This window comes from Vitis vinifera, chromosome 7, assembly GCF_030704535.1.
Source record: "Vitis vinifera cultivar Pinot Noir 40024 chromosome 7, ASM3070453v1".
NCBI classification, from domain to species: Eukaryota; Viridiplantae; Streptophyta; class Magnoliopsida; order Vitales; family Vitaceae; genus Vitis; species Vitis vinifera.
In genome coordinates, this window is record NC_081811.1 from 22268841 (window position 1) to 22328788 (window position 59948).

A 59948-nucleotide genomic window follows, 5' to 3' on the forward strand; every position below is an offset into this window, starting at 1 on the left:
AGTTCATTATTCTTCTAAAGAATACGAACAAATTTGACCAAGAATGTCTTCTCTATTAATTTTCTTTTTCTTTTTTTGTAATTTTTTTTAAGCAAATCCCTCCCGTAACCAAATTTTCATTTAATGAATGATTTAAATATGAAAATATTATATTTTATTTAATGAATTATCTTAGAATATAAATTTGAATCCTTTAAATATGAAAATATTATATTTTATTTAATGAATTATCTTAGAATATAAATTTGAATCCCTCGTGTGGCGTGGTTTTGAGCGATATCCATAGATTTTGAATGTGAAAAATGTAGGGAAGTATCTTGACACATGGATTGAAGATTGGAGAGAGGCGAAACCCATTTTGGAGGGCCAAAAACCCTGGCACGAAAATGAAGTATATTCTCTGATGAACGTCCAATTAATTACTCACATTGTCGTTATCTCTCATTGACTTGTTATTCCATCGGTCAAATGGGGAAGGGAAGGCAGCTTCTTGGATGGATCTCATACAGTCATGCTACCATCGTTCCAAATATTGGTTATTATTGTAATTTCATTTAGAAATCCATGTAGGGGTAAAATTGTAACACAACCCTCGTATGGATGACAGCCAAGAAAAGGAACAAAAAGATGGAAAAAGTAAACGGGCGCCATGGGAAATGCCCACGGCCAGTCGCCACTAATCACAGGGTTCGCAGCCAACAAACTAAAGAAGATGAACCCCGGCCGTTACCATATTTACAATAATACCACTACGCTCATTTCCTAAACTACCCATCTATTCCGGTATGGAACTCAATAAGCGCGCAGAGTTTCTTCTTCCGCCACCGTTCCTCCCTCTCCTCAACCCGCCTTCAACACCACCGCCGGGAGCCACTCTCCCGGACGACTTCGAGTCCTTCTCGCCGGCAAACATCACCGGCGATAGAGACTTTCGGCGACACCGGCATTTGTCACCGCCACTCTTCATGAGGGCGGAACTCGCCTTGACAGCCAATGCGGCCATCTCCTCCGCCTGAAGCGGTTGCTTCAACCTGCTCAATGGCAGCGCGAAATAGAGCTGTCCAGGTTGAAGCTCCTCATCGTCGTGGATAGCAGAAACGACGTCGTCAAAGTCCATTTCATCGGAGTTACAGATGAAGCAGGAGGGGTTCTTCTGCAAAACGTAGGAAACCTTGACTGGGTAAGAAAATTCTTCTAATCTCCCGTCCTGGAGGATAAGCTTAGCGGTGGCCACAGAGGTGGCATCGCAGGAACTGCAAATACCCATGTGGTTCGGAGTAAAATTGGATTACCGGGCTAAAGGGTTGGAGTCTTGGAGAAGAAAGAGGATGGGAAGGCATATATAGGGAGGGTGGAGGAAGTGGGGCTGGTATAATGAAGGAGGAAGCCACGTCAGAATTGTCATTTAATAAGAGGCATTTTATGGAACAGTGGGCAGGCGTTGCCAACCTGTAACATGTTGATGACAGCTTGTATATTATATTAGTCCAGTTTCCGTCATTAGCAACCCAGGTCTTACAATGAAATTACGGAGACAGGGACTGGGCATTTTTATGTCATCTTTTTCACTGTGGAATGATGTCACCCCGCACGGTAGAAGGTAAAAGCAGGTCCTTGATCAGAGCCCAGTGGCCCTTTGGCCTTAATCCTCTGTTTCACGTGAACCCTCTCTCTTCCTCTGTTCTTAATGGTGTGCTACCTATCAACTACTTTCTTGAACACTGTATCCTCCTTTTTGGATTTGGCATTCATGCCATGTACAGCTGAAAGCCTGAAAATATAGTGAATGGAATTATGCAAGGCAGTAGTCAAATATGGTTGCTTGAAATGATGGCTCGACCATGCTACTGCTTTAATTGAAGAGTTATATTCACTAACACTAATTCCGTATTATTTACAGATTTGAAGTAGGAACTGTGAATATGTATTCAACTATGTGGGATGATGCTCGGCTTACGAACCATACTCTATGCAAGGCCTTTTGTCACTAGATTACCAGAAAGCAGGTATGCAACCAAAAAAAGGTGTTGAAAAAGCATCTTGCATTTTCCCCATTTATGTAATGTTCCACTTTTTATCCAGGATCATTGCATCAGTACTAAAACAGTAAAACCACATTAAATGTGTTCTATGCGTCTCACCAGCAAAAAATGACGAGTTTCATCCTTGCTGCTCAGCCACTCACTACTTGGAACTGGTAAATGGGTGGGAAAATAGGAAGCGGGTATAGTTGTGTAGTTAGGAGAACATGAAAGGGTATTTGTGAGGGTGGGGGGAATGAAGGGGAAGAAGACGTGGCCATGGAGCAGAGGTGCAGGGCAAGAAAAAAGACACGTGGAAGAGGTGGCCTTGGGAAAGGTTAAAGCAACCGCCCGACATTGGCTTGCGTAGGCTGATCTGGGTCTGTTGGGTTGAACCCCGAAATGGCAGACCCCTTGTATCTCGGCGCTTATTTTTTTTTTCTTTATCCACAATATCAAATATATAGTATCTATCCTCATTATTAGTATATTCAATAACCTTTTATATTAGTTTTTTAAAGCGAATTTTCCCGATGCAAGGTGCTTCAATCCCACTATTATGAGCTCCGAAGCAAGTACATTGTACAATTTGGATTTATTTCACACTAATTCAGCTTCAAATTGGTAGGATGCATGCATTAGCAGCCACCAGCATTGAATGTACGGATTAAAGATGGATAAACAACTTTTTTGGCCTCTTTTTAAAAGCCTTCCATTTTCCCGTCATGTCATATTTTTTTTTAGAAAGAACAAGTTCTCAGCAAAACATTGTGAGCTTATTTTATTAGAGATGCATATCCGAGACAGGATTAGAAAGATTTGCATTTAAATTATTGAAATGTATGATTGGTGGGAGGGGCTGAGTGATAATTGAAGCAGCCCCACCCACCACCTATCTGGGAAGCTTCATCCTCATTGGGTTGGCGCACCACACCTTCCTCTACCAAAACCCAATTTTAATACGATTTTAACACATTCATCCAATCATGGCGCTCACCAGATCTACCTTAGAATGCCTTTCTTTTTAATTCTATATTTGCCCTTTGTTGACGATGTGCCCTTTTTCAAAAGTCCCCTGCGTGGTTGTTTGCCTTTTTGACCCTTCCTTGCAATCCAATTTAACAACATAGCCGAGGTTTCAATATTTACACCGACGCCCTGTTCCTTTTAAAGTACACTAGAAAGTGGGTTTTTATATGCACCCAGATACTTAATGGAAAAAAGGGAAAAATCAAATATCTCAAGATTCAACTCAACACACATTGGGACTTTATTGATCACAGGAAAATTTTTTATATAAGCACTGAATTATGTACTTATTGGAATAAGAGGCAGGAGGATTTAAATTACATTTTGTTCATGAATTTTGTAACACAAAAAGAAAAGAAAAAGAACAAAAAAGGGCAGAGCACTAAATTTCCTCTGCTTCGAAAAACACACTTGAAATGTTGCATAAATAGCCTGCAGATCTCAGGTGGTCAGTTAATTGATCAAGCATTGCATAGATGCTGCTCGATATTTTATGTCTTTTGTCGTCAACCATGAATTCATAAATACAACCATCGATCTCGATCGAGCTAATTGCTCTACCCTTTTTGATCCCACGGTCTATCATCAGTTTCCTAATCTTCTTCACATCCTCCCATCTTTGAGCTTCCCAATATATGTTTGAGATAAGCACATAAAGCCCTCCACTGTGCGGCTCCAACTCCAATAGCTGTTTTAGAATTTGCTTTCCAATCTCTACATTTCCATGAATCCTACAGGCACCTAGCAAAGCACCCCAAACCACAACATCCGGCTTCATTGGCATTCTTCCTATCAGCTCAATAGCCTCCCCCAAGAGGCCCCCTCGCCCAAGTAGATCCACCATGCAAGCATAATGCTCTATTTCACGCGTTACTCTGTAAATCACACCCATTCTGTCAAAGTAATATAGGCCCATGTCTACGAGGCCGCTATGACTGCAAGCAGAAAGCAACCCTGTCAATGTGATCTCATCAGGCAACGTCCCATCAGCTTGCATCTCCTCAAAGAGCTTGATTGCTTCCAATCCACACCCATGCAGTGCAAGCGCCCCAATGATGACATTCCATGACACCAAATTCTTCCCTGGCATTTCCAAAAAGATGTCCAGGGCGGTTACAACAGGACCACATTTTGCATACATGTCTATAAGGGAATTATACAGTGTAACACCATATGCGCCTTTGTTACTGAGTATGTAATTGTGGATTTTCTTTCCCATGACCAAATCACCAAGTTGACTACAAGCTGCAAGAATGCTAACCAGGGTAGCCTCATCAGGCACCACTCTTGAATTACGCATCTTGTTGAAGAGATCCAAGGCTTCCCTGTATTGACCTTCCCGAAGGTAGCAAGAAATCATAGAATTCCAAGAAACAACATTTTTCCCAGGCATTTGGTCAAAAATTTGACGAGCAACTTCAATGGACCCATGTTGAGCGTAGGCACTAATCATTGAAGTCCATGACACCACGTTTTTCTCCTGGGTTCGGTCAAAAATTGCTTGAGCTGAATGCAAATTCCCACACTTAGCATACATATCCATGAGAGCATTTCTCACTATTATATCAATCTTAACCCCAGTAATCTCTATACAAAAGTGCACATATCTTCCCAAATCTAAATCACGACTTTGAGAACACACAGAAAGCAGATTAACAAAAGTAAACCCATCAGGTTCCATTCCCCATTCTCTCATCTTCCGAAACAGAAAAAAGGCTTCCTTCCAATTACCCATTCTAGCATACCCACCAATCATCGAATTCCAAGAAACGAGAGTTTTATCAGTAATATCATCAAACAGTTTCCGCGCACAATGAATCAACCCACAAACAACATAAACAGCAATGAGAGCATTTTGCACAAAAACTAGGGATCCAATTCCCAATTTGATGGCGAGCCCATGAACAAGAACAGCTTCCCAGTATGCTGATTTGCAACCACAAGCCTTAAGAACGAAAGGCAAAGTGAATTCATTGGGGGAAAGGCCAGAACAAATCATCCGACGGAAAAGTAAAACAGCGTCTATTGGGTCATCACTATTTGAATACCCCCTAATCAAACTATTGTACATGAATTTGTTGGGTTGGGGTATTTGGTCGAACATGCGCTGCGCATATTGGAGATCGCCGGCATCATCAACAGCACAGAAAGAAATCAATTTACCAAGCGTAAGGGTCTCATTGGTCAATCCGTGGAGGATGATTTGGGCATGCAGCAGCTTGAGTCCTCTCATGGATGAGCATTTTTCTGCAAGGAAATGGAGGGTTTGATGAGAGGGTGACTTGAGTTGGTGTGTGGAACAAAAAGCTTTGCGTAAGGAATGGACAGAAGAGAGAGTGTGCTTAAGGCGGGAACCAACAGTCAAATATTTGAGAAGAGAGAACATGTTTGATCATTTGGGTTTGAAAGGAATTAGGAATGCCAAAGCCAAAGCCAACTGATTTTTCAATTTTATGTTAACGCGGGAAAGTAAGTGAGCTCGTCTAAACGGCGTCGTTTGTATGTCAAGCCTTTATGTTGAGTTGGGCCACATAAAAAGTCACCAAAAGGGATTGGACCCATATTAATACAAAAAACTAAAAAAAATTATCTATATATCTCTGTTTCATCATTCAAATCCCAAAACTTAACATTTAATCCATTCATTCTTATTTGAAGTTAGGTCAAATCAAGTAGTAATTGGCCTTTCCTAGTTTATCAAATACACATTGCTACAATTGCATCATTCAAGATTTTAAATTTACAGGTTGAAGGCTATCTTAATTTGTACCATACCGTGACTTTATCAATGGCTAATTTGATTTCTATAACAAACGGCAATGGCCAGACAAAGGAGAAAATTACAAGGAGGGGAGGCGCCAAAGGTTGAAGAGCGAAGAGGCTAATGAAAGAAACCAAGACAAGAAGGCCATAGCGGCTGACAGCTGATATCTACCGCATAACCTTGCTGGGCAGTGGGATCCATTAACATTGAGCAGGAGATCCGTGACCCCAGCTGTTGAGCAGGCTGCGGCTAAAGAGAGAAATGAGAGAACCTGTGATGGAATATATAACCAGAAACTTTCAGAATTCATAGGATGTCACTCGTAAGGTTGTTGATGAATCCAAAGATTGCACATACCCAATCCCCTATGATGACGACCAACATTATTCCTGGTTGATGCAGAGGACATTTAACAAAGACAGAGTATGCATCCACCAGTGACAGTGTCAAACTCCATGGAATTACCAAGCCCATAACTGTTACCAAGAAGCTGCAAAATCAACATGAACAATGACATTGCAGGAAAGAAATGATCCAGAAGATTTTCCTGTTCCATAATAAAATCGAAAAAAGGTACAAAGTAATTCACATTTAGTCAACACAATTATGCAACTCTTTGGAAACTTGAAGCAAATTGGAAGGCCAAGTTCTCTCTCTTGCATGCTCAAAACCCCCAGGTCCAAACCAGAGGAACTGGCACTATATTTCCGATACTGGATGTCACAGGGCTTGCATGTTACGAACAAACCAACAACCAAACTAGGGGGGAAGTTTCAAAAAGGTTGAATAAACTGATGGAAAATAACTTCAATTGATAAATAGAATGAAAAATCTTAACATGATAGTTTTATAGAGAAGAAACAACCTTTAGGTTAAAAATTTTCTACTCAATTTTTTATTACATTATAGATGCTGCAGCCAGTGGATGATGCAGAAAATCAGTAATCAGAAATCAAACATGTAAAGTTGCGTAGTTTCTTAAGTATAGACCTAAAAAGAACCCAACAGACATGTGCTCTTATAAATTGAAGAAGATTAAGAAAACCAGCCACCAAAGAACCACATATCACTTTTACAAAGTTCATCCACAATGACTTACATCCATGGACTATCTAGCAATGGAAATTTCACCACTGAGGAGAAATTACAATGACAATGAAAAAAAAAATTTACAAAATATATTCATATTTTTGCCCTCACCACCCTTTTGTCACTCCAGAATGACAGCATGATGACACCAATCAAAACAACTTAGGCCTTTACAGTTTATAACAAGTGGGAACCAGCCCAAGACATTGAAATAGACCAGAGACTAAAACCTTATTCTAATTCCTCATGCTATTCCTCTAGCATTCTCTTTCTTTAATGCATGGCATTTTAGCCAAAATGATTCTCCAAAAGGAAACATATCTACCTTATAACTAAAACATTGACAACTTCACCCCGCAACCTTGATAGCAAAACATGCTAGGCTTATCATACCATACCTTGCCTTCAAGTCAAAAGAAATGGAAGACCCTGCAACCTTTCCTAATTGAACAGCACTGATGAGTGTGCCCACATAATTTTCTTTCATGCGCTTTCTGACTAGCACAATACTTGCTGACACACACTTGTTGTAGCCAAGCCATTCCAACCACTTCGTTATGGCCCAATAGCTTGTACAATTCCCAGTTAAATTCCATTGGCATTACAAATACACCAGCTGAAATCATCAGCAGGCAAAACCAGCTGTCTAACTTGGAAACATCAAAATCCAATTTGAAAAGTCAAGCCATGATATTTTTCAATATGTTTTACATCATCAAGAAGGTTACCAATGTTGAGCATAAAACCAGCTCCAAGAACCTTATTCTTTAAGTTAGTTCTCATCAGCATTAACCACCTCACATGCCTGAGGCCACCTATGGCCTATCTAAGCAGTGCACATGTAATGATTTGCATCACTACCATCCAATTTATACAGGATCAAGTTTGCTTTGCCAACATATAGTCCATCTTCAATGAAGCCGATATTGATACTCTAATTCCAGTTGCTTTGCATCACTATTTTTCTCCAAATTAGAGTCTTTAGATGACCCTAACCATACTGAAAAAAGCTGCATCTGATAGGCAAAAATAAATATGACCAACTTTTCTTCCTCACCATCAATCAATGCAACAAGCACTGTCCATAAAACATCCTAATGCCTTGGTATTACTTGTTGCAACTAGTTCTACAGCATAAATTTGATTCCCAGATACAAGAAATTCCCTAATTTCTTAATTATGGCATCCTGTCAAAAGCTTAAGAATGTAGAGCAAGAATAAATCAAGGAACATAGGAACATAAAACAAAAACAAAAATTATAATAATAACAATAATAATAATACTAATTGCAAACCAGAAGAGAAGCAATTGACATGCCTCCTATGCTAAGTGGCACTCTTACACTCAATCCATCAGTTTGCTGAAACATGAGCAATCCTTCTCCAGTACTCGATACACAGAGGGATAAGGCATTCCCATGGCTCTCCACTCATTCAACTTATTATTAGTTTCTCATAAATCTTCTAATTGTGGATGCTTGGGGATCCATATGCACACAAAGCTAAGCATATTTGACGAAAATGCGAGAAGGGTATTTTTACAATTCGGGTTCCATCTCCCAGTTCATACTTGTGAAGTTCTCCAACACGAGAAAGAAGATATGGATTTCTCAAAATGCTTGTCACAAAATAAATTTTGTATAGCAAACCCATCTACCAACCATAGAATCTCCAATACTACAGTAGAAAATCAGAGGAAACAGAGGAAAGGGCACGGATATTGAAGGTTAAATCCAATTTAAAGATAATTTGGAGAAATTGGGATTACCAGAAGGCCGTATAACTGTAGAATTCAACATCCAAACACATGAAGAGAAGGGCGGCAGAGGAAAAGATGGTCTGCCCCATCCGCAGAGACAAGCTGGCGCTGGTGCCCAAAGCCCCAGGAAGTTCATCCATGGCGCATGTAATTCACGGTGCCGCAAACCAAAATGCTCATCATACCCATTCAACTCTCCATCCCAAAATTCCCATTGCCCAGACAAACAAGATTATGGGAAATTGGCCGACAAACAATTCAAACTAAGCTCGAAACAATCTTTTCCTTTTCTTCCAACAAAATGAAATTCCGAGAAAAGGAAAGGAAAAAGGAGAGCATAATCGTGACGGCGCCACGCGGGTTCCTGCCCCCTATGGACACGAAGACACGCAACGTGGAATTGTGCCGGTCGTCAGGTTACGTGTGTGACTTCCACGCGTGTAAAAATGGAGAATGGAATTTTCACCTTTAAGACCCAGGAGTTTGGTCGTAGTTCTGGGTAAAGTTAAAGACGGTTTTCCGAGAGAGAAGATGCCGGTATTATATTTCTTGACATAGTGCCCCATGAAAGTCGACTTTGACATAGTAACAGTGCCCAGTGCTCACTCTACTTGGAGTTTGGATTGTGAAAAGATTGCTGCAAATCCTCTGCCATCGCACCTTCTGGAGGGGGCTTCCCGTGTGACCACGTGGCAGGTCACATTTGCTCTATGTGGCATCCTTCTATCTCTATCCGGGCAAACGTAATCCCATTTTGGCATTTTTTATTTCCGGAGTTTTAGCTCCGATTAGTAAAGGACCATATAAACTTTCTAGTTATGAATCGGGTATAGAACCAATGGACAATGTTTGGTTACAATTTCGAATCTGTTATTATATGTTCACTCTAGTTTTTGTCTTTTTTTTTATCAGATCTTAATATCCAATCCGGATTAAAAGTATCAGTAGTCGGTCGGTGTTCCTTTAAAAAAACTACACAATGCATTTCTAATGGGTTTTCTGATCCACTCCCACGAGCAATCATTCTTCTCATACTAGAAGCACGCTTGATGGGACGTTACTCTATCTCTACATGCGACCTGATACATGCTACACCATATTGTCTGCAGACTGAGGTGACAAGTGAACCATTAGGTCACCCTCACTAGCAATCCCTCTCAGCCGCCTAAAGGGTGATGATTGCTCTGTCACCAACTGTGCTGTCATCATGACTACAAAAGCCAAGAAGTCATCTCAGCACAAATGTCACACCGTTTCAAACACTATAAAAGTCCTTCTCCAATTCAAAATCAAGGTACATGTGTACGTAACATAAACTCCTTCTTAAGCTCCTACAAGGGGGAAACTCAAAGATTGACTTTAATCATCTTACTTAAGCTTCGGATGGTGTGTCTGGACAACCTGTCTGGACATTTTTTGCAAGGAAGAAGGGAGAAGCATTGCTCCCAATTGACCAGGCTTCAACACCTGTCCGGACATTTTTTATAGGGAAGAAGGGAGAAGCACTGCTCCCTATTGACCAGGCTTCAACACCTTCGAAATGGGAATTACTGTGCTGGTTGTTGGGTTTTCGTTGCAAACGTGGGGTGTATGGTCTGTGCGGTCTTCTACTCGTATATATATCTTTATCTTGGAGGAGGTGCCCTCCTAGTGGGCCGCGGCTGCCCTGCCCTGCCCTTGTGGTTGTGGGTATGCCATATGTGGTTTGCCAGTGCCTCCATATTTGTATGTCACCAAACCAAAGGCTTGAAATACTAAGAACAAGGAATAATCCACGTCCCAGCAACAGAGTGACAACCCAAAATAGAAAATATGTCAACTATGTGTGTGTATTCTTGTATTGCAAGGGAAAGGAAAAAAAAAAAAAAAAGTGAGTTAGCAGAGAAGTCCCATTTTTAGGAGTCAGTAAGGCGTAGGAACAACTCTCCATTTAATTCTACAAGACACACCAACAATGATTATCCTTGTTTTTACACCCAAGCAATATGCCTATTCATTGGAAACTTGCGTCTTACAAACACCATAGAGTATAAAATAGTGTGGATAATCCAAGTAGTTGTGACTTATTGGAGGACTGCATCTGAATAAGAGTAACGCGTGGTTTTATTAGCAGTGGGAAGGAATGGGCCAGTGCCCTTGATAAGGGAGAATCAAATTCTCCATGATAGCATTCCTTTTCTGTTAGCATAATATCCGTTTGTATAACTGTAGGGATATGCTCAATATTTGTATTTGATTCTTTCCTATTATGTAGGAGTTTACAACTGTAATTATCGTGTATATAATGAAGAGTTATCTCCTCATCCGGTAAGGAGGATTTCAGTCATTTACCGTGTTTATCAAACACCTTTATGGTATCAGGGCAAGGTTTCTTTCGATTCTGACCATGGTTGTTTCGTCTTCTTCACCTCCTACTCTTCCGCTCAATATAATGGTGCATATGCTCACCATTAAACTGACCTCCTCCAATTATCTATTGTGGAGAAATCAATTTGTTCCTCTGCTAGCTAGTCAAGAGCTTTTTGGTTATTTGGACGGTAGCATCACGACTCCTTCTCCCATGATTACTGCCTCTGATGGCATCCCAAAATCCAATCCTGCATATACCTCTTAGCTGCATACCGATCAGACACTGCTCAGTTTACTCTATTCTTCTCTCACAGAGGAATCTATGAGTGAGGTATTGGGTTTCCGTCACTCCCACGAGGCTTGGCATGCGCTTGAAGTCTCATTTTCGCACCGATCAAAGACTCGCGAACTGCAACTCAATGATGAACTCCAGCTGATGCACCGTGGCTCTCAGTCCATTGCTGAGTTTTCTCGCACCTTCAAAGGCCTTTGCAATCAACTAGCTGCTATTGGATGTCCCATTGATGACACGGATAAAGTCCACTGGTACCTACGTGCATTGGGACCCGACTACAAGATCTTTTCTACCATCATGATGTCACAACTTCCTCTACCATCCTTTGTTGAAATTGTTCCGAAAGCTTTGAGCCATGAAATCTTTGAACGGTCAGTCTCCCATTCATCTTCCAACTCTGCTTATTTTGTGCAGCAAACTTCCAAAGTGGCTGGTCACAAGCAAGTGAAGCATCGGTCTTCAACTTCTCCTACATCGTTTTCCAACTCAAAGTCATCATCCAACTCCTCCGTCCACTGTCAATTGTGCGACAAAGAGGGCCACTTGGCTAAACGTTGCTGGAATTTCCTGAAACTCAAGAAGAAGCAATCGGCTAACCTTGCTGAGGCTTTTTTTGCCTGCTCGATTTAGGATTTTAATGACTCTGAATGGTTCCTTGACTCTGGTGCAACGTCTCACATGACTAGTGACACCGAAGGTGTGAATCAACCGGCTGTCTATTCTGGTAATGAATGTGTCATGGTTGGAAATGGTCAATCCTTAGCAATCTCTCACACTGGTTCCATTTCATCTCTTGTTCCGTCTAGTCCTCTTCTTTTATCTAATGTCTTAGTTGTTCCTGAAATTAAGAAAAATCTTATTTCTATTAGTCAACTTACTAAAGACAATAATTGTTGTGTTACCTTTTCTTCCTCTGGTTTTACCATACAGGATCGGGTCACAAGAGTGGTACTGGGAGTCGGAAGATGTGAAAATGGTCTCTACGTGTTGGATCGTCGTCATCATGCCTTAGTGTCCACTACTTCTTCACCGCGAGCATCTGTTCGTTTATGGCATACTCGCCTTGGTCATCCACATTATCGTACTGTTGCTTCTCTTTCTAAATTAGGATCTATTTCTTGTAGTAATAAATTGGTGAACAATGATTCTGAAATTTGTGTTGGTTGTAGACTCGGCAAAAGCCACCGTTTACCTTTTTCTCTAAATAATGAACGTTGTGCTATGCCTTTTGATCGTTTACACTGTGACCTATGGGGTCCATCACCAGTTTCTTCTTTTAATGGATATAGATACTATGCGGTTTTCATTGATGATTGTACTAGATTTAGTTGGATATTTCCTTTAAAACACAAATCTGATTTATTTGATAATTTCATCAATTTACAACGTTTTATTGAGACACAGTTTTCCGCCAAAATCAAATCATTTCAGTGTGATGGTGGAACTAAGTTTACTAATAATAAGTTTTGCTCTCATTTGCATTCGTGTGGCATTGATCTTCGTCTGGCATGTCCTTACACTCCTAGTCAAAATGGAATTGCCGAACGTAAGCATCGTCATGTCACAGAAACAAGTCTTACTCTTATGTTTCATGCTCGTGTGCCGCTTTCCTTATGGGTTGAGGCTTTCTCTACTGCCGTCTTTCTCATTAACCGACTCCCGTCACCATCTCTTGCTGGCAAAACACCTTATGAGCTCCTGTTTGGTAAGCAACCCGATTATTCTATGCTTCGTACTTTTGGGTGTCTTTGCTTCCCTTATTTGAGAGATTACTCACCTAATAAATTGTCTCCAAAATCTACTCCTTTTGTCTTTTTAGGTTACAGTACCCTTCATAAAGGATTTCGGTGCTTAGATCGTAAGACACATCGTGTCTATGTTTCTCGACATGTGCAGTTTTATGAACATACCTTTCCCTATAATGGTGATTCTGTGCAAAATCTGCCATCTAACATTGACTATATTCATTTTTCTGAGTCTCAGGAATGTGTTTCTAGTTCTTCTAACGTTAGTACTTCGGATTCTTTGTCTTCACCATCTTTCTCGAATTCACTGTGTCTGCCTTGCAATGATATTCCACACTTGTCTTCGACTTCTTCTCCTGGTCCGCAAGTTCCTCTTGATGAGGACTCTCTCTTGGATTCTATTGCTACAGATTCGACCACTCCTTCACCAGTTTCGTCCTCTCCTCGTGTGACCACTTCCAGCCATCCGATGATTACTAGAGGGAAAGCTGGTATATTCAAACCACGGTTGTATAATGCTATGCATATCTCATCTTCTTCTCAGTTGTTTCAGGCTCTTCTTGCTCTCAAAGAGCCACGCAGCTTCAAGTCTGCTGCAAAACACCCTGAATGGCTCTCGGCTATGGATGATGAAATTCACACACTGAAGAAAAATGATACGTGGGTTCTTGTACCTCGTCCTTAGCATCATAATGTGGTTGGTTGTCGCTGGATTTTCAAAACAAAGCTTCACTCTGATGGGTCTATTGAGCGTCATAAGGCACGTCTTGTGGCTCAAGGATTTTCTCAAGTTCATGGTCTTGATTTTGGTGACACCTTTAGCCCTGTGGTGCATCCTGCTATAGTCAGAATCATTCTATCATTGGCTGTTACTTCTGGATGGCGTTTACATCAGCTAGATGTTAAAAATGCCTTTCTTCATGGCTTTCTCAACGAAGAGGTGTACATGGAACAACCGCCTGGCTACACTGATCCACATTTTCCTCAGCATGTTTGTCGTCTAAAACGTGCACTTTATGGCTTGAAACAAGCTCCTCGAGCTTGGTTTCATCGATTTAGCTCATTTTTGCTCAAACTTGGTTTTCACTCTAGTCAGGCTGATTCTTCGTTGTTTGTCTATCACTCCTCGCTTGGTACTGTTTACTTACTTCTTTATGTTGATGACATGATCATCACTAGAAGTACTCCTTCTCTGGTTCACACCTTTATTACTCGGCTTTCCAATGAATTCTCCATGAAGGATTTGGGTGATCTTCATTATTTTCTCGGAGTTGAAGTCCAAGCTAATGAGAAGGGTCTATTTCTCAATCAAACGAAGTATGCTCTTGATCTCTTGCAACGTGCTTCAATGATTGATGCCAAGCCTATTTCTACACCTTTTGTTGTTGGACAACATCTATCCGCCGAAGGGACTCTATTCTCCAACCCTACTCTGTTTCGTTCTCTTGCCGGTGCTCTTCAATACCTCACGATCACCAGGCCTGATTTGTCCTTTAGTGTCAACTCCATTTGCCAGTTCATGCATGCTCCCACCGAGGATCATTTTCGTGCTCTCAAGCGTATCTTGCGCTATGTTAAAGGCATTGCTCATCATGGTCTCCAACTTCACAAACAGTCCACTCGTGATCTTCTTGGCTACTCTGATGCGGACTGGGCTGGATGTCCTGATACACGTCGTTCTACTACCGGCTATGCTATCTTTTTTGGAGCTAATTTAATCTCTTGGTCTTCCAAGAAACAAAGCACTGTCTCTCATTCAAGTGCAGAAGCCGAATATCGCTCCTTAGCTATTGCTACTGCTGATATTGCATGGATTATTTAGTTGCTTCGGGACCTTCATGTTACACTCTCAATGCCACCTAAAATTCTTTGTGACAATCAAAGTGCAATTTTTATGGCAGTCAATCCGGTTACTCGTCCTCGATCCAAACATATTGCAATCGACTACCATTTTGTTCGTGAACTTGTTGATAAAGGCACTTTGAAAATTGATTTTGTTCCTTCCCATCTACAGCTTGCTAATTCACTGACCAAAGGAGTTACCAAGCCACAGTTCTATCTCTTTCAAAGCAAGCTCAGCGTTCTCCCTTCTACCACGCTCACCTTGCAGGGGGGTGATAAGGGAGAATCAAATTCTCCATGATAGCATTCCTTTTCTGTTAGCATAATATCCGTTTGTATAGCTGTAGGGATATGCTCAATATTTGTATTTGATTCTTTCCTATTATGTAGGAATTTACAACTGTAATTATCGTGTATATAATGAAGAGTTATCTCCTCATCCGGTAAGGAGGATTTCAATCATTTACCGTGTTTATCAAACACCTTTAGCCCTGATGCCCTGATTCTTGGCAACTGTATCGTAGCATATTGGATAATTTGGATGCAGATGGTCTATCCTAACCACCATAGACCTTTATGAAATCTCCAAACATTACATTAGAAGCCATGATAATAAATAATATACAAACAAGATAATAGTTTCAGCTTGTCCGGGGTCACAGGGAAGTCTTAGCAACACCTTTGAGCTTAAAACAAAATCTGAACCGAGAGATACATCCATAAAGAAAAGGCTCTACGACTCAAGCTGACCGTACCAGAACCCCTGGATCTTCACTTCCTTTGGTGTCTTAGCCCCCAAGTCAGTGTCAGATGGCTGAATGCTCTCAAATACTCCAATCACTTCCCCAGTCTCAGGCTTGCTTTTGGTGACACTTAAAGTGATTTTCCCTGTTGACGATGACGCGTCCTTTATATTCTCCTTTTTGAGTTCTTCCTCATCTCCTCTCCCGCCTGCTGGCAATGCAACTGCGTTGTCATAGCCAGTTGAACCACCCCTTCCCTTTGGGTCCAAGAAGGACGAACCCCGGTAGGATGGTACCAGAAACTCTCCTCCAAATTTGTCTGGTTTGCCGGATGCAACGAGCTGTTTGATGGTGAAGAGGAAGGGCACACGCTCACCACCGGGCAGCTGAACAGTGACAGCAGCATAGTCAATTCCATCTTTCTCCTCAAACTTAACGGTGCCATCACTAGATACTTCAAATGGTCCCTCAATCTCATCAAGGGTGTATGTTAACCGAGTCATGAGCTTGGTGTTTTGGAATTCAGGTGGAGCATTCTTGCTCACCCCCTCAGCCTTGACGGTGAATGATGTAGGCTCTAAGCAGAACTTCTTCAGTTGGTATTTTCCAGACTTGAAGGCAAATGAATCGACCCCTCCGTCAATGGTTGGGCATTGGTTAGCAGTTCCAGTTCCCTTTACTTCCATGTATGTCTTACTCTGGATCTCATCGTATGTCAGCCGCTTTGGAGCTCCTTCTGCACTTGCTCCCTAAAAACCAAAATATTTTTCTTGAAGATCAGATGTTAAAAGCATAAATTAGAATAACAGCACTAGTGTCTTATAGGATCAATATCTGCATGCTAAATATATCAGTACAGCATAAAATGCTCAAAAAGTTGCAGTGCTTCACGATGTCATTGTTTTGGATGACAATTTTGGATTTGAAAACCATAATTTTGCTTGGCATTGCCTTGCTCTTGGCAATGCACAGCGGCCTTGAAAAACCCCTTAGTGGGTTCTGAATTATTTAAGTAGTTGAGTTGCATAAATGAAACCATTTTAGTATTTTCCTCATACAAAATTTGATTCAAGGCTTTGGTAGTACTGGCTGCGAGTTATTTCAGTGATTATGAAATGGAAAACCAATGAAAAATTGTCAATCTCCTGCATACAATATGAGCCCAGACTAACAGTAATAACAGAGGGAAGCATCGCAAAGCCAACCTCTGGCTTGTGAGAGACAAAGGAACCAACTCAGCTAGCTGCATATGATAAATTTATGAAGGTCGCCAAGCCATAAGGCCTAATTTGGAAAACCATGTCATACAGAAAATCAAACACAACACACCCAACATTGTCAATGAGTGCTTGGTCAGAGGGCTGAGTCACTACCCCTTGTATTGTTGCTAACAACTTCATATTATACCAAAGCAACCTTTATCTTTGATTAGGGAATAAAAAAAGGTAACTTTTAAGCAATTTGAGAACAATCCAGATCAAATAGTGTAGCATATTTATATCCTGGGAAATTTTGAAGAGGCATCTCAATATCAGAGAATTTAGCAAAAGTAAAGGGGCATGTAGGCTCAGAAGTTTCACTAGAAACGTGAAGAGCAATTTGAAAGTGGCAGCCAGTTTATTTGGTAGAGCTTGTGGAATGTCATACCCTACCCCCAAATTCAAGTTTAGTTCAAATACCTTCTCCACCTCCTTCCCTGCTTATCAGGCTATATATGACATGGTCGCAACTCGCAAGTATATAATTGAAAAAAAAATGGCAAACTATCGAAGATACGCGTTGCATCAAGCTGCACCTGATGATCCATACTTTTTTATGTGGATTATCGAAAGCCAAAAGCAAATAAACGAGTTAGTGGTGCTCACCGAGACGAGGAGAGCAGAAGTGGCAAGAGCAAAGCCGGCGATCTTAGTGGCATCCACGCACTTGTGAGCCAAGTCCTTGAGATCAGCCTGCAAAGAGCAAGTGAACCTGGCTCCAGCGGGTTCCAAGCCAAAGGCCTTGCATACACTCTGGGAAGATCTCAATTGCAGGCTGGTACGAGTTGGCACGCCCACCTTGGTGGGCTGCATCAGCGTGGCCGCTGCTTGCAATGAGGCTGCCATTTTTTTCTCTTCTTTGCTATCACTGGCTAGTGAGTGTGGAGGAGTCTCTGCCTACCACCTTACAAACTATAGAAAAGGAAGCGTTTGGTGTGTGGCGGAGAGAGAATAGAGGCCCAATGATTTGGTGGCTTCGGCTTGAGTTAGATAAGAGGATCGGATAAGGTCTTCCCTTATTGGTCCATTCTGGCTAATGTCCATTGCCTTCATTGTTTGCCACGTTGCCAGATTCTTATCTGGGATAAACGTACTCTCCTCTCTTCTTTTTAATTCGTTTCTTTGTATGTTGTTTGTATTTTTATTTTTATTTCTTAATTAAAATGTTAACACATCAGAGACTTGACCAAGAATAAAAACTATGATTTTCAATTACAATGCATTCTAATCTTCCCATTAGGAGATATAAATTGAGCTCCATTCACAATTCTAAATATTTGGGCCAGAACCCTCCCATCGGGGCACCCAACCCTCCAATTTGAGCCACTAGATTTAAAAAAAAAAAATGTTTTAATTATTAATTTCATAATTAATATGGCCTAAGTTATCTTACCAAATATATTCAAATTAGCTCAAAGGATTTCGGGTCTTGGGTTGCACCATAAAAGAATCTCACTATCAACTCGGGTGTCACCCATCCAGCTCATAGGCTTTATACTTCACATATACTTGCCAGGAAGTGGATTGCGAACCGGGTCATAAATATCTACCCATTATTCTGAGGCAGCCCGTTAGTGAGGGATCGAGGGTTGCCAATGTGCTGGTCTGAGTTAAGACTCTTTTGCACTACCGCTTAGCATGATTCACCTCCGTTCATGTGGGGGAAGTTTCAAGATCCAACTAATTAAGTCACAGGTCATAATAAAAGTGTATTCATTCATTAATTAAGATTCATACTAATCCATAAAGACATGTCTAATTATGTCATTTCAAAAACAAGCATCTGAGGGGGGGTTGAGGTCGCTACTCGTCATCTTGATAAGGAACTATTGTCCAGGGATTAGCACACCCGGGCATCGAAGGGAGCTTGTTTGGATAAAACTATGTTGACCACGTAATGTAAAGAGAGCAACTCTTAGAACACAACAAAACTAAATCTAGGTGACACCAGACAGGCCCGTTAAATATGTAAGTTTGTAACATAGCCACTATTGAGATTGGAGAGATGTGACCAATCCTCCCTACCTGGCAAAGGACAGGTGACCTAATCCAGGCCGAGTTACGTAGGGTGTCTGACCCATTGTGGGTTGTCATCTATCCAATAGGGCCAATCAAGAAGAAGTGTCTAGTTAGCCCATAAAGATCGCTGTATAAGCCGCACAACGATAAAGGCAGAGAGGTACATACTCTTCTTCTACTTAGCCATTAGATAGCTCATTTCCATGGTCCCTCGGATTATCCCTTTTGTTTCAAGACTAATGAACTGAACATCTCAATTTTCATGAAAAATAACATTGAACACTAAATGGTAGACCTTTGAGCAGGGCCACATTCACTGCACTGGTTTCAATTTGGGATCGATCCAACTTCACTTTGAATTAAGGAACCAATCCGACTTCTAATTCGGTGTGTTCAATGCAAACCCAACACAACTTCAGGTTTTTCAAGTTTGAATACCGCTTTGAGTTGTTCCAATTGAATGAAGCAAGCAAGTTTGAATTCAACAAAATTGTTTTAACCATTAAAAAAAAAAAAAAAACCAAAAAAAGGTAGACACTTAACCAAATCATCCAACAAAAAAAAAAGTTCCACCTAAATATAAAGACATCTCTATTGGTTGTTTGCCTGTTTTCTATTGTGCTCATAGCCGCCACATCCATCACAACATTGCCCTTTCCACCTGAAAAAAATCTCTCCTTCCTTAATCTTCTTGCTCATCATTTGAGTTTACATCTCTACACAATGCTTGAATATGCCAACAATTAATACCAAAACCACCATAGTTTTCCATATTGTTAACCATCATCTGACGTTGCCATATGCATAAAGCTTGTCAGCTGCTTTTGAGCTGACTGTCTTAACCCCTTTTCATATCTAACAATGTAGAGTCCATTTTTTTGGTCTACAATAGGTGGGTGATGTTTTAGATTTCTTTTATCATAGAACAAAAATGGTAAAAAGAAGTAGAAGAGAACATAAAGGAAATTCAATTATTGGTTGTTTATAACCCCTGTTGGCAAAAATCATGGTTCTCTTCCTTCTCCAGCCAAAATTGATTGTTTTTCTATTGTAAGCATATTGCTGAACATTGAGAAGAAAATAATGAAGCGAGAACAGGGGTGTGAGAGACAGAGCAGCTCAACAGTGCTTGAAACGGAATCATAGGTTGTCCTCAATCCACAACATTGTGAATTTCTTATCATCGCTGCATTATCATCCTCTCATCGACTAAGAACAACACTAACCAAACATGACTCAGTTGAAGTTTCGGAAACCCTAGAAAAAATTTGAGGGGAAAAGAGGGCATTCAGAATGAGTAGGAGGTTATTATTCAATCAAGAATCGTCAGAAAATAATTGTTACGTTCATCATCATGCCCGACTTATTACTACCATCATCATAGTTTGTAAAAGAAACAAATTCCTTTGTCAAGAAAAAAAAAAGTAGGAATAAAAAATAAAAATAAAAAAAGAAAGGGGAGAAGAAGAGGGGTGTGGTTTCTCTCAGACAAATGCCTCGTTTTGTCGTCAGGATTTATGGAAAGCATGAATGATCGGACTCGTCATCATTTTACTATCATCACCGAGAAACTCACCAAACCCCGATTCAAAACAAAAACAAAAACAAGAAAAGAATGATTGCTTCTCCTAATCCCAGAAGTGGCAAGTACCTGAGACCAATCATCATCAAAAGAGAGTTAGTGAGCTTTGGTAGTGGGGCTCAGCCACCCGCTGCTTATCATCTCTCCAACTCCATTCGCCTTCTATTTGTAGTGACACTGCCACCGCACTCCTAGGGTTAGGGTTAGGGTTTCTTCAAATTTACCAAAAATGGCACTGTTTCAAATTGGATCCCAAATCCTATAAACTTGGGCTAAGTTTGGGCTCAGGTTCGGACATCCCCACCCAGCCCAAATCCCCCAAGCCCATCCCGTATCCACGTTTAAAATGCTGAGATATTTTATTATGAATTTTCAAAATCATATTCATTTTTTTTGTTGATTAATAGATATTGAAAAACCGCTGGAAACCTTCACCTCATAATGTACAACCCTTTTCTCAACTCTTGATTCCAATGTTTTATTAGAGTTCCAAGGTCACAATTCACAATTGTAGCAGGTGTGAGCTCAATGGTAGCAAAATCAGATTTAACTTGGTGGCACTTCCCACTTCCCATTTCAATTTTAAAAAGTTGCTCCTCAGTGACCCAAAAGCATAAGATCGTCTTCTCTCAGTTACAGAGCCTGGTGCCCCTAAATTTTGTTAAAGCTTAAGGAAGCAATTTTATTTCTCACAGGAGACCTAACATGTGAACCCTTGAATCCACTATAGAGGTGTTGCGTTCTGATATCCAATATGGTAGAGGGAAAGGGAAAGAAAAAAAAAACGCTAATCTTCTTGTTCCCCCGAGTTTGAGAACCAGCATATCCAACCTTTTGGCAAGCCCGTCACAACTCAAAAGTTATATACTTGACATTTGTACAGAAGTCTTATATCAATTCATAAACAAGACATAGGAAGCAGTTCCAAACCAGGGTGGCCTCAACAACAGGTTTAACAGGGACAAATGCCTAAAGGAAGTGGACTACCAGAGCCCAGACAGGGTAGACTAACAAAAGGATAATTCCAAGAGTGTTGGATATTCCATGGCTCCTTGTGAAGGAATTCCTGAAGCCACCTGATGCCCGGATGTGCTCTTGGAGCAGGTAACAGCCAATGAGAAGACAAATTACAGTGCCGATCAAACTGCCCCTCAGCGTGTGCGCAAAGAAGTTGGGAGCCACAACCAGAAGAAGAATTAAGGACCCGGGCATCTCCAGCCAGTCTGCATCACCAGTAAGAAAGTTCACATAATCAGTGCTCACTAGTTATTACCACATCAAGCTCAGAAATATAAGTATGCATCTATCCATCAGCATGCCTGTTTTTCAGTTATACCGAAGGTGATGTGAGGGAGGAGTAGGGGTTGTTTCTTGTTGTGAATCAGGTTTTGTTCAATCCATCTGAACTGTTTGGTTAAAAATGAAATTCCATACACAGCATTATTGCTGCAAATAACTAAAAATGGCATCAATCAGTACTCGACCCATGCATAGAGAATATACCTGGGAAATGTCTAGGGAAGAAAAGCCTTAGTACAATTGCAATGAAAGCAATCCATTTTCCAACCTCTCCTCTGGACCATAATAAAATTAGTTCTATTAATAAGATATCAGAAAAATAAAAGAGAATAAAAGTGTGCGATCAGTAAAAGATGAAACCTCAATAAGTTGAACAATACAGGAGGAAGACTAAAGAAAATGTAAGGAACCAAAAGCGAAGTCAGCATGTTGGTTCTCCAGTTTGTCCGATCCAGTATCAACAAATAACTGCAGTAAACATGTAAAATATTTGTTAGTTTATAAACTTCACCTGCAAGTTGGCGTGAACATAATATGCTTCAGGATGCACAGGGATCAAACCATAGCTAAAGAAGTGGGGAAAAGTAAAGAAACAACTGAAGCAAAATATAATTAAGGTAAAGTTTTAGCTGAAAGCATAAGCAACTCCAGCTCCAATCAGGAAAACCAAGCAATTTGGGACTATCTTATGAAAATTTAAATATCATTATGCTACATTCTTGCCCTAATAATATTGAGAAAAATATAACTGACTGGTTTTTTTTAAAAGCAACATAAACATCCAAGCTCAATGAATATTAATTGCATTTATTGAAAATTTTAAAAAGAAAAATAAGATTCAATCCCCCAATAGTCCATGCCAAAACATGATGGTACTTAATTACATGTAGCAGTTACAGATTAGCTGCATCTAAAAATTCTCAACACATAGTACTAACAGTAACCCGATTGAAAGTATATGATACACAAAATTCCTAGTTTTGTAACAAGTCACTGATACACTTTATTAAAAATTAACCAGCACAAGAACCTTGAGGTCAGACCAATATATTAACTTGTATGCTGAAACATAACAATTCACTCGCTCAATCCTCTGGTTTAAAACTATGACTTGAGAGGTGCACAAGTTTCTACAGCAGTGCGGGTTAATGCAATCCAAAAGAGAGATGATTTATTTTTTCTACTTGATGCAGATTCGCATTCAATATATGAACCCAATTTTGAAAGAAATGCTTGTCTTCATGGTTTATAAGATAGAAGAATGGTATCCTCTGTCATCAGTCTTTCAGCAACGAACAGCCTGATATTATAGCCCGTGTATCAATAACTATCAACACCATTAGTTTGTGTCACTCCTACTAATACACTTATTTTGAAACTGAGAGAAAAAGGACGCAGATTTGGCAACATCGAATGTTAGGCTGTAATGAAATTCAGATACCCTAAAGAAAATTAATAAACAACTGTCTGGTGTCCAAATAGTGCATTAAGATAAAAAGATTAGAAATTAACAGAGCACAGTTACACCAGCCTGTCACTTTTACAATCACTATAACTCATGCTTCTCAAACTAAATGCAAGAAACTAAGGCAGAATTTATCACCTTCCACAGTGGTTTTTGCAATGGGCCTTCCATATAAAGAAAAATCATGTCTCTGTCCAGGAAGATGCACCCTAGAAAAAGGATTTTTTTTTTCCTGCACCTGAGACATAATCTTGATATGGTTGAGCAAAACCCAAAATTATCCCAGCTCAACAATGGGCAAGCTCCAGCCAAACTAACAGGCAAACCTTGGCAGCTTGAGTTGCTTTCATTGTGTAGATTCCATATGTACAATATTGGTTAATAATTCGAATTAAGATAAGAAATCCCAACCTTAAATTTAGGCTACATTATGCCTTGGCATACTTTTCATTATATGCTAGATTTTTAATAATACTATTATTTTCCTTGGCTTGTTTTTGGTCCTAAAAGTTGTCTCAAGTCTTCCTCGACTGCATGCTCTAAGGCATGCTATGTGACTGAGGCATTACAGAAGCAAAGTACAAGCATGATGAAGGTTAGAAAAATTAAAGAAAAAGGAATCCTAGGTCTGGAGTGGAAGGTAGAGCATTGTGCAACGTGCTCGACCTAACTACTTCAGGTTGCGATCGTGATATTATTAAATTGCAGCCATGTGAGTTTGAAAAAACACTACCCAAAAACTCCGGCTAAATTCAAACAATCCCAATTCTAACTGAGAATGCCCTACACAAGCAGTCAATGGTTGGACCACCTAACCACTTCACAATACATGTAATTGAATCGATGGCAAACCCCCATGGACAATGCCCCGGATGAAAGTCAAAACCAAATGATCCAACGGAAAAAAACCAGGTCAAGTTTTCACAGACCCAATAAAAAATATTGGTACCAGGGAGTATTATATACAACAAAGGAGGATAAACAAAACCCTTTTTTCCTCCATCCTTTTTGACAAATACGCTGATCCTCTCTCCTTTTTGACAAATTCGCTGAGAACAAGATTTACCAAAGACTTAATGAAGAAATAGATAAAAAGATAAGAAGATGAAACACACAAGTCGACATCATTCACGGTCTTATTCAGGACAACCGTTTACAACAAATCAACATCAGCAATGAACCAAATTCCAGATTAATATTAATAATAATAATAATAACAATAGAATTTGAGAATGAGAAAAAATACGGACATGGCAGAAAAAGAAGCAACCCATTTGAGAAAAGAAGTCCCAAAGCCCAGGCTTCCGAGCTTGGAGGCGTGATTGATGAGATTCTTGGCGGCGATTTTCAGGTCATTGAGGTCGGAATTAATCAATTGGGTTGGTTCGGGATCAGTTTTCATAGCCAGATACTCCATCCTCCCCATTTTCGTTTCAGATCTCTCCGTCTAGATTTTCAAGTAAAGTTGTGTACAGAAAGAAAACTAGTGACAGCAGACACCCGGTTTCTCTCCATCTCTGTATATCCTGCGTGGAACGGTGTCGTTTCGGCAGTAGAGAATCATGGGGCCTACTTTTCAGCTGAGTCAGAGAGTGAATTCTGGATCATCCGACCGTTTCAGTTTATTGACCACGAAGCGCCACGTGGGCAACTAAGATGACAGGTGGAGACGTTAGTCGAAGGTGTCATGCATACAAACTATACCAAAAAAATTGCCACTAGATTGGGTTTTTAATTGAGAGAGAAATCCGGTTGAAACATTCTTCAAGATTCAAACTTCAAATTAAATACATGGGCGGAGTTGTTGGGAGGAGCTTGCTCAATTTTAAAATTTTAAAGATAATTTAAACAAATTTAAATTAAATAGATTTTAAATTCTTAAAAATATTATTATAATTATTATTATAAACTATTTAAAAAATAAATTATTAAATAATATTTTTAAGTCATTTTTAAAGATATATTATTATTTTATATTTTAAAAAATAAAACAAAAAATTTATGAAGACAAGTATTTAAGTAATAAAAAATAATAAATAAAGGTTCCCAACTTTACCGGGTTTCTATATTTTATATTATTTTTAATTGATGAGGAAATAAATAAAACCTTTCATGGTGGAAAATATTTTTTAGGACTCTCCTAAAAAGAATATCTTTTAAGAATTATTTTTAAAATATTTCCTAATCTCACATCAAATAAGGGTTTCAAATTTATTAAAGATAGAAAATTATTTTCTAAATAATTAATATATTTTTACCTAAAGCTAATTGAAATTATTATAGAAGAGAGTACCATTTAGTAACTATTCTTTAAAACAGCTTAAAATGGAAAATAATTTTAACATAAAAATAAATTCGGTCAAGTTTTTACCGAAAATAATTTCTCAAATAATATATTCTGAAATTATATTACTTTTTAAAACAATTTTAAAGTACTTTTAAGTGTCTTTCTATTGATGACAATTTTCCATTTTGGAAAACAGCCAGTGAAGCCAAAAATGAGAATTTGATTCTTTGATGAGTTTTGAAAATAAGGAAATAAAGAAAATCACCCAAAATACCATGTAAAATTCATGAAATAAAAAGAAATATGAACATAATTTGTAGCCCACGTAAATGTTTTTTAGTTTTTAAAAGTAATTTTCATTTTTGTAGTTGAATAGGATATAAAAACATTTTTGAAAAGCAAAACCTAAAAAAGGTTCTATAAGTGAAAAGAAACGTAATGACAAAGTTAAGCTTCGTGGAAAAGAGTTATAGCAGTTTTGCCAAAACGTTACGTTGTTGAGCCATAATGCCATGGTGCTGCATTTTTTGTGTGGTCAGTTAGCACTCAAGACAGCAAAGTGGTTAGCGCATAGACATACGTTAGATGACTCATGCATTCATCCAAAACTTCTTCTTTTAAGTCTCGAGTCTCACGTGATCGGAGCAAATTATGCATTAGTTTCTGCCTCTATCAAAGTAAGGAGGAAAAATTAGACTGACGTTGATTTTGGGCTCATGTACAGGTATTGACAAATTTGGGGACATGAGGCCACTACGGTTTGACTACGACTCCACGAATCAGCCCAAAAATGAGACAAATAACACAAAAGCAAGTAGGAGTTGATAGCTTGGATTTCCAACTCTGGGGCAAACATAGCTTCCATCTTTAAAGTAGATGAAAAAGGAATAAAAAGTAGAGGCATCAATAATGCCTGTGGCCTTGTAATGTGGTTACGACAAAGTATATCAACATCTGCCAGCCACGGTGCGACCTCATTTTAATGAGTTGGAACTTGATAAATGATAAAAGAAGGGAAGGGACTGGTGTTTACAGTTTCCACTAACCATGCACCTGCATCGCTCGCCTTAAAAGGAGAGTGACCGCATTGGCTCTGCGCCGAAATCATTGGTGAAAGTAGAGTCACCTGTACAAAAATCTTTTATTCCAGCCTTTTCAGAGGTTACTCTCTAGTGTATGATCAAATAAATAAAAATCTAAACGATGGGCGTGACCATGATACAATACAAGTTACTGATTTTACACCTGAGAGGATTGGAATGAAGGTCTATTGCTGGTGCTAATGCTGATGCTGATGTTGATGCCTTGCTTTCCTCGTCTCCACGACACTTGGCTCATGCGAATCGCATACCTGAGTCTTGAACTTGCATCCGAACCTCTTGGTCAGCGAGCCCCGCCAACCTCCGCCCCCACCTGATGGCCCCAACTGATCAATCTTTTCAATCGCCTTTTTCATCGTGGAGCATTCACGCTCTAGCTCATGCACCCGCGACCTCATGCTATCCATGTCCAGCCGCAGCACTTGATTCTCCCTCACCGCTGCTCTCCACGTGCTGACATCTTGCGCCGCTCCCACCGCGCTTTCGCCTTCTTGCTCCAGCTGTAAATTAGAGGGCCTGCCGGAGTCCGGCGGAGCGGCTTCTGCTGCGAGAATAGAGCCGGTAATTGCGTGGCGAAGCTGAAGCTGCTCGAAGAAGAGAACCTGAACCACTGCACGCAATGGAAGGCGCTCGTTCTGAGCCGCGTGTGTGCACGCCTCTAATGTCAGCTTCTGGCAGTCCATCACTCCGCATATCTTCTCCCGCTCTTCCTCTGCCACCCATGGATGCGCCTGAAACACAGAACCAACACAAGTGATTAGATAAAGCTAGGCACAGATTATTCACGATAGGGAATGTAGGGATCACTCAATACCTTGAGATAAACATCAACCGCCCTGTATAAGCCGTCGTCAAACAGCCTAGCATTTTCTGGAAGAGCAATGGCAAGTTCATAAAACTTATCCGGCTTCAGATTTGCATCTGAAGCAATCTCCGAGAGGTAACCATCGATCAATTTTCCCACGAGCATCATCGCTGGCGGTCTGATGCTACCATCCCCAATCTCACCTTCAATTCCAGCCTCCAGTCCGTCCAGAAAGTACCCCAAAATCCGTTCAACGCAATCCACGTCATACAATGTCTCGTTCAGATATGAATAACTCGGTATCAGCAAATCGTCAAGCGTAGCCTGCTCCAATTGCGAACCAATTTTCCTCTCCAGAGCGGCCCGAGAAGCTTCTGAAGCGTTCAATATGTTTGCAGTTCTTAACAGCCCGAACAGGAACCTAGTCGCTATTGAAGATCTTGAGCTATTCTCGGATGGAAGATTCGTGATTATTGCCTCCAGTAATTCTCTCTGTTCAGTCTCCGAAACTACCGACGAGGATGGAGGCTTCCGATTGGAGCGCGAAATACCTGGAATGTATTTCTTCGCATAGTACATGAGACAACTCTCGATAACGTCTGGACTAAGATCTCGAGCTCTCATAGCCAAAATTAAACGCTTGAACAGAGGTAAACTAAGAAGGGCAAGTTCCTCAAGCCACGAGTCGGAAGTAGTGGTTCTACTGGTGCCCTTTCGACGCACACTGGTCTCGATCCCGTTCCACAATAACGGGTTCGAAGAGCCTCTACCGTCATTCACCGGCCACCCGAACAGAGATGGATCAGCGGATAAGGCCCTTTCTGCTATAGCTTCGATGCATCTCTGAGGAATGTCCAGTGTTTCAGCCAGAGGCATCAACCCTTCGCAGGACTTCAGGGTTTTTATAGACTCTTTGACGCTTATGAGAACAGATTGGGAAAGATACCTCTCGGTTCTAGAAATGAGATTGTCTTCTGAGTACTCCTCAGTCATTTCCAGAAACTCTCCGGCGCAACGGAGAGGAGCCACATTGGAGGCCGATAGTTCGATCTTGACGCCATAACAGAACTTGGCAGCAGTTTCCAGTGTCTCAGAACCTCCCGGGAAATCAGGAAGTGATATGTGGCAGTACTGTTCCTGCTCGATCTCGTCGTATTCTTCCTCTTCTGCAGAGAAGTTGCTTTGGTTTCTGGTAGGGTTTGTCTCTTGTTCAGTTATTAACTCGTGCAGCTTCCGACTTTTCGACATCAGAGGAAACTGAACAACCATCCAAATCACAGCATAAGAACCGCTAGTGAGTGAAGAGATTAAGGAAGCATATATCTCATCAAAATACCACATGTCAATGTACAAAACCCACCTTGTGGAGATGGAATGTCATGTCGTCGACTTCGATCACAATGTCACTCGGCAAGCCTGTGGTACAAAACCTGCAAACATTGGCAGCAAAACCATCAATCACAGGCGCGTAGAACAAGCAAGGAAAGAAAAGAGAAGTAGCCTAGTCCATTACCATGCTTGCCCTCTGCCGCTGGCCTTCTCCGCTGCCATCTCTTCCGGAAAAAGAAAAGTTTGGTTTCCTAAAAATCTACCCAAGAAATTAAGCCAGATCCATCAAAGCCAAACAGCAACGACAACTCTGTAAGATGAAGGTGGGAAAACAGAGATAGTTTAGAAACCCTAACAACAGAGAAGAGAGTGTCCCTGTGAATCTGTCAACAAAAGGAAAACTTAGGTGGGGAGAGAAGGGAAAGGAGATTGGAATCCAAAAAAACTAGAGAGCGGACAAACAGTGCTTGAACAAATATCGAAAAAGTAGCCTCCTATATTATCATTTCTTTTCCATAACGTCAAAGGGGTGAGGTTGAGGAAAATAAAGCATGTCCTTCCATCGAATTTCCTCCCCCAATTATTCCATTAATTCGCCTATTGCTTGCCAGTTGCCAACTGGTTTTAGGGTCACAAGACTCACTGCCCTCTCCCCCCTCCCTCCTCACGTTGTCACAAAATTTTGGGATTACTTTATGTGTAACCACTCACACAATTAGTCCCTCTACACCCAATTGGGGCCCACCTCCCATTTTATAAATAAACGAACAATCGAATATCCAGTGATTTTATTTTTTCTTGATTGAAAAATCGAACGGTCCAAAGTTACATGATTATAGTGATATGATCCGATTTCGGTTGACTCCTGCTCCTAATGTATCTTGCTTATTCCCAAAATTGCAAGTCCAGATGGCGAGAATTTCATTTCTGGGGACAGAATGCCACGAAAATTAAGAACTACCATTTAAGTGCAATGGGTAGGAGGGATGGTCACGCGGGTATCACATGACTGGGAGAAGCAGAAATGGGCGGTATTGACAATTAAATATGAAACCAAAGAAAATATGGAGGTGGGGGGGGGGTTTCATAGTTTCATTAATATGGACATAGCTACCATTGCAACCCATACTTGTCTGCATTTATGGCTCTCTTAATGGGGCGACAGGAGATGGGTCCGTGTGGAATTTCGAAGCTTGAAAGAGTCATATGGCCATGGATGATTATCAAATCTCTGATTCAATTGAAATAATTTTGATTTTGAAGGCGATGGTTTTGTCAGTAACAGTGGGAATGGAAGACAACGAAACCCTACTGAGTGTAAGCTGAATCTTCTTAAGTAATGAGTGGTTTTGAATGAATTAGAAAGGGCGGGGGGAAATCATTCATGTTGACTGATGAAAGTCCTTTACTACTGCATTCATTTGTTTTAGTGAGTAATCATTAGACAAAGTGCACAAAAGGAGAGGGTAGGCATTTATTTGGACACGCCCTGTCTCTGCTCAATGCCCTGGACCCCCACCCTCCCCCTAAAAGGACACTTAGAAAGCCCATATCAAATCAATCTTGGCCGCCAATACATTTACATCCCTCTGCTTTCGAATTTTGATGTGGGTCTCAATGTCTCTGATTTAACCCTAATATTATTGGAAGATGATGTATGTGGGATGGTAATAATTCCCATTAAAAAAAGAGGGTATTAGTTGGGTTAAAAAGACGAGAGCACAAAACCCATCATATATGATCCAAAAGTGCACCAAAACCCATGACCAATTTGAAGCATTTTCAGCACCCTGCACAAGATGAAAGGAGCTTTATTTTTTTATTAATTTTACTACACTCTTGCAGAAGCCTCGCTGGTCAGTGACTGCTGACCATAATCTTCCATAAATCACAGTATTTATGATAATATTACTACTAGAGGACACGAGGGTATCCAACCATTAAGAGACAGAGCTCTCTCTTTCTCTACATTATTTATGCACATAGTCCCCACCATCACTTCAACATGGCACCAACTGAGTGGCATCCAACGCCATCTTCAGGCCTTCATCTTACCTGCACAAGGCAAACAGTTGCTTGTTAAACAAAATGGGATGCAGCTTGCCCATAGTGTGGAGGGTTTCATTAATTAGTTTTATTCAATTTTCAAACCCACTTCATTATCCTGATCATGTTTAGTTAGAGGGAAGACTGTTCATATATCACAATACCTTCCACCGTTGTAATTAGATAACACAAAATCTCTGGCCAAACCCAGAAGAGATCACATGTTTTGATGTTCACCACTTAAGAAAGTATAGCCCTCAAAGGGATTCTGTCCTCTCTTTTTTTTTGGTTACTTTTCTCTTTATATTGCAAGATAAGAGAGCTTGTATGAGAGCAAAGAAGAAAACAAAATTTAATAAATCAAGTTGTGGGTAGAAATTATTACTTTTCCAAGTGAGCATCCACAAAAAGGCAAAATAATTGGGGAAATATTGAGAACCAACCAAATATTAATAAATGAATGAAGATTGGGTACTGGATGAGATCATGAGACAGGCCTATGTATTATTAATTAGGACATATTAGCTTTGTAATATGTCAGGCATCATATTGGAATATAATGTATGAAAGAAGGACTTCAATTTCAGCATTGAATAGGAGATTGATTATGAAAGTAATGGTATCCTAAATGCATGTTTTAAAAATATTTACAAGAAATATCATAACTCAATTATTGAAGAGTAGCAAGATCAATTAAATTATAGACTAAACTAGAAAATCTGACCCACTTGGATAATCCCTTTTCATTTATTTATTTGGACACCTAATTGTAATATTAAGTACGGAAATATACCTGTAGTGGTTGAATTGGAGGTCCCGGATGGCTGGCCAGCAGTTGTGTGTTGAGGGATGACAACACCGGGCCATGAGCGGCACATGCAATGCTTTCCCTTATCTATCGAAGCATAAAGAGTGTCCAGATGTTTTCCGCACCCACCCCATGTGTACTTCCCACACTGCTTGCAATCCAGCCGAAAACACATACTTTGGGAGGCTTTGATTGCGAGTATTTCTGTGGGGGATCAATATTGGATGCTGCTTGGGTTGGCTTGTTCATGTCAGTTTTATAGCAATTTCCTGGCTTTGATTTCATCGACGTAGCTTAACTTTTTTCTCTCATGCTGACTACTAAGTGGAACATGTTAGTGTTGAAGGTATCGTATTCGTAGGTGTTGCATTGAGATATCCACCAATTCAAGCATGCGCCGGATATAGCTGATGGCTCTACAAGGCTGCCAAATGGTGAGCATTTCTGGCTTATTTCTAGATTCATAATCTTTAGGCATCTCATGATGCATTTGCAACCTTTTACGTACCCTTTTTGCGACAGATGTGGGTCTCTTGGAATTCCAGTACTCTGACGTTCGTCTGTGAACCATGTGACTATGGAATCTGAAAAAGCCTAAAAACTGAAGACTCCCATTCAAATGATTACAAAACTAGTCAAAGTAGAAGGGAAGCCTACTTTTGGCGATCACATTTCACATTCCATTTTCTTTTAAATCATGCCTAATACGACTTCTACCCAATTCCAGTTTATAATTTTGGATAAATCCAGATTCATATTAATTATTGTGAAAAAGTAGCCTTCCTGCATAAAGTGATAAAACCATATCCCCGCTTTCACAGCACACCACCTTCAATATTAAACTGTAGTTAGGGGTGCCTGTCATCTCACATCGGGCAACCTGTATTGCACTTTGCACCCACTCTCCGGCCATTGACTGAGTCCACATTCTGTCAAACTAAGGCAGGCCACTCCCTATCAAGCACCAAATACCAAACCTAACCTCTTGCTGTTCAGAAAATGCCACTTCATAAGACAATTCTAGAGGCTATAGAATAAATAGCACCATATCTTCTATTTGTAATAATCATATGCTCTTGAATTGGAAGGAGTGCATTTAAAATGCTGAAACTTTTAAACTTACTATTCAGAGAATAGTGGACATTTCAGGTACTGTTCTTCACAGCTATAGCAAAAACTAATAGCATACTACCCTAGACTGTAGACAACCAGTAGACTAAGCAAGGCACCAGAAGCAACTTGCAAAGAGGATAAACCAGCAGTCCTCTAGACACTCAACTTTATTTGAATGGCGAGATTCATCACTCAAACTTCAACTAGTCCACACCAAGAATTGTCCAAGCATGCACCTCCAAAACTCCAATATCTTCAGGATGCACTGCCATCATCACCCTTATCCAGTGATGAATCCAATGGAGGTTTTTTCATTGGGCTTGATTCTGCTGTGCCTGAGTTCATTGACACTCGCTTCACTCCTCTTCCTACCACACCTAGATGTGTGACTCCAGCAGCCCCGTTAGTGTGAGAAGCAGTGGAAACAGTTGGAGAGTCAAAACCTCCATGGCTGTTAGCAGAACCTATCTGGGAAGAACCCATCACTGATGGGGATGCACCCTTATCTGCACCTCTAGCCTTGGCAGACATCATCCCCAAGATTTCTGAGAGAATTGATGTTGGGTTGGAAACCAGCTGCTGCAAATCTTCAAGCTGCAAATCCAAATATTCATGATTAATCCAGAGTCAAATATGAATTTTCTAGCTAATTATAGGAAATTAAATAAAACTTGCCTTCTTTTCCAGCTCACTAGCTAGGCCATTGAGTGTTTCAATCTCAGACTCTTTATCAGAAATAGAATTGCCAGCTTGGGATACATTGGAAGACTGCTGGGCAGACTGATCCAATTCAGGGGTAGGGGATATTGCTGGTGATTCTGACAAACTCTTTATTTCATTTGAGAGCCTTTGCACCCGAGACTTGCAAATTGATATAGCCCTCTGGCAGTATGGAATTGCTTCCTGAGCCTTTGAGCCAATCTCTAAACACAAACATATCCGAAAATTTCTGTATGCTCCAGTTAAAGTTGCAATTAAGAGGAATGTGAAAGAATAAATAATAATTCATGAACCCAGCTAATAGTCCTGCTGATTAACCTGAGAAGTCACCAAATATATTCATTAGTCAATGCTAATCACCTTTATGCTGATACAAAAGAGTACTTTAACCTGGGAAAGGAATAGGATACAGTTCAGCTATATGTCGACTGTCTGGTTCAACCAGGCGTTCCAAAATAGATAATGCTTTCTGATAGTCACTGAGAGAAGTTTCAATATCCTCTACATGAAACAAATGGAGACAACAAACACTTTTGAGATAGATGAGACATCCAGAAAAAACTGGTGTCAGAATTACTGAACAGTTCCAAAACTCTTCATCCAACAGAAATCATGGAAAAGAAATTAAAAAAATAAAAAACACACATATGGACTGACCTCTCTCCAAAGCAACTTCAGCCAATGCTGACAATATGTCCACTTTCTCCATTGTGTCAGCTGCTGAATGTTTTTCAACAATTGCCCGGGCGACATCCAGCATTTTCCATGCCAAATCCAGGTCAGACTCATCTTCATCTGCTTCAGCCAGGTCTTCATCATCACTTTCTTCATCTTCTTCTTCCTGCTCCTTCCCATTGGTGTCTGAGGAAAGAGAGCACATGAAAATCAAGTGGGTGAACTGTTACACTCTACTCAAGTTGTAATGTACTAGAAAATTCCTGATGTCATTCCATCGGAGAGCAAACAAAAATCCCAAGAAACTCATGCAAACAAGCTCATAACAATCTATTGGCTTAGCCCCAGCTGAACCAACCAAAGTCTAGAACTGACACCAAATAGAATAGAGTACAAAAAAAGATGCAAAAGAAAATATGATAAATTGATTTGCACGCTGGTTTTAACTTTGCTCTTTAAAACTTCAAGAAACACAATCAAAGAGAGTTGTCTAAGTTTTAACAGGGACTTGGCTTTTGGAATATGAATTCCCATCAATCAGAGAACCCATTCACATGCAGCAGGAGAAAGATAAGCGCAAGTAGGACATTCCAAACAATACCAATTATCTTGCTGTTGAAAGAAGTGCAAAAGGAAAGCTATTTCAAAATCTATGGCAGAGAAGTGAGCTTCAAAATTGCTTGTGGCACCTAGGTTAACATTCCATGAAATATCATTGAGCAAAAATTTCAAGTAAGGAGTTTTCATTGTCACATAGCATGTTTGATTGAGATGCTCCTCCAAAAAAGTTGTTTATGCTTGATTGGATATTCATTAGCGCTTCAAGATCTTCATAAGGTCATAGTTGTGATTGAACACTTAAAATGGTTTTGTCTTATTTTGTAAGGTCCATTAGGGTGGGTTAATGGGCCCTTTTGTGCTTGCTACAAGTGGTTTTTTCTGGAAACATTATGCATGAGTAGTCACTTAATTAATATTTAATTTTTTTTGGTGAGCATTAGGGATTTAATCATCCAACTTATTGATTGGTCCACCAGAGTCTCCTTTTCTAGAGGATCTAATGTGTTTTCCACCCATTTGAAGTCACTGGGCCTTAGTATATAAGGGCATTTGGTGAGCACTTTGAATACCCGGTTGAACTAAGTGTTGGAGAGAATTTCTTTATTATGCAAGAACATCCACCATGAGGTTGAGATTTATGAAATGCATTTATTAGCTCTCCTTGCATGTGAGTGCACTAATTGAAGTGTGCAACAAAGGTGGCCCTTCAAGCTTGGGGATAAAAGAATCACTGCAGTTAGCATGGGTTGAAGCAACAGTAGTCATTCAAAACCTAAGGAAGTGGGTCATTCTCTTCAACATTTAATTGAGCATTGGTTATGTTGACGCTGTAAATTTTGAGTAGGGTTGTTAAACAATAAGTTGTTAAACATTGGGCTCTCATGTCCTAAGCTATTGATTAGCTTTAAACTTGTGATAGTTTTGGGTGAACCAAGGAAACCTACAGTTGAGTTTAGTAGACTGAAGTTAATATGAGAACCAGGAATAAATGTGGGCTTGAGGCTGAATCACAATAAAATTTGTGTTGTGTTAGCTTGCTATTTATTTAGTTGCTTAAGTTTGCTCAGCTTGTGTGAGAGTTGTAAGACTATCTAGAGTTTATTATAATTTAGTTAAATTTTCTTTAGCTTATGTAGTGGTTATAGAACTATTTAGTGTGTGCAAATCTGCCCCCAAAAACAGATTAAAAATATTTATCAGTATCCTATTCAACCTCCCAAATCAAATCAAGACAAACCTCCCCAAACCCCACTCCACCACAAAAAAGGCTATGGTAAGTACAGTTAGAAACCTCTTTCAACTTTGTTTGGTGCAAAAAGACTTACTTTAAGTAATCAAATTATTTGAAGTTAAACACTGATTGGTAGATACAAACGCAAGTCTTAAAGTACAAAATGAAGCTCTCAGGATTGACAACTCTTCAAAATGTAGATGCAGGAATACAACTACATCTACATGCTTGTAATTCAATATATCAAACCTATGTATTTATTTATTAAACTTCATCTGAGTTTCTGTGCACATATAGAAGACTCATGTTGATCTGCAGAAGTGTTCTACACATAGAAAATGAACATCATATATAGCACTAACAAGAAATGGATTGAATGCATGCATCAATTCTGAAACATGTTTATCACAACACATGAACCATTTTCTTGAGGCTCATTTGTAAGAAGAATACAAGATTTTTTAGACGAATATCATGAGTACAGATACTTACCATCATCTGCAGCTACCTTCTGATCATTTGAACTCCCATCTTGTTCAGCATTAACAGAGGCTGTCGAAGATTCATCATTTACAGCATTCTTCATTGATCCATCTTTGTTAGAGTTTTCATGGGATTCAGCCTCCTTATTTGGCATGGTAGCCAATGGATCAGCCTCTTCTTGAGCTTTGTATAGTAGCGCACATCCATATTTATAGTATGTATTGACACATTCAAAAGCAAGTTCACCATGATGCGCAACCCTGATAATATTGAAATTTTGTTGTGTTTTATAATGATTCACACAACTTTTTTAATGGACAGATGAAAGCAAAGCAAATGCAAAACCCATATTTATAGAGGAACTGAGCAAAAACAATAAATACCATCCAGAGGCACTACTCTTAGACTAAACCTTGTGGCTTAATAAATAAGAAATAATGCAACACGTGAATGAGTCCAAACATCTGCATTCTGGAAGCAACTTGAAGGCCCTAACCCATACATATACAAACATTTCCTCACTATGCTAATGACAGGTTTTTGCATTCAAGGACTGACTGCACCTGGTCCTTGAATAAAGGAAATTTTGAGCAACAGAACAAATAGCCGTGAGCAAAATAAAAATGAAAGCATAAAACGATAAAGTCAGCACAAACTCCGGGAGGAAACATCAAGCTCCGTTTGATTGGTAAATTATTGAAGCAAAAGAAACGTTAGAGCCTGGCAACAGCCACTTCAACCAACAAGCTACAAGCTTACTAATTTCGCCATAATTTCTCATAACTTATAAGCAAAGAAACAAATTTAAAGACAAGGAACAAAAACCCTAACCTGATTTCAAGGGCACGGCTGAAGCAATCGGTAGCCTCAGAGAAATCGCTTTCTTTCACAGCCTTGGACCCTTTCTCCATCAACTCCTCCGCATACTCCAAAGATTTCTCACGATCTGCATCAGAAGGCCGCGCAGAAGTGTCAGCGTTGTTGTTGCAAGAAGACTCCGTGTCTCCCTGAGCATTGGACTCAATGGTTGCTTCATTCGAAGACTGCGCTACTTGACCAGTGGGGGCTAGGGCTTCCTCCACTTTTGTGGCCGCATTCTCTGCTTGCTTCACCGTAACTTCCTCCACCATCGCTTTGAAATGAAAATGGAAACACCAAAAACACTTCCCAAACCCCCTCCTGTCTCTATTTCAAAAACCCTTGCCCTGAACTAATATGGCGGAAAAAATGGAAACGCCAAACTAATTTTATAGGCATGACAAAACTTGTGTTCCTCTGGTTCTAAGGCGCACCTGCTCCCTATTCGTTCAACCCACCTGATCTCTCGGCGAAATGATGATGTGATCGCTGTGCTGGCACATTATTATTGGATATGTCTCACGGTGTGTAAAGTAAGGGGGTACAACTGTACAAGTAAAGAAACGGCGCCGTTTTATTTGGATAGGGAGGGGGTATTGTAGTAAAATCGGTTAGTTTCAATGTGGTTCACAAACGCAGTAGGCCACTTTCGCATATCATCATCGGTAGTGAAGATTTTTGATCCATAGCGCCAGGAAACCATGGCTTCCACAGGCTCCCCTCTGCTCCAGACGCTCGCGGTCCCTGATGTGCGCAATGCGCATCCTATGTCCTGCAAGGCGCACGTTTCTACTCCGGTCCTCAGCCGGAGGCGGTGTCTGGTCCTGCTAACGACGGCTCTGACGGCGAGAGAATTGCCGTCGAGGGCTCAGGACATCCCCCTGTTCGGGCTGAGAAAGAAGCTGGAGAAGGTGGAGGAGGAAGCGGAGGAAATTCTCAAGGAAGGGATCGAGGCGGCGGAGAAAGGAATCGTAACGGCGGAGAAGGGAATAGAGAAGGCGGAGAAGGGAATAGAGACGGCGGAGAAGGAGATAGAAACGGCGGTGAGTTATAATGGATTGACTCAGGCAGGGGCGGTGGCGGGAGCGGAGGTAGTAGGGGTTTTAGTGGCAACTTCAGTTGTGAATGCAATCTTGGGGCCTGAAGCTCAGAAATCATAAGCTTCTGTGGTTGTGTTTGTGTAATCCAATCCAAACCTTCAAAATGTAATGGCATCCTCTGTGAATTTATGGAATTTGCGTTACATTGATGGCAATTTTTGATATGTAAATCACCAATTCATGGTCCTTGTTCATCCTTTGCTTTACAAATCATGAACACATTTCCGACGAGATTCCTTTTACACCCCATGATTTTTTCGTCAATAAAATGACATTAATAAAAATGACCTATAATCAATATTTATTTAAATAATTTTCAATTTTTATGTGTCCAAAAAAAAAAAATCCTTTCACAAAATGAGCAGCTTTTTTATAAAGAAAGTTGTACTTTTATTCAAAAATTAATTATTTTTTAAAATGTGATTTTAAAAATTAATTCTAAATAATTATTTTGTTTCAAAAATCTGATATAATTTCATTTTAATATTTTTATCATCTTAAACACTGAGTCAAAGGAGTGAGTCATTGTAAGGGTTGAGTATCTTATCTGGAAGCGCAGACACTTGGAAGTTAATAATAGAGAGAGTTGAACCGACAAGCAACAACTTCCAATGTCTCGGGTGGCTTCAAGTCCCGTTGGCCTCCACAGATTCCGGCCATGTCTTCAAGCCTCTCAACCTCGCCACGTTTTCAAAACCCATGTCCAATCTCCGAACAGAGTTACCAGATTTCAGAACATAGCCATCGCTTGTCAAACCACCCCCAATCCCACCCCAACTGATTCATCCACCACGGTACGTTTTACACCTCTCTTCTTGCTGTTACTTCCGATGCTATTTCTAATTTTCTTCCATTTACGGTTGTTTGGTCCCTGAGAAATTATCGGAAAAGATGCGAAATTAAACTGGTTGGGTCTGACAGGCTCTCGCCGGAGTTCTTGTTTATTTCCTTTTTGTTGCCTGTAATCAATGTGGGAGCTTCAAATTATATTCAATTTCAACAAATAACCATTTTTGTTTAAAACTGGAACCGAATCAAGGTATTTCTCAATTCCTTGTATCTTTTTTAGATGAATAATACTTGTTTATATATACAATTGAGAGTCCTGAATTAGGAAGGTATTATCCCTAAGGAAACAACCAAATTATGGTATGTACAGATATATACAGCTAACACTCCCCCTCAAGTTGGAGCATAGATGTTGATCATGCCCAGCATGTTACAAAAGTACTCAACTCGAGTTCCATTTAGAGCTTTTGTAAAAATATCCCTAAGTTGCTCTCCAGTCTTCACATAGCTAGTAGAGATTAGATTTTCCTCAATCTTTTCACGAATGAAATGACAATCGACCTCAATGTGTTTGGTTCTTTCATGATAGACTGGGTTCGCAGCAATATGAAGAGCGGCTTGATTGTCACACCAAAGCTTTGCTGGCATTGTGCACTTCATTCCCACTTCACATAAGAGTTGATGTATCCATATGATTTCACAAGTAGCCTGTGCTATGGCCCTATACTCAGATTCTGCACTCGAACAGGATACAACACTCTGCTTCTTACTTTTCCAAGCCACTAGATTCCCGCCAAAGAACACACAATAACCTGTAGTGAATCTTCTATCAAACTTAGAACCTGCCTAATCCGCATCAGAAAAACACTCAATGCGAGTGTGTCCCTGACTACTATATAGTATGCCTAGACCAGGAGCCTTCTTTAGATAGCACAAAATCTGCTCTAAAGCCGCCCAATGTTTTATTGTAAGCGCATATGTGAACTGACTAACAACACTTACTGCATATGCAATATCTGGTCGCGTCACGGTGAGATAATTCAGCTTCCCAACCACTCTCCGATACCTTTCAGGGTTGTAGAAGGGATCTCCATCATCTGACATAAGTTGTACATTAGGAACCATCGGGGTAGTACATGACTTTGCTTCTATCTTACCGGTCTCTTTAAGCAGATCAAGCACATACTTCCTCTGTGATAAGAACATCCCTTTCTTGCTCCTTGATACTTCTATTCCCAAGAAATACTTCAGTTCACCCAAGTCCTTTGTATGAAACTTGGAATGCATGAATGTCTTAAGATCAGAGATTCCTGCATGATCATTTCTTGTAATAACTATATCATCGACATAGACCACAAGAAGTATGATACCAGCAGCTGATTTCTTGTAGAAAACGGAGTGATCTTTCTCGCTCTTGTTCATGCCAAATGTTTGAATCTTCTTACTGAATTTTCCAAACCAAGCACGGGGACTCTGCTTCAATCCATAGAGAGCTTTTTTCAGACGACAAACCTTCCCATACTCTCCCTGAGCAACAAACCCAGGAGGTTGCTCTAGATAGACCTCTTCCTCTAGATCACCATGAAGAAAAGCATTCTTGATGTCTAACTGATGTATCATCCACTGTTGGGAAGCAGCAATAGAAATAAATAGTCGAACTGAATTGAGTTTGGCAACTGGAGAGAAAGTATCAGAATAGTCTACTCCATATGTCTGAGCATATCCTCTAGCTACAAGCCTAGCTTTCAGTCGTGCCACAGAGCCATCAAGATTAACTTTTACCGCAAAGACCCACTTGCAGCCAACAACTTTCTTTCCTTGAGGCAAATCAACAAGTTTCCATGTATGATTATCCTCCAATGCACAGATTTCTTCAAGCATTGCATTCTTCCAACCAGGATGATTTAGGGCCTCTGTAACAGTTTTAGGTACTGAAATAGAATCTATAGAGGCTACAAGGACACTTGAGGAAGATGACAGGTGATCATAAGATACAAAGTTAGCAATGGAATAGATAGATTTGCAGTGTCGTTTACCTTTCCGAAGGCTAATAGGAAGGTCGAGATCACTGGAAGGATTAGATGACGAAGGAGTTGGTGCAGGACATGTATCGATTGTCACTGGGTGCCGAGAGTACACCTGAACAATTGGTGGTTTGTTTGGAGTAGGAGGAATATTAACAACAGGACCCAAAGGAGCAAGAGATGCATCATAATCAACCACACTTGATTGCCCAACAGTTGGTCTTGAATTAACCACTTGATACACAAGCCATTCTTCATCCTCCTCACTTGCAGAACTTGTGGGTGAAGAGAAAAAGGATGTGTCTTCTGAAAACACAACATCCGTTGATACTAGATACTTATTGAGATCAGGCGAGAAACATCTATAGCCCTTTTGCAGTCTTGAGTACCCCAAGAAAACACACTGTAACGCCTTAGGATCAAGTTTAGTAACAAAAGGCCTTGTATCTCTAACATAGCATGTACATCCAAAAATTCTTGGTTCAAGTGGAAAAAGTGATTTCTGTGGATGTATTACTTTGTACGGAATATCACCTTTAAGCACTACAGTGGGCATACGGTTGATCAGAAAGCAAGCTGTGGAAACTGCATCAGCCCAAAACTGTTTCGGAACCTTCATCTGGAACATGAGGGCACGAGCCGTCTCAAGTAAATGCCTGTTTTTTCTTTCAACAACCCCATTTTGAGAAGGAGTATCAACACAAGATGTTTGATGAAAAATCCCATTGTGACTCATGTAATTCTAAAATGAGTTAGACACATATTCTTTTCCATTTTCGCTTCTTAATATTTTCACAGACACATCATATTGGGTTTTAATCTCAGCGGAGAAGGCACAAAAATGAGAAAATACTTCTGAACGATTCTTCATAAAATAAATCCAAGTCATTCGAGAAAAATCATCCACAAAGGTAACAAAATATCGAAACCCAGTTTGAGAAGTAACAGGACACGGACCCCAAACATCAGAATGTACTAACTCAAACAAAGACTCAGCCCGTTTATTAAGCCTTGGGCCTAAAGAACTACGATGATGCTTCGCAAAATGACACGACTCACAATCTAATGAAGGTAAAGTATCAAACTGAGGACATAATTTCTTCAACACCAGTAGAGAAGGATGTCCGAACCGACAATGAGCTTCAACAGGAGAGGCAGTACTGACACACGCAACTGGTCGAGGTACCCACTCGTCAAGAATATAGAGCCCATCAAATACATGTCCTTTACCAAATGTCCGTTTCGTCATAAGATCTTGAAACACACAATGATCAGGGAAAAATGAGACACTACAATTCAGATTTTTGGTAAGTTTACTAACAGAGATTAGGTTAAAGGCCAAATTTGGTAAGTTTAACACAGAAGATAACGTAATAGAAGATGTTGGTTTCACAGTCCCAGACCCTTTAATCTCATAGGTAGAACCATCAGCAACAGTAACAGAAGGAGCAGAATGTGTTCTGAAGGTAGAGAAAGTTTTATGATTACCTGTCATATGATCTATGGCACCTGAATCAATTATCCATTTGTTTGAGGAGGAGACAAGACATGTTTTACCTGACTCTACCAGAGCACTAACAGGAGTAGATGCTTTCAGTGCGTCTTGATACTGTGAATATTTAGAAAACTCTTCTGCTGTCATTGTGACGATCTTGTCTGAGGAGTCTGAAAATGTAGCAGTATCAGATGTAGCAACATTGGCAGTTTGAATTCTCCGATTTCGGTTTTGCAATTTCCTGCAGTTCTTCTTGATATGGCCAGCCTCATGGCAGTAAAAACACACAATTGTACTTGAATCATTGCCACGATTTTCAAATGCCCTGTTTCCGCCCCTGTTATTCACCCTTCTTGCATTTTCTGCATTTTCTCCTTTTGCAACAAGAACATTGGTGTGCTGAGAAGATGAGACATTCTCAGTTCGTAGAACTCTACTGAAAACTTCCTGAAGGGAACCGATGTCAGAACCAGAAAGAATCTGAGATTTTGCAGTCTCAAACTTAGATGGGAGACCGGATAAGAAACTCATAACAGCCATCTGTTCCCGTTGAGCCTGTTGTACTCTAACATTCGGACTGAAAGGCATAAGTGCATTCAATTCCTCATATACCTTCTTGAAGTCCATAAAATATGCAGTGAGGGATTTAGCTCCCTTCTCAGGACAATGAAAGGCATTCCATACATCATACATCCGAGATACATTTCCTTTTCCAGAGTACAGAAAATCAAGATAATCCATTAGCTCTTTAACAAATTCACAATGACTCAGCAGACCAACGATATCACTATTAATAGAGTTTTTCATCTGCAGAAATAACCGTGCATCATCTTGCATCCAAAGTTTTCTAGTGTGATCATTAGGAGGTTCCTCAGTCAAATGGTCATCTTTAGCAACACTTCTCAAATAAATTTTGATAGTCTTGCTCCATTCAATATAATTAGACCCATTTAATTTGTGTTCAGTTATTTTTGACACAATAGGCACTATATCAGCAACAGAATTCTTACTCTCTTCCATGACAATAAAATTTAATCTCTAAAGTAATCAGCCAGACCAAAATATTGCAATTTACCACTGCAAGAAGAAAGAGACAAGTACCTCTCTTACGAGGTGTCAAAAGCGTCGAAGGGTCAAAAGCGTGCGTCAAACCCTTGACTCCCTCTCTTTCTCACCTTGAAAGTTGTGAGTCGTGGCGACCAAGGTGGGCGAAGAAACTCAGATCAGTCCGGTTTCTAAGAGGAGCAGTTCAACTGGATCGGCTCCGGCGCTGGAGCTCGGCAGCACGAGCCGGAGACAGAGGTCTCATCAGGGCTGCTGACAAACGTGGGTCGTGTGTCGGGCCCGAGAAGAGTGGAGGTCGGGGCTTTCAATGATCTCGGACGACGGCGTCGCTTCGGCGGCGGAGAGAAGGCGTCTCAGGAAGGTGAATCGAGGGGCAGGGTTCGCCGGACTAGCCAAGGAGATGTTCCTCTCAACAGTTGATCGAACACCGGATGAGAAACGTCGGAAAGTCAGATCGAGAGATGGGAAACGTCGGAAAGTCAAATCGGTGAAGAAACGGCGGCCTCAAGCACTCCCACGCTCCGGAAACAAGAATGCGCTCCTCCTTGGGTCGGCGGTGATGCAATCCAGACTAAAAAAAACGTAACAGGTTACTGTTCCAGATTGTTAGGAACAAAACCCAAAACCCAGAAAATTCCCTTGAACCAAACGTGGCTCTGATACCATGTAACCGAATCAAGGTATTTCTCAATTCCTTGTATCTTTTTTAGATGAATAATACTTGTTTATATATACAATTGAGAGTCCTGAATTAGGAAGGTATTATCCCTAAGGAAACAACCAAATTATGGTATGTACAGATATATACAGCTAACAAAAACCAACTTCTCTTGTGTTAAATTTATTCTTTTCAGATTTCACCCTGTTCTTTAGTTTCCTTCCAAATTCTTCTTTCGAAGAAAGAGAAAAATCAATGAACTATTCAAATTTACAGCTGGGTTTCAGAAATTTCTCCTCTTCAATAAGATTAAAAAATTTTCATCTGGATTTCTATGTACCTTGACTTGGACACCCAACTCTCCATATTTGATAGGAGTAATACAATCTAATTTTATAGCATGAAATTCAAGAAAACATATATAGCACTTACAGTTTGCCCCATGCGTTTGGTACATCCCATTAAATTCATGCAATGCTAGGTGTAAAAAATTGGATTGCATTGTTATCATGTCTCAGGTGGGAGATTAATTGAGTTCACAAACAGCTCCTGTCTCAAATTTTTTTCTAAGGCTTAAACTGTTTTGGCATGTTTTTTGGAAAAAGAATGTCAAATTCAAGGAAAGCTTGTGGTATTTCCTCCAAGGATAACTCAATAATTTTTTTTTCTCAGTTCATTAATGAAGAAATATTGGTTGATTATGGTAAAAAAAAAAATGTTAGACAGCTTAAATATTACAGTTTATGATAGCAACATCCTTTGTCGGGTAAGTTCCGACCCTATAAATTTGAGCTGTTTAAGTGTTGAACTTGATCTTCAAAATGAAGACGAGTTGTGTTTGGTATGTAGGAATAGGAGTGGAAATAGGATGGGAATGGAGGTGAATCACAATACCATGTATATGAGAGAAATCAAAATCCTAGTTAGAGTGAGATTTGGTTTCCATACTAATGAATTTTTTATTCCCATTCCCATTAAAAAAAAATTCAAACACATTCATGAATGGGAATAGAACTGATTTTCCATTCTCATTCTCTGTTCCAACGATTCAAAATGTAACCTGTTCTTTCTCTTAACGCGGAAATGACATAACTTAAGAACATGATGCAATGTTGAAGGGTGAACTCTATATAAGCAAATAAGCACCACATCATCTCACATTGCTCTCATTGCACTGGTGACTGAATCAATCATGCTTCCTAGATTAGTCCTTCTTTATCAGGTTTATTGCCATTATCAAAGTCTTGACTATAGCCCTTCAGAAAGCTAGAGGGTGTCTTATACTTCTGAAAAAATTGCAAACAAGTCAAGCAGCCATGTATGGAAACTCAAGGTATCTAAACAAATGCTGTTTTCCAATCGGTATCATTGTCTTAGTTTACTCTCTAATATTTGAATTACATTAGAGATCTCAATTCAGCTTCCATAGTATGGTATTTACTATTTAGCTTGCCTCACTACTCAATAACAACTTTAAGCTTCCTATTCTCTCAATTTTATATGGTGCATCATTTTATGCCTGGTTGCTAATGTCATAGTTTTTATCAACTTCTATGTTGGCACGTTGAGTGGAAGTAATTTATTTCTCTACTTCCATGTGTAATCTCTCTCCAGATAAACTTGTACGCCTTTGATCTGCATCTTGCAGGAAAAACCACCCGTTGAGCCTGGTTCAGTCAATGACAACGTCACCCAAGCTGCAAGTTCCTCCACAGATCCTGGACTTCCCGAATTTCCAAGTAAAGATATCAATAGGAGGATAGCAGTTGTTTCTTCCCTTGCAGCAGTGGGCCTCTTCTTATCAAAAAGACTAGATTTTGGTGTTTCTTTGAAGGACCTTTCTGCAGCAGCGTTACCTTATGAAGAGGTTTGACTTTATTCATTATACACCCCTATAGCTCAGTAGTAGGTTTGCTTACTTGGTACTACTATATATGACATGGATGCTAGTTTAGGAATGAGTACATGTGAGGAGTTGGATGGAAGTTAAATTATCCTTAAATTATATCTTAGTTCTTTGAATGCAAAAGCACATCCTTTTTTTAGAAAAAATATATGCTAGTTGATTTTTCTTTGGACTGATTTTGACAAAGACTGTTCATTCCCAATCCTGAATTCTCTACTCTGTTTTTAGCGATGGAGAAAATTAAGTAACTCTGCTTACATAGATAGAGAGGTCTCCCTATTTTTTGGGCTTCACATGTAACAATTAATTACTGGTGCATGTCTGATGGGTGAAACCATTCATATTGTTTTAATATTTAGAACATTTTGGTTTAGTTGTTTGCTTAAATTTTATGTCTTGTGTGATTATTTAGGCTCTATCAAATGGGAAGCCCACTGTTGTGGAGTTCTACGCAGATTGGTGTGAAGTATGTCGTGAATTAGCTCCTGATGTGTACAAAGTTGAGCAGCAATACAGGTATGCTCTTTGAATTCTTAAATTCTAAAAATATGCTCTTCACTACTTACCTTGTAAAAAGGAAAAAAATTTGAAGTGAGGGGGTAATAGCCTTTTGAGCCCTTGGCTGGAAAACTTCGTCTTTTTTTTTTTTTTTTTTCCCTTTAATTCGAACTTATGAAATGGCTCTCCTTGTTTTATAAATAATTCTTTTTACTTCTGCTAATTACTATTTTTTCTTTAGGGATCGTGTGAATTTTGTTATGTTGAATGTCGACAACACAAAATGGGAACAAGAGCTCGATGAATTTGGCGTCGAGGGTATCCCACATTTTGCATTCCTGGACAAAGAAGGGAATGAGGAGGGTAACGTGGTAGGCAGGCTTCCGAAACAGTATTTTCAGGAGAATGTGGAAGCCCTCGCTCATGGGGAGGCATCCATTCCGCATGCCCGCGTTGTGGGACAATATTCAAGTGCTGAATCCAGGAAGGTGCACCAAGTTGTTGATCCAAGAAGTCATGGTCGTGGCTAGAACTTATATGTTACCTTCCTTCTCAGAAACAAGTTGTCAAACTTTCACCAGAGAAGGCAAAAGAATACAATATACAAGGTTGGAGGCATATCTGCCTTCCCATGACGTTGTGTAACTCCTTGCTTAAAATAATCCAACTGAGTTTCTGGAGTATAGGAAATGTCATTTGATTGTCGGTCGGACAAGAGTTCTTTAATATAAAGAGAAATTGGTTAGAAATTCTAAGTATCCTCGTCATCCATGAGCGAGTAGCATTCGGGGGTTTATCATGCATCAATTATGAATTGATTTAGACATCTTACCCACTCTCGTCTAAGTCACATGAACAATTAATTAACAAGTGCGATTTTTCTAAGCGTCAAGAAAGATGTCTCATGATGTTTCTTGAAGTATCATATCATGGTCTGACTAGTCTTGCCAGGTCATTTCGGTAGATGTGATGTGGAGGATTAAGTATAGATTTAGAACATCATTGCTACTCTAATAACTTCCTAACTCACATTATTTTGGGCACTTAAGGCAAGCTTCGAGGGTTGTTGTCTAACAATAGTTATGCTCAAACTTGATATAAATAACTTTTAAACTTTATTTATGAGCTTCTAACTACCTAAAAATCAATTGTAATAATTGTAAAAAGCAGTTTGTAACATGGTTGCTAATGATGTGTTTGTGTTGTGGCTATATATGTGACATGTTGACATTGTTTAACCCCTAAGTGCAAGGACTTTCAATTATGGTATCTAGAGAACCATGGGTGTAATATCCACATTGAATAAAGGGAGAACCAAGAAGATTATTTAGAGGATAGGTGATTAGAGATGATCATGGCAATAACTAAAACCGATTGTTCCTAAAATGTAACTTGAAAAGCTCACCAAGAGTCAAGATCCCTAAAAACCTCAAATTCTAATCACTATCCTCTTTCCTCAACCGATTGCTTTTGGCTAAGGTTGAGGGAGATTCAAGGGCTTAAAACGGATACTTTTGGCACAAGGGTTAGCTCAAGAAATCTACACCATTGAAGACCTATGCTCAGTTAGGATGAGAATCACTTAATTCTTGCTCAAGCCTACTCCCCACAACACTTTTGCCCCTTATGTTCTTGCAGTATGCATTTGCCTTGACAATTGATTTCACTTCGACCTTGCAAATCACTAAAATTCAATGGAGGATAAGACTAAGATACATCCATCTCTTGGTGTTAGGAATTTGGCTATTCACGACTAAAACTAAAAGAAACACAAAATTGAATTGCGGAATTGTAAATGAAAATGAACACTGGAAGATGCAAATTAAATTGATATTGGCATTCAGAAAGAAATTTAATATGAAAGTTTAAGACAATTGTAATATTACATATAGGAGGTTCTTTTTTGTTCTGTCCGATATTTATTGGCTCAAGTTTGGGACAATATGATCTCCCCAGTGTACCATTTTACCTGCAGTTTGTTGAAGTGACTCCTTGGTTTGAAACTTTGAATTTCATTGAGAGTAGTGGGGCAGGCTGAGCAGTTACAGGATCAACTTGAGAAGGTTGGTTCAGTCTGGAGCAACCTTGCACCAAGAGAAGATTCTATTCCAACCATAAGAAAGTTCAGGTTTTCCAGACTACATGTAAGCAGGTCATCATCAAGGTATAACTCGACTAAACTCGCACAAAATAATCCACTTGCATAATCACTAGACGGAATGTTCTGGGTTTTTGATGTGACTAACTCAAAATTATGCATCATAATCTCACATGAACGAAGAAAAGGTGCAATGTCTAAATCAAAATTATGCATCATACTTCGGTTCAAAGCTTACATGAACGAAGAAAAGGCGCATAGCATCCTACTTGTTCGTATTCTACTTTATACATGCACAATTTGTTCTGCACTTTCCTTTGCTTTGAGATATCCTCTAATGTTAAAGACTTCTGACATCTTCAGAGTGTTTCAGAAAGAATTCAAAAGAGATAATAGTATGCATAAAAGGTAATACCTCGATGAGATTGACAAGGAGTGAGCGCTATAGATACCTCCATGGTATTCACAAGATGATATAAAACTAAGCACCAAAAGAACGGATATGGTGTCATTGAACTACATTACCCAACAAGCTGTTTGTTGAAGGTGAGCTCTGTTCACTCAACCAAGGATCATGCACAGAAACAGGGGAGCTGTCCTTTATCTCTTCCATTGAAGCCAGACAATCTGTTGGCCTATGTGGAACAAACAATCTCCGACTCCCTATCCCTGCCTTCCTAACAGACATACAACCTAGCGACATCTCACTTCCATTAAATGGCGATGAACAAGAAGATGCCACTGATGATGCCACACATATATTCTCCTCCATTGGAGCCCATCCACTGAGCCTGACATGCTCTAGCTCATCTGCTACCTCCATCATGGAAGGCCTCATGTCCCTATGAAAAGCAAGGCATCTAAATGCTAGCTCGGCCACCTTGTGAATAGAGCAAAGTGTCCAAGCATCCCTCTGTGGCTCAAGGAATGGATCTATTATTTCATCCACACAACCCCTTCCGATCCTGTCAATAGCAAGTGCAGCCAAATTCACCTCACTGTGAGGTCGAGAAAAATCGACCACTTTCATTGCACTTATGATCTCTACAAGAACCACTCCAAAACTGTAAACATCACTTTTATCTGAGAGATGGAAGTTCTGATGATACTGTGGATCAAGGTAGCCGGGAGTCCCTTGTGGGGCTGTTGAGATATGGGATGATTCAGTCATGCCAAGTCTAGAAAGACCAAAATCTGCTACCTTTGAGTTGAAGTTGTCATCCAGAAGTATATTACTGGACTTTATGTCTCTGTGGAAAATTGGAGGAGTGATGGCTGAGTGGAGATGGGCAATAGCATTAGCTGTTTCGGTGGCAATGTTGAGCCTTGTTGTCCATGGAAGACCTTTGCCCCTCTCTTTCTGTAGGTGCTGAGATAGAGTTCCATTGGCCATGAATTCATAGACAAGGATCTGTTCACCATTCTCTATACAGCAACCTAATAGGCGCACTAGATTTGGATGATTCACAGAAGAGATCAGCTTGATTTCATTCATGACTTGCTCAATGCTGTCATTATCACGATTTCTGATCTTTTTAATGGCAACCCATTCATCATTGTGGAGCTTTCCTGCAAAAACTGTACCATATGCCCCAGTTCCAAGTCTTTGTTTCTCTGAGAAGCCATTGGTGGCCCTTTCAACTTCTTTGTAGGGATAGAGAGGAACACTGGAGTTGCCTGCAGCTTCACATATAAGGCGTTTTGCACTCATACGCCTCCTCAAATAAGAACGTCGTCGAATACAGTAGCAGATAAGAGCCACAGTGCTCATTAAAGAAGCTCCAACAATGACACCTAAAGAAAAGAACAATGTGAATCATATTCCAATCTTCAAGAAACCCAGAACCTTTCAATGTCCATGGTAAATGCATACTTATTGCAGTCCCAGTGTGCAGAGAAATCAATAAAAAATTGTCCAAGTTTGTTCAATATTTAAGCCTACATGGGATAGAAACCAAACCATACAATCAAGATATGAACTCAACCATATTATCACTAGCCTGTTCCCATTTCCAAGATTGAATGTGAGGGACATCAGAGTTAAAACAGTTGATAATCGTTTGATTCTCCTAATATCAAAGAACTAAAGCTAGGAACCGGATATCTCAAATTACAATCACCAGGATAAAAACTTTCAACAAAACAATTCCCCCTCAATGTACCAGTTCTTCTAACAGGACACACCAGAAAAACACTGGGTGGAAAGAACTATTCTGTAGTGATCAGTGCAATAATTTTAAATAAGAATTAAAAAAACATGAAGTCCGGAAATTTCGAGTCTCACGAAGGATACAAGAACAACAGCAACTTCCTAAATCCTAATGATCCAAAAAGGACGTCAAAGGAGGTTCACAATTAAACAACTAAATTGTGAGTCAGAAAAATGGGGCGGGCTGAAAAGTAAACAATAACAGATTTTCAAATTACTTCTACAGACCACCATCCTTGAGTCCAAGTTAAACAATGCAGAAGTCAAACATCATCTGGAAGTAGGAATGAAAGTCGAGAAATGACTGGGCAGCCATTCCTGCCAAATCAATTAGAAAAGTAAAATTACCTCCAACAAGAACAGCAACCCTTGTAGTTCCTCCACATGTGCCCGACATGTACTTTGACGCATTGCAATCTGTAACTGAAGACAAATGATTCAGAAAAAAACAAAGGGAGAAATTAGCAAAGAAAAGTAAAACCTTCACCGCCAAATGAACTAATCCCAATGCTTGGAATGATTTTTTTTCTTTTGACAAAATCAAACCCTCCGAAATTTACGATGACCCACAGCTGCCTTCAGCGCACGTGGGTCCTACGCACGTTTCGATCAAAGATTCAAAACTCTAGTGCAAACCGTCCTTACTGACGACTTGGCCTGATAATTTGAATGTGCGGACAAAAGTCAAGGGCAGTATGGGCATACACAACGGCCGATTTGCCCCGACCTTGACGTAATGCTCACTAAAAGTACAGGTGGTTGTTTTAGTCATTTCGCTAGTAATTTACGGCTTTACGACCGTGGACTAACAGAATTTAGTGAGGTGGCATTCGGTGATTGGTTGAAGTAATGGAACTTTAGCTCCAGTCTTCCACAGTTGCCCTTGTCAACTGCGATTAGGCCATTTGAAAAAACAGAAAAAAAAACCTCCGGCGACAAGGGCTTACCTTCCTGACAACCATCGCCATCTTTAAATCCATCTCCGTCGAATCCTTCCTTGCAGCTGCAACGGCAACCGAAACCCCCGGGAACAGTTAAATTGGTATGTTTCGCATTCGGAGCGCAATGGCACGGATGGTCCAGCCACCACCCCAACTGAGCCGTTCCCAACTCCAGCGAAACTGCGGAGTTGTTCCTCCACTCAACCGCCATGGAAAGTAACAAAAACTTGCACCCAGTCCCAGTCACGTTCGCAAAACTCATAAACTCGGACTCAGAATCTAGCGGAAAGCAGCTTATGTTGTTGTCGCTTTTGCCATTGCAATTGTTCAACTTGTTCTGGCCGTTGAACACACTCGTGGGTATCACGCACCCGGAAGACGACGAGCTACAATTCTGGAAGAGAAGACTGTTCTTCGAACTCAGCGCGTAGTTTTTACCGAATAGTGGCTCGATCTTTTGGATCTCACGCTGGCACTGCGCTGGTAGATTGATGATGATGCTGTCTGTGGTTACATTCTGGACTTTAAAATTTTGTATTTCGATCTCCCCTTCTTTGCTGCAGTTCAGTTTGATTGGGCTATCGGATGAGAACCCAAATGGATAATGGACTCGTTTAGCAGATTTCCCGGTTCCACAGGAGTCATTCTTGATTGCAGAGACGAGGGTAACCGTACAGATGAGAGCGAGAATCGTTCGTTGAAGAGCCTTCCTCATCGAGAATTGAAGTGACGTGAATATGAACATCGATGCGAAGCAGAGTAATCATATCATCGCCTTTCTGCAAAAGAGAAAAGACCCTCAAATTTGCTGTGAAGTTTTCTAGCATATCATTTTATCAGACCCGACAATTTGTTTGGTGGAAAACGCAATTCTACCTAGTTTGATATTTGACCAGTTCAAAAAATTTAAAGAAAATGAATTGGAGTTCTGCCATTAATCGAGAAGTTAAAGCTGAGCTTTGATGTTGTTGGGAGGCCATCCATCACAATAAATGCTCATAGAACAGAGGACCGTTGGTAGGAGATAGAAATTTCATTTTTCAAGTAATAGAAAAACAGAGAGAATGGTTTGGTGAAGTATTAATAGGCTTACCTCCGCAGTTCTTCAATGGCTGCCGTAATTGCTCTGTGATTCGAAATGAATAAAGCAATTAAACGTTTGAAGATCGAGACAAAAGAGAGACGATCAGCCCCTATTGTTCTTCTTGTTACAGTTCAACCGCGAAACTCCAAATTAGGGTTTGATATCGATCAAACAATATCAAATGGGAAAGAGGACAACCGTGAGATTATGGAAGACCTTCCTCCTTTTCACGCCTCTGCGTCTCCCAAACGTAAATAAAAATACTTGTCCATGGCACTCTTTTTATGAAATGACACGCATGCCCTCAGTCTCAGGAATTTAAAGAAATAGAAAATTACACATCCACCCCTGCATTTGGCGCTAATTACCATCCACGTGTATGAGAAATGATAATAGGTTTGACTAGAAGGCCGTGGACTACGTGTGGACAGCATCCTATTGATTTTTTGTTCTTCCATAAAATATGATATTGTATAAAAATAATTCATTTTTCCCTAGGCTTCCAAGATGCCCAATTGATAAATATTCCTACCTTAATCAGTAGGAAATTCTATGAAACATCAAGCCATGTCACGCTTCTTTTTACCTCTTGACCATTCTTAGCGAACATCAAGCCAAAATTTTCTTGTAATCACATTTTTCAAAAATCGAAATTTTACAATCTGTGAAGGTTACTTTGGTAAATGCACTTCAACACAAGGGCCCAAACTATAAAGTATAACAGCTACTTTACTTCTTTTGGGGAATGTGGTTGTAAGAAGTGGCCTGCGGGTGACGTGACGTAATTTCAGAACTAATTTAATGATTAAAAAGGGCACTAGGATTTTAATTGCCCTTCAAAGGGCAATTTTGTCATTTTAAATCATTATTTCAAGAAATCCTACTTGAATTCTATGGTTTCCTCGTTAGATTTCTTAATTTCTTTCCTTATTTACATTAGAATCGGATTATTTGACAATAATGCCCCTTCATGAATAAGGGTTGACTAACGGGATCCTCCTCTGACAAGGCTTTGACTTTCTAAACGCGGAGGAATAATTATTATCATATCTCCACGGTTCCATCTCATGCAGTTGGTGCAATGGTGCGAATGATTTGTTGCTTCCACTAAGTATGTAAAGGTAAAGCACTTGATTGGCTCCTTAAATAAAAGATTTGACTGGTAATATTAATGATTTTGCCTTTCGATCTCAAATATGAATGCTGCTCGTACGTTAAATCTTAATGTTCACTCGATCACATTATTTTATAGTTTTTGGTCTCTGCTCAAGTAACAAAATAATTTTGAAAATAATATTCTTCCCATAAAAATAAAAATAATAATAATAATGAATTGATTTAATGTATTTGATTAAATTCATAAATTTTGCTTTAAATCACAAGTAGTCTCCGAACAAAGAAACAAGAACACCGTGGCACAACAAAAAAAAACCAAGATGAAATATTAATTTAATGGAATTTGATTAAATATAAAGATTATGAGGAATATTTATATGAATATTTGGGTTAGAGGGTGTAAAGTTATTAGAGAAATGAGTTTGTTAAGATTATATACGATGGATAAAAATATGAGGAAGAACAAGAAACATTCGATGGAATAAAGGGTTTTAAAAGTATGTAGGGAGAAGAGTGAGATGTTTTGAATCGAATAATTATTGTATGTTTCTTTCCTTTATATTATTATTTATCATATACCATGAGGTAAGATATAGTTAGTCAAATCTGATATATTTTTGTATTTGATTTGTTTTATTTTTGTATTCATTTTAAAACTTACACAATAAAACCATGATTATTACAATAAAAATTCATAATAAATGAATATTTGATAAATTAATAACCTTACTTGAATAATAAAATCTTTTGATTCCAAGTCCAGCCAATGCACTAAATTAATAATCCTGCTAAATACATAAAATAATGATATTATTATAAATCTTTAAAGTTCCAATAAAATATAGATTAATAATCAATGAATTATATATCAAGAAAATAATAAATATTTATTTATCAATGAATCAATAATTTTATTAAGATAAATTTAATTTTTTTATTTTTATAATAGTTTTCTTATAATTTATATAAAATTTCAGTCAGATTTTGTTTTGTGGGCGGTTCAATTTTGCTGGCAAAGGCAAAAGGTGTATTCAGGCAAGCTTATGATAAATGATGAGTTGTCGCCTCTCTTTGCAAGTTCAGTCCACGTTTTCCATAGGCTTTTCCTATTTCACCCATCATTTTGACTCATTCAATTCCCTCAAGCTTTGCACTAGTCCATCTACTTTTCCTTTATCTTATCAAATTACAAAACTACAAACCCATTTTTTGTGTAAAGGAACAACACAGAAAAAGATGAGGGTAGGAAAGTAGGTGAACAAAAAAAGAAGTTGCGAGGAAGGTGCAACTCCCATAAAAAAATTGGAATAGATGGATTGAAGTGGTTTCTCTTTTTTTGTCGGGTTCGTCAATAATTTTAAACGATATTTTCATTAATAAGTATTTAAAAGATATTATCAATCAGGTAATATTACACATAATTTTAAGTCTTATAACTTGTACCATAATTTTATTTGTTTGCATTTTTATATCTTAATCAAAGTTTATTGATATACTTAGCATTTGCCTTTTCAAAATCCATGAAGCCAAACCCTTCTAGCAAAATTGCTCCGACACCCATATACGGCAAGGCTGTGAATGAATGTTCAAATTGTCGAGGGGCTTGGCTTAAAATTAGTTCGGAATGCAGTATTATTTGACCAGGTGGGAATGGGAAGGGGCGCCAAACATTGGAAAATTGACGGGCTTTTAGCTGAGAGCTTGCTAGTCCATTGTAGTTTAATTTTTAAGGTCATGGATACCGACATATGGTGTCATGCACCCAAGAGTCGAAATTAAACGTGCCATTGTTTAAGATAAGGTTGAAATACGTAGTGTCATACAATCCATTTGGTTATCATGGATTTGGTGTAAATGCTAGGCTCATATATAGGGGACAAGGTGTGTGTAGATTTACCTACCTGCACCACCCCATTTTGTGAGGCATATAGGTTTCAAGAATCAACTCATGAATTAGGTAATCCACTTCCATATAGTATTGTTCCACGTATGCTTGGATTTGGTTGTGTTTTGAAAAAGATGGAAACCAAACACAGGCCAAACTTTACCATTTCGTCGGGACATGTAGTGGGGATAGATTTTGCAGGAATTCAAGGGCCTATTCTATAATGGAATTACTGACAATGATTCATATAATGTTACCATAAGTATGATTTGGTGTGGATCTGATGCCATGTTGGTAAAGACATTTATCAATTTGAGTAAATGGTGTGGCTCACAGGTCCCATGTGGCAAATGTAATATTTATTTGGATAAAATAAATAAATAAAGCTCACCCACGTACATCCTTTTCTGATTGGAGGTCCAATGAAAGCAATCTATTTCTGAGTCTACCGAAGGCCGCGATCTAAATGAGATAGGCCATGTGCAAGTCTTTGGCCACATTCACACTCTCATTTTCCTTGCATACTTTTCCACACCATCCGACGAGTTTGTTGCTTTCACGGACCAGATGTTGGCCTTTCCTTTCTTTCTTTAGAGTCAATACATCAATAAATACTTGACTCCTACAGCTGCTGCTAGACAAGTCATCCACATGGACCACATCCTCCTTTATTCCCAAAGGGAAGGGGAAGCTTGAGTGCCCCTTATATTTGGGCACAATAATGGTGATATAAGGGGCAGCAGGAGTCAATTGGGCCAACTTGATGTCCAGACTTCTCAGTTTTGTGGCATGGGTGGAGCCACCGGGCTTTGCTTCTCTAAAGAACTGGACTGTGGGTGGAGCCTGAGCCACTTTCAGAGTACTACTCTTTCCATTCGGAATATGCTGTATAGCCTGTAGGAGATCTCCTTGCGACAACCATATCTGACAGGGTGTTTCCTTGTTGCTACGGGTGATTGAAGACTAGGGTTAAGTCCCATGATATTACCATATTCTGACCTGATGGCTAAGATTTCAGTGCATAAAATAATTCTTGGAAAGGATTTCCATCCACTAATTTGTTTGTCTGCAAATGAAATGTCTTTAACCCGTCACATGCACATCACAAAATCTTATTATTTTTGCACTACTCAAAACGAAAGATCACGATGAGACGGATTCTAGGGAATTTTCAATTTAATAAATAAATAAAAACTTTAATTTGAATATTCTATTTTTTTTTTATAATTATTTATTTCCTAATCATGTGTTTCTTTTTTAAAAAATAAAATAAAAAAATTATTGTAAATGAAAAGTAATGAATAACCACATTGATGGCCATTATGAACTCCATTTACTCATCTTTAAGATGAGTAATGGGAGTTCATATTATGAAGCCTATAATAGGCTTCTTACCCCCCATGTAAAAGCATTCCGAGAAAAAGAAAGAAAACTCTTTCTCTCATTCTCTCTCTCTCTCTCTCTCTTTCTTTCACTTTCTCAATTCTCTTCTTTGATTTCTTCTTCCACATTATATATCAAAGTAAGATATATTTTATCTCTACTCCTTTGATTTGCATTATATTTGTCCTTGTTTTATAACACGTTATCAGCACGAATTGCTCTGAAGGTAATTCTCGTATCTTAAACTTGAAGTTATTTATATAGAATAAAATTTTACATATTTATATTATTGTTGATTTGTTTTGTTACATATTGTTAAAAGTTATAAACAAATTATTTGATTTTGTTTATAATCAAAGTTATACCAATGCTATCAAGTTATTATAACTGATTTTAATAATATTGTTTTGTCATATATATGAAGTTATTTGACAATGTCGAATATCACAAAACTCGAATTTGTGGCACTTGACATTTCGGGAAAGAACTATCTATCTTGGATCCTTGATGCTGAATTACATCTTGATGCAATGAACCTTGGAGCTACGATCAAACAAGGAAATCAAGCATCCCTACAGGATCGCGCAAAAGCATTGATTTTCCTTCGCCATCACCTCCATGAAGATTTAAAAAATGAGTATCTTACGGTAAAGGACCCTTTTACTCTATGGAGTAATTTGAAGGAAAGATATGACCACCAGAAAACTGTGATTCTCCTAAAAGCTCGATATGATTAGATGCACCTAAGGTTGCAAGATTTTAAAACTGTTAGTGAATACAACTCTGCACTTTTCAAAATCAACTCTCAATTAAAGCTGTGTGGAGAAAAAATTACAGAGGAAGACATGTTAGAGAAAACTTTTACTATGTTTCATGCCTCGAATGTGCTCCTGCAGCAGCAATATCGAGAGCGTAGATTTACAAAATATTTTGAATTAATATCATGTCTTCTTGTTGCTGAACAAAATAATGAGCTTTTGATGAGAAATCACCAGTCTCGTCCAATTGGATCTGAACCATTCCCTGAAGTGAATGCAATATCGTCTCAAACTCGTGGACGTGGACAAGGACAAGGACGTGGTCGTGGTCATGGTCATGGAAGAAATCCTCGATACCATGGTTCTTATAGTAATAATTCTCAGAAAATGAAAGCCTCATTGCACCACCAGATGTGGAACAATACTGAGACAATACAAGAAAATGGGAAGCGTTTACAAGATAAACCTCCTAAGAACCATGAGAATAATTGTTATAGATGTGGTATGAAGGGGCATTGGTCGCGTACCTGTCGTACGCCCAAACATTTGGTCGACCTTTACCAAGCATCAATAAAAGCTAAAGGAAAAGAGATAGAGATGAACTTTACCGATGGTGATGGATTGGACCTAACCTACTATGACATTGATTTCTTTGGAGGTCCCAATGAAAAAACAGACCATTTGATAAATGATGAAAAAATTAACATTGATTGATGTTACTCTATATATAAAATAATATATTATTATGTCTTATATTTACATCTAATTTACTTTGTTATTTACATTATGCCTTGTTTTTTTGTTATATCTGAAATCCATGTGTTATTTGGTCTCAAGATGAATGAGGATGATGTATGTCTCGCAGACTGTGCGACCACACACACAATTCTTCGAGATAAAAGATATTTCCTCGAATTGACATTAATAAAAGCTAATGTAAGTACCATATCTGGTACTACAAACTTAGTTGAAGGCTCTGGAAGAGCAAACATAACATTGCCAAATGGAACTAGATTCCATATAAATGACGCGTTATATTCTAGCAAATCCAGAAGAAATTTGCTCAGTTTTAAAGATATCCGTAGAAATGGATATCATATTGAAACTATGAATGAAGATAATGTAGAATATCTTTATATTACTTCTATTATATCTGGCCAGAAGCTTATAATGGAAAAACTCCCGGCTTTTTCCTCTGGGTTGTATCATACAACTATAAAGCCTATTGAATCATATGTTGTCGTGAACCAGAAGTTCAACGACCCAAAAGTTTTTGTCCTTTGGCATGACAGGCTAGGTCACCCAGGGTCTTCAATGATGCGTCAAATAATCGAACACTCACATGGGCATCCATTAAAGAACCAGAAGATTCTTTCGCCCAATGAATACTCATGTGCTGCCTGCTCACAAGGTAAATTGATAATCAGACCATCTTTTACTAAAGTCATATCTGAGTCACCAATCTTTTTAGAAAGAATACATGGGGACATATGTGGGTCTATCCATCCACCATGTGGACCATTCCGTTATTTTATGATCTTAATAGATGCTTCTACTAGGTGGTCACATGATTGTCTCCTTTTTACACGTAACGTAGCCTTTGCTAGACTCCTTGCACAAATAATCAGATTACGAGCACAATTTCCAGATTATCCAATTAAGA

At 39.4% G+C, this 59948-nt stretch overlaps 9 protein-coding genes and 2 non-coding genes across 13 annotated transcripts; 2 read left to right on the forward strand and 9 right to left on the reverse strand.

Moving 5' to 3' along the window:
* Positions 1 to 468: 468 nt before the first annotated feature.
* LOC100255767 (uncharacterized) lies at positions 469 to 1552 on the reverse strand. The gene has a single exon (XM_002274598.4). The coding sequence runs from the start codon at positions 1265 to 1267 to the stop codon at positions 776 to 778; it is 492 nt and encodes a 163-aa protein (XP_002274634.2). The 5' UTR covers positions 1268 to 1552; the 3' UTR covers positions 469 to 775.
* A 1715-nt stretch (positions 1553 to 3267) lies between these two features.
* On the reverse strand, positions 3268 to 9409 carry LOC100852858 (CASP-like protein 5C1). 2 transcript variants are annotated; one of them, XM_003635035.4, is made up of 4 exons: positions 8672 to 9409; positions 6172 to 6304; positions 5895 to 6085; positions 4904 to 5297 (listed from the first exon to the last, which is right to left on the reverse strand). In XM_003635035.4, exons 1-4 carry the CDS (start codon positions 8800 to 8802, stop codon positions 5228 to 5230), a joined length of 525 nt encoding a protein of 174 aa, XP_003635083.2. In that variant the 5' UTR covers positions 8803 to 9409; the 3' UTR covers positions 4904 to 5227. The 2 variants fall into 2 exon arrangements, with proteins under 2 accessions (XP_019073676.2, XP_003635083.2); XM_019218131.2 differs by lacking the exon at positions 8672 to 9409 and having other exon boundaries at positions 3268 to 5297; positions 5895 to 6290.
* Positions 9410 to 15466: 6057 nt separating this feature from the next.
* Positions 15467 to 20635, reverse strand: LOC100245459 (oxygen-evolving enhancer protein 1, chloroplastic). Its single transcript, XM_002274760.5, has 3 exons — positions 20566 to 20635; positions 17502 to 19575; positions 15467 to 16385 (listed from the first exon to the last, which is right to left on the reverse strand). The coding sequence occupies exons 2-3, from the start codon at positions 17739 to 17741 to the stop codon at positions 15627 to 15629; spliced, it is 999 nt and encodes a 332-aa protein (XP_002274796.1). The 5' UTR covers positions 17742 to 19575; positions 20566 to 20635; the 3' UTR covers positions 15467 to 15626.
* LOC132254126 (small nucleolar RNA Z105) lies at positions 20203 to 20275 on the reverse strand. Its single transcript, XR_009466295.1, has one exon. It is a non-coding gene; the product is annotated as a small nucleolar RNA Z105 (small nucleolar RNA).
* Positions 20394 to 20483, reverse strand: LOC132254143 (small nucleolar RNA SNOR75). Its single transcript, XR_009466312.1, has one exon. It is a non-coding gene; the product is annotated as a small nucleolar RNA SNOR75 (small nucleolar RNA).
* Positions 20636 to 21342: 707 nt separating the features above from the next.
* On the reverse strand, positions 21343 to 24849 carry LOC100267774 (cold-regulated 413 plasma membrane protein 2). Its single transcript, XM_002274845.5, has 4 exons — positions 24511 to 24849; positions 22156 to 22263; positions 22000 to 22070; positions 21343 to 21719 (listed from the first exon to the last, which is right to left on the reverse strand). The coding sequence occupies exons 1-4, from the start codon at positions 24684 to 24686 to the stop codon at positions 21466 to 21468; spliced, it is 609 nt and encodes a 202-aa protein (XP_002274881.1). The 5' UTR covers positions 24687 to 24849; the 3' UTR covers positions 21343 to 21465.
* A 1805-nt stretch (positions 24850 to 26654) lies between these two features.
* LOC100254086 (BTB/POZ domain-containing protein At5g66560) lies at positions 26655 to 29447 on the reverse strand. The gene is made up of 4 exons (XM_002272516.5): positions 28966 to 29447; positions 28813 to 28882; positions 27462 to 28709; positions 26655 to 27378 (listed from the first exon to the last, which is right to left on the reverse strand). The coding sequence occupies exons 1-4, from the start codon at positions 29001 to 29003 to the stop codon at positions 26827 to 26829; spliced, it is 1908 nt and encodes a 635-aa protein (XP_002272552.1). The 5' UTR covers positions 29004 to 29447; the 3' UTR covers positions 26655 to 26826.
* Positions 29448 to 32663: 3216 nt separating this feature from the next.
* LOC100248980 (uncharacterized) lies at positions 32664 to 37770 on the reverse strand. Its single transcript, XM_010648085.3, has 6 exons — positions 37250 to 37770; positions 36428 to 36678; positions 34126 to 34329; positions 33879 to 33969; positions 33424 to 33697; positions 32664 to 33342 (listed from the first exon to the last, which is right to left on the reverse strand). The coding sequence occupies exons 1-6, from the start codon at positions 37546 to 37548 to the stop codon at positions 33004 to 33006; spliced, it is 1458 nt and encodes a 485-aa protein (XP_010646387.1). The 5' UTR covers positions 37549 to 37770; the 3' UTR covers positions 32664 to 33003.
* A 207-nt stretch (positions 37771 to 37977) lies between these two features.
* LOC100262616 (uncharacterized) lies at positions 37978 to 39171 on the forward strand. The gene has a single exon (XM_059738413.1). It carries the CDS (start codon positions 37978 to 37980, stop codon positions 38434 to 38436), a length of 459 nt encoding a protein of 152 aa, XP_059594396.1. The 3' UTR covers positions 38437 to 39171.
* On the forward strand, positions 38988 to 47560 carry LOC100257490 (thioredoxin-like protein HCF164, chloroplastic). Its single transcript, XM_003635037.4, has 4 exons — positions 38988 to 39170; positions 46056 to 46274; positions 46726 to 46829; positions 47053 to 47560. The coding sequence occupies exons 1-4, from the start codon at positions 38988 to 38990 to the stop codon at positions 47339 to 47341; spliced, it is 795 nt and encodes a 264-aa protein (XP_003635085.1). The 3' UTR covers positions 47342 to 47560.
* A 1067-nt stretch (positions 47561 to 48627) lies between these two features.
* LOC100252358 (wall-associated receptor kinase-like 14) lies at positions 48628 to 53433 on the reverse strand. Of its 2 annotated transcripts, none has more exons than XM_002275259.5 (4): positions 53153 to 53433; positions 52066 to 52838; positions 51467 to 51541; positions 48628 to 50703 (listed from the first exon to the last, which is right to left on the reverse strand). In XM_002275259.5, exons 2-4 carry the CDS (start codon positions 52802 to 52804, stop codon positions 49418 to 49420), a joined length of 2100 nt encoding a protein of 699 aa, XP_002275295.1. In that variant the 5' UTR covers positions 52805 to 52838; positions 53153 to 53433; the 3' UTR covers positions 48628 to 49417. The 2 variants fall into 2 exon arrangements, with proteins under 2 accessions (XP_002275295.1, XP_010646389.1); XM_010648087.3 differs by having other exon boundaries at positions 51467 to 51535; positions 53153 to 53390.
* Between the last annotated feature and the right edge of the window lie 6515 nt (positions 53434 to 59948).

What these genes read in the sequence shown, in the direction of transcription:
- LOC100255767 (XM_002274598.4), bottom strand. Translation starts at nt 1,267, where the DNA reads ATGGGTATTTGCAGTTCCTGCGATGCCACCTCTGTGGCCACCGCTAAG.
- LOC100852858 (XM_019218131.2), bottom strand. Translation starts at nt 5,283, where the DNA reads ATGAGAGGACTCAAGCTGCTGCATGCCCAAATCATCCTCCACGGATTG.
- LOC100245459 (XM_002274760.5), bottom strand. Translation starts at nt 17,741, where the DNA reads ATGGCAGCCTCATTGCAAGCAGCGGCCACGCTGATGCAGCCCACCAAG. An exon ending in CTTCTGCTCTCCTCGTCTCG is followed by an intron (nt 16,386 to 17,501) that starts GTGAGCACCACT and finishes TTTGGTTTTTAG; the next exon opens with GGAGCAAGTGCAGAAGGAGC.
- LOC100267774 (XM_002274845.5), bottom strand. Translation starts at nt 24,686, where the DNA reads ATGGGGAGGATGGAGTATCTGGCTATGAAAACTGATCCCGAACCAACC. An exon ending in GTTGCTTCTTTTTCTGCCAT is followed by an intron (nt 22,264 to 24,510) that starts GTCCGTATTTTT and finishes TGTTTACTGCAG; the next exon opens with TTATTTGTTGATACTGGATC. An exon ending in GTATTGTTCAACTTATTGAG is followed by an intron (nt 22,071 to 22,155) that starts GTTTCATCTTTT and finishes ATTATGGTCCAG; the next exon opens with AGGAGAGGTTGGAAAATGGA.
- LOC100254086 (XM_002272516.5), bottom strand. Translation starts at nt 29,003, where the DNA reads ATGGCAGCGGAGAAGGCCAGCGGCAGAGGGCAAGCATG. An exon ending in TGACATTCCATCTCCACAAG is followed by an intron (nt 28,710 to 28,812) that starts GTGGGTTTTGTA and finishes ATGGTTGTTCAG; the next exon opens with TTTCCTCTGATGTCGAAAAG. An exon ending in CGGTTGATGTTTATCTCAAG is followed by an intron (nt 27,379 to 27,461) that starts GTATTGAGTGAT and finishes TCTGTGTTTCAG; the next exon opens with GCGCATCCATGGGTGGCAGA.
- LOC100248980 (XM_010648085.3), bottom strand. Translation starts at nt 37,548, where the DNA reads ATGGTGGAGGAAGTTACGGTGAAGCAAGCAGAGAATGCGGCCACAAAA. An exon ending in TGAAGTTGCTTTGGAGAGAG is followed by an intron (nt 33,970 to 34,125) that starts GTCAGTCCATAT and finishes TGTTTCATGTAG; the next exon opens with AGGATATTGAAACTTCTCTC. An exon ending in CTAGTGAGCTGGAAAAGAAG is followed by an intron (nt 33,343 to 33,423) that starts GCAAGTTTTATT and finishes TTGGATTTGCAG; the next exon opens with CTTGAAGATTTGCAGCAGCT.
- LOC100262616 (XM_059738413.1), top strand. Translation starts at nt 37,978, where the DNA reads ATGGCTTCCACAGGCTCCCCTCTGCTCCAGACGCTCGCGGTCCCTGAT.
- LOC100257490 (XM_003635037.4), top strand. Translation starts at nt 38,988, where the DNA reads ATGTCTCGGGTGGCTTCAAGTCCCGTTGGCCTCCACAGATTCCGGCCA. An exon ending in CAACTGATTCATCCACCACG is followed by an intron (nt 39,171 to 46,055) that starts GTACGTTTTACA and finishes TGCATCTTGCAG; the next exon opens with GAAAAACCACCCGTTGAGCC. An exon ending in AAAGTTGAGCAGCAATACAG is followed by an intron (nt 46,830 to 47,052) that starts GTATGCTCTTTG and finishes TTTTTTCTTTAG; the next exon opens with GGATCGTGTGAATTTTGTTA.
- LOC100252358 (XM_002275259.5), bottom strand. Translation starts at nt 52,804, where the DNA reads ATGTTCATATTCACGTCACTTCAATTCTCGATGAGGAAGGCTCTTCAA. An exon ending in TGGCGATGGTTGTCAGGAAG is followed by an intron (nt 51,542 to 52,065) that starts GTAAGCCCTTGT and finishes ATTTGTCTTCAG; the next exon opens with TTACAGATTGCAATGCGTCA. An exon ending in GGTTGCTGTTCTTGTTGGAG is followed by an intron (nt 50,704 to 51,466) that starts GTAATTTTACTT and finishes TCTTTTCTTTAG; the next exon opens with GTGTCATTGTTGGAGCTTCT.